This window comes from Ovis canadensis, chromosome 15 (assembly GCF_042477335.2).
Source record: "Ovis canadensis isolate MfBH-ARS-UI-01 breed Bighorn chromosome 15, ARS-UI_OviCan_v2, whole genome shotgun sequence".
NCBI lineage: Eukaryota > Metazoa > Chordata > Mammalia > Artiodactyla > Bovidae > Ovis > Ovis canadensis.
In genome coordinates, this window is record NC_091259.1 from 85,698,310 (window position 1) to 85,770,398 (window position 72,089).

A 72,089-nucleotide genomic window follows, 5' to 3' on the forward strand; every position below is an offset into this window, starting at 1 on the left:
CTACAATCTACTTCCAGAACATCTTCATCAGCCCCAGAAGAAATCTACACCTTCTAGCTCTCAGTCTCCTTTCCTCCCTCTCGAGCCTGGCAACTGCTAATCTACTTTCTGATCCTGTGTGGTTTCCTATTATTGGCCTTGCGTATAAAGAGAATCATGCTGTGTGTGTGTGCTTCTTGTCAGGTTTATTTTCTTTGGTAAAATATTTACCAGTTTCATCCATGTTGTTACATGTGTTAGAATTCTGTTTCATTATGTGGCTGAATAGCATTTCATGTTAAGGATATAATATACTTTGGTGATCCATTTTTCGGAAGGATGAACACTGGCTTGCTTCTACTGTTCAGCTGATATGACTAATGACACTGTAAACATTCCTGTCAATCCCTTTCAAGATAGCCCTCATTACCAAATATCAGCTTTTCCCCATTCTCCAACCACATATCATCCAAGGACATTTCACTGATTTAGTGACTTCATCACATCGTCTAAATAGTGCACTCTTTTCTGAATTATGTTTATTTTATTTATTTAAGGTTTTTTTTTTAAACTACATTAAAGGCCACAGGAATGAAATCAATGGTTGCTTTGTACTTCCTAAACTATATGGTGTTAGGATTTATAAAGGTAGTGGTTTCTAAATATTTATTGTTATTCATTTTTCACTATCAAATGAAGAACAGAGAACAATTACAAGGATAAAAACATACTTGCTTTGGGAATTTTTTATGTATATAGATCACATGAGTGAAGATGTCTCATTTAAAAATTGTGCAGGGTGACGATTTTTTCTAAATCAACGGAGTTCTTTTCAGTTCAGTTCAGTTCAGTTCAGTCGCTCAGTCGTGTCTAACTCTTTGCGACCCCATGAATTGCAGTACGCCAGGCCTCCATGTCCATCATCAACTCCTGGAGTTCACTCAGATTCATGTCCATAGAGTCGGTAATGCCATCCAGCCATCTCATCCTCTGTCGTCCCCTTCTCCTCCTGCCCCCCCAATCCCTCCCAGCGTCAGTCTTTTCCAATGAGTCCACTCTTCGCATGAGGTGGCCAAAGTACTGGAGTTTCAACTTCAGCATCATTCCTTCCAAAGAACACCCAGGACTGATCTCCTTTAGAATGGACTGGTTGCATCTCCTTGCAGTCCAAGGGACCCTCAAGAGTCTTCTCCAACACCACAGTTCAAAAGCATCAATTCTTTGGTTCTCAGCTTTCTTCACAGTCCAACTCTCATATCCATACATGACTACTGGAGAAACCATAGCCTTGACTAATGTCTCTGCTTTTGAATATGCTATCTAGGTTGGTCATAACTTTTCTTCCATGGAGTAAGTGTCTTTTAATTTCATGGCTGCAGTCACCATCTGCAGTGATTTTGGAGCCCCCCAGAATAAAGTCTGACCCTGTTTCCACTGTTTCCCCGTCTATTTCCCATGAAGTGATGGGACCAGATGCCATAATCCTAGTTTTCTGAATGTTGAGCTTTAAGCCAGCTTTTTCACTCTCCTTTCTCACTTTCCTCAAGAGGCTTTTTAGTTCCTCTTCACTTTCTGCCATAAGGGTGGTTTCATCTGCATATCTGAGATTACTGATATTTATCCTGGCAATCTTGATTCCACCTTGTGCTTCTTCCAGCCCAGCGTTTCTCATGATGTACTCTGCATATAAGTTCAATAAGCAGGGTGACAATATACAGCCTTGACGTACTCCTTTTCCTATTTGGAGCCAGTCTGTTGCTCCATGTCCAGTTGTAATATTTTTCTTAAAATAATTTGTTTTCTATTATTTATATTAGTTATATATAAAATTGGAAAAAAACATCTTGGACATTACACTTTTATGTCCTCCTTAAGCCCTCCCAAACAGATAGCAATTGAATTCTCCATACTCCTCAAACATGGTCTTCCATCTTGGTATCTGGTGTGACTGGGCTGCTTCCTAAGGTCACAGAAAGTAAAATAATGCCTTAAGTAGATGGTTGTTTGTGGAATTCAAAGAGACAAAGAAAGATGTTTAACAATGGCGGAAAATGAGGGAAAAGGAAAGGCAATCATCTTAGGCGATATGACACACTGTTGATAGCTGATAATGGCAGCGCAGTAATACAGTTTACCAAGGCTTTCCCCATTGCTCTTTGTAACTTAATTTCCAACTTCCTTTCTTCTTTTTTCCCCTGATTTATTCAGATATAACTGCCAAATAGCATTTGCATTCAATAGATAAAGTGATGATTTGATATATGTATACATTGTGAAATGATTACAACACTAAAATTGGTTAACACATTCACACCTCACATAGTTACCATTGTAGTGTGTGTATAGTGAGACCATTTAAGATCCACTTTTGTAGCTAATTTCAAGCTTATAATAATGCATGGTTAACCAGAGTCACCATGGATATCAGATCCCCAGAGCTTATTCGTCAAATGTAATAACAAAAGCTTTGCACACTTTGAACAGCATCCCCCATTTCTCCCACCTTCCAACTCCTAGCAACCAATAATCTTCTTTCTGTTTCTATGAGTTTATTCTACCTTTTTAGATCCCACATATACATGAGATCATACGGTACTAGTTTTTCCCCGACTGACATAGTTTACTTAGATTAACATCCTTGGAATACCCCATGTTGCAGAAAACATGACTTCTTTACCGCTAAAGACAGGGGATTCTCTACTTCAAGACTTGTCCCATGGTCACATCCTCCGACTGCTATCTGTTCCTCACCCAAAATGGATCTTTCTTAGATATGAGACGGAATATCTTTATCCAAAGATGCTTTTACTTTATACTAGTTTTATAGAGTTTGCTTTTGGATTTACAGCACTCAATTTTTTATTCCATGATGATTTTAAGTCTAATTATGACTTACTTGACTGTTTAGTTCATTATTGGCTAATATTAGCACCAACTTAAGTTCATTAAAATCTAAAAAAAAAATGTACTGTATAAAATATAAAGAACCTAAGTGGTGGAAGATTGCTCAATACATGCATAATGTCTTAGTGAAATTGAAATAATGTTTGAATGGGAAATTAGTCCAGAATTAGCACAGCTAGAAATGTCAAAAGGTTTTTCAAAAATAGCAAGTACCTTATAGAAACTCTGGCCACATATTAAGCATAACATTTGAGGGGAACTGCAATATCTCTTAAGAGCGGGGTTTAATACAAATAATTGTTCATTTAGGAATCTGGAAAAATTATGTTTCTCGTGTATCATGCCATATAATTTTGATTAAGCAATTACTATATGTGTATAGCCATATGTAGAGATATATAATAAAATATTTAAAAATATAGTTTATTTTTCAATTTCTCTAGGGCCTCTTTTACATCATTGTTCCGCAAACTATAAATCAGAGGGTTTAACGTGGGAATCACGAGGCTGTAAAACAATGAGGCCATTTTGTCTTCATCGAGAGAGTAGGAAGAGCTTGGTCGGAAATTCATGAAGAGCAGGGTTCCCTGGAAAATGGCCACCGCAGTTAGGTGGAACGTGCAGGTGGAGAAAGCTTTGAACCTCCCCTCAGCAGAGTGGATTTTCAAGACTGAACGGATGATATAACAATAAGAGACAAGGACTCCTGAAATTGTACTCAGCTCAATGAAACCGAAAACAATAAACAACACCAGCTCATTGACCTGTATATCAGAGCAGGAAAGGAGGAAAAGTGGAGGTAAATCACAGAAGAAATGGTTAATCACATTTGACCCACAGAAACATAAGCGGAATGCTAATGTCGTGTGTATCAGAGCATCTGCCATTGCCACCAGGTAAACCCCAGCCACCAGCAGGGAGCGCACCCTGCTGGACATGCTGACTGCATAGAGCAAGGGGCTGCTGATGGCCTTGTACCGGTCATAGGCCATCACTGCCAGCAGGAGACACTCCGAATCGGCAAAGATACAGAAGACCAAGAATTGCAGAGCGCAGCCACAGAAAGAGATTGACTTGTTCTTGGCAAATAGGTCCACCAGCATCTTAGGGCCGATGGCTGTAGAATAGCAGAGGTCACAGGAGGAGAGGTGGCTGAGGAAAAAGTACATGGGTGTGTGCAGCTGGGGATCCATCCTAATGAGGGTGATCATTCCCAGATTTGCCAGAAGATTGATGAGATAAACAAGGAGAAACATTGTAAATAGGATCACTTTGTTCTCAGTGTTCTCAGTAATTCCTAAGAAAATGAACTCAGTCAAGGAGGAGCAATTCTCTCTACTCATTCTTCTTTGTTCTTGTCTAAAGTTTTAGCAAGTGATCAAGAAAATGACACCTGGATGTGTAACACTTCTGCACATCTGCAAAATATAAGATAGAGCATGATTTTTTTCTATATCTTTATATTTAGAAAATAATTCATGTCAGGTGTATGTATACTTGAAGAGGGATATCTATATATTAAGCAGTAATAAAAATTATCTGGAATTGAGCTTTGAGAAATAGTGATGTAAATTTAGATATCATTCATGAGGTATGCTCCTTATTACTTTCCTTATCTCAGTGGGTAGATATCAACAAATTCCACTCTCCTTATCTCTTCAATAAGAGACACCAGTGATAGCAAAGCCAGGTTTAAGATATGAGACTAAGCATTTTCTATGCTTGAAAATATTCACTTGAATACAAACAATGATTAGAAAAGATAATTACAAAATTTATGTTTCTCAAAAACACATGATAAATTTGAGTCTTTAACTTAGTTCCAGAAACCATGAGTATAACACTGTCTAGCAGTAATAAAAAAATTATTATGGTACAGATTTTAGTTTATGTTGTGTTTAGTATTTGGAGATACATGAAGTAAGTATTATTTACCTTTTTGCTAGAAATTTATAATTGCTTTCCCACAATGCTCATTATCTCTTTTGTAATAGTTGTAGTCAAGGGATGAATCTATTGACCAGTGGAAGAAAAAAGTTAAAAAGAAACAAAAGCAACAGAATGTACCACATACATTAGCATCACTTTAGATTTTAAATCTTTCTGGATTCAATTTATGATAGGAACATATTTCTATCTCAATTTGTAAACACTGGACCATTCAGAGATGGCTTAGTTATTTCAGCACCAAAGTATCAGATCAGTAGTTTAAAAAAAAAATTCAGTATAGCAGTTGGCGAAAGTAATTTGGAGGTAAATGGAGTCCACAAGTGAGAAAACAATAAAGAAGTGTAGGAACAACAGCATGCCATAAAAAAGAAATCTGAAGAAAAAGCCACATGCTCTTTCTGGCTCATCAACAAGGATTTGTAGGGACTTCCCAGAGGAAGGTGCACTTCCTGGGGCTGTGAGAGGCCTGGGAGAGAATTAATTAGGCCTGACCTTGAGGCTAAGTCGCCAAGTTGCCTTTCCCCTGTAAAACAGCATCATTCCTGTGGTTAGGAGAAGGCCCGGCCTGCAGGCCTGCCCAAGTGAAGGCAGTGCTGAAGGAAAGAGGGGAAAGGTTTAGCACCGGGATGGTTTTGTAAGAACAGAGGGTGATGTGGGTGACCAGCCATCCCAGTGTGTCTGGGATTAAGGTTTCCTGAGTGCAGAGCTGTCACTGAGCCTGGACCAGCAAGGCATTAGCAACCATATGTCTATTCATTGCCAGGTACCTCATGTTCTTTCCCCTGAAATCTCAGATCCTGTTATGAGCTTTCGTAAGTATATCAGCAAATGTTATGCAACTCCCCCAAGTGCAGGCATAGCTTGTTTTGTTGGGCTTCACTTCATTGTGCTTCTTGCATGTGGTATGTTTCACAGATTGAAGGACTGTGGCACTCCTTCATTGAGCAAGTCCACTGGCGCCATTTTTCCAACAGCATTTGCTCGCTTTGTGTCTTTGGGTCACATGTTGGTAATGCTCACAATATTTCAACCTTTTTCATTATTACTATGTTTGTTATGGTGATCAGTGATCTTTGATGTTACTGTTGTGATTGTTCTGGTATTTTTTTTAGCAATAAAGTGATTTTAAATAAAAAAAAATCTCCTTTAATTTAATAAAATATAAATGAAAAGAGTGGCAATAAATACTTCTAAAATACATAGAATTCTCCCTATCTTATATGTATGTATTTATGTGTGTGAATGTGTATATATATATTTAATGTATCTGAGAACAGAATATAAGTAATAGACTTTTTCCCTTAGTTCAGTTCAGTCACTCAGTCATATCTGACTCTTTGCGACCCCCAGGGCATATAGTTCATGTGGAGATGAATTTGTACATGTTTTTATTTTTACTGTGGTACCAACACTATTTTTTCAATAAAACAATATATACCTTAAATTGTTTTTTAGTACTTAAGAAATGATAAAAAGAGTGAAGGTGTTCCCATGAACCAAGAAGAAAATGAAATAAATTAAAAGTAATTATGTGTGGATATTAACAAGTTCAGACTCATTCACTTCTGAGAAGAAAATATTATTACTAGCCATTAAATGAAGATTTTAGAGAATAGGAGGCATAAAATATTCCATTTACAAAACTTTTTCTAAAAAAGTTGTGTTTTCTCCTATATTCCTTAAGTTAGGATCTAGAAACCTACCTGAGATGAGCAGGGCTTGAATAGCTGAACAACAACCAGGGTGTGTTAGTCACTCAGTCGTGTCCAGCTCTTTGTGACCCCATGTGACCCTCTCTGGCTCCTCTGTCCATGGACTTCTCCAAGCAAGAATACTGGAGTGGGTTGCTCTTCCCTTCTCCCAGGGATCTTCCCCATCCAGGGATCACACCTCGGTCTCTTGTACTGCAAGCGGGTGCTTTGCCACCTGAGCCACCAGGGAAGACCCACAGGCAGGTGGCCTTTTATTTTACCAGGTACATTAGGTCTTAAATCCCAGCGCTACTGCCCTTAGGCTTTGACGTTATATAAACACTCCATTAATTATATTTCTGTTTCTCTATATTCCCTTGAGGATTCAAAACAGCTTAGCACCAGCTGAGCCTTTGTGTTTCACTGTTGTTACCAAATCGCTCTGTGTTAGGAAGAAAACTGCAAATTTTAGGACTGCCTAACAGTTACCCTGAAACCATCTCCTCCTTCTCTCATAAAACAGGAAACCTAAGGAAACTCAAAAAAGGTCCCTCCCTCCATCACTTCTAACTTCTTTGCATTTTTCATTGTTTTTGAAACATTCTCTTTCATACCTCATTTAGGAGTATTACTACATTCCTACTGTATTTTCTTTTATATTGAAATATAATACTCATATCACATACACCATAAAATTCACCCTTTTAAAGTAGATAGGTTTTTTGTAAGTTTTATTGTGTTTTCAAGGCTTTTCAGTCATCACTACTATCTACCTCCAGGACACTTTCATCAGTTCAGTAAAAAGCCCACACCGATTAGCTCTCATTCCCTATGCCTGCTGACCCCAGCCCTGGCAACCACTAATCTATATTCTGACTCTGAGCAGTTTCTTAGTCTTGCATATAAACAGAATTATGCAATATGTGTTGTATTTTTTCTTCTCTCAAGCTTCTTTTCTTCAGTGAAATATTATCAAGGCTCATCCATGTTGTTCATGTGTCAGAATCAGAATTCTGTTTCATTGTAGGGCACAATTGCCGGGGTCCAGCCCCGGTGGATCCAGGGAATTCGAAGGGTGGACTGCGTCGGCGTGGAAAGACTTGTTTATTTATTAATGAAAGATTAGATTAAGAAACTATAGTGTAGTAAGAAGATTAAGTGGAGGAAGAGGGCTGAATAGCTTGGTTTACGCGGAAGGCCAATAAAATTCCAGACAAGGAATTTGCACCATCTACGTTGGGCCACCGGCGCCCACTTGAATATCTAAGGGTGCCTCGCCTTAAGCTCCCTTTCTCTCGGGTCTTAACAGCCGGGGCAAGTAAGTAGACCTGGCGAGCCTCCGCGCTCCAGGTGGAGATTCAGCCTGAAGTTAAAGTAAAGAACAGAGAGAGGGAAAGAGAGAGAGAAAGAAAGAGAGAGAGAGAGAGACACGGGGGGAGCCAGAGCCCCAAGAAACCAGGCCGGGAGACTAGTTAGAGAAGCTGGTCCAAGAAGCTGGCCCCCGGCCCCAGAAGCTGGCCCCCGGCCCCAGAAGCTGGCCCCATCCTTTATTGTTCAGAAGGCCTTTTATACTTTTGATAAAACACAGAGATCAATGGGTAACACAAGACCATGTAGGGTTCACAGCTCAGGCTCTTTCTATACATCATTTTGTATACAAAAGGTCTCAGGTGATTTACATTATCTTCTGGCCAAGAGGCTTGTTAACACTTTTTGGCTCTCTTCCTTAATGAATGTTAATCTTGTTTCCCCTGAAGTGTTTTTCTGTAATCTACATCTCCTTAAAGCATTAACATTAAAGTTACATCTCTATAGAACAAAGGTGCAGTGGGATATAACAAAGAAGGTACTTAACTCAAAGATCTAATGTTGCTAACACAAGGTCTACTACTTGTTTTTCTAACTATATCTACAACTAAAGGGTGTGAAAATTTGGCAGCAAATATTGACTCAACAAATGAAACCTTTAATCAGTCCTATTCTAAAGAGTTTGACTCCTCCGAAGCTCCTACATTCCTAGGATGTTTTAAGCTTCCTGTGCCTCCTGCGGTCAGGAGGCCTCAAAGAATCACATGCACAGCTGTAGGAGTCCTGCAGGCAGGCTAGAAAGCCATCAGAGGAGTATTTGGATTGAAACACTCTTTCAAATGCAGAAGACTAAAGCCCTGAATTGACTTTTTCCAGAAAATGTCAGAAGAGTGGAAAAGCAGAGCACAAAAGCCGGCAGATTTTTGTTGGGGTACATGCTTAGGAATTTCCAGAGGGGTCCCTGAAGTCTGAGCACGCCTTGCGTATGTCAGCTTCCTTCCTCATGACCTTGTTACGGGATGGATTCCTCACACTGGCTCCCGGCACACAATAATATTTCCTTTTATGGATATTGCACACTTATTGACCGATTGTTCAGTTGGATAAATGTTGGGTTGTTTCTACTCTCTGTCATGGATAATGATGCTATGTTATTCTTGTCAATGCTACCTTTCAAGGCAGCCATCATCACCAAACATTATCTTACTCCTATCTTTCAACCACATACCAAAGGATATTGCATAGATTTTATGTCTCCCTCACATTCTCTAAACTATGCACTGTTTTTCTGAGTTATGTTAATTTGTTCTTGTAAGAATCTCTGCTAAATTTAAGACCTCGTAAATTAGAGCACTGATTATTTTGTATTTTCTAAGCTGAATGGCACAAGGATTTGAAAAGGTAGTACTTTCTAAAGATTTGCCATTAAGTATTTATGACTATAAGGGTAGAAAACAATGTGCTGTGCTCAGTTGCTTGACCATGTGCATCTCATTGCAACCCCCTGGACCATAATCAGCCAGGATCCTCTGTCCATGGAATTTTCCCAGCAAGAATACTGATACTCCTCCAGTCTATCTTCCCAACCCAAGGATGGAACCTGTGTCTCCTGCATCTCCAGCACTGGCTGGCAGATTCTTTATCACTGAGCCACCTGCGAAAACAATGTAAAAAAATACTAGTATACCTGCTTTGAAAATTTTTCTACAGATATAGCTCAATTGTACAAAGCAAGGTCTTAGTGACCTGGATAACCACGATGGTGTGGACACAAACTTAAAGCCAGACATCATAGAGTGTGAAGCCAAGTGGGCCTTGGAAAGCAGTACTATGAACAAAGCTAGTGGAGGTGATGGAATTATAGCTGAGCTATTTCACATCTTAAAAAGATGCTGTTAAAGTGCTGCTTTCAATATGCCAGCAAACTTGGAAAACTCACAAGACTGGAAAAGGTCAGATTTCATTCCAATGTGAAAGAAGAGCAATGGCAAAGAATGCTCAGACTACCATGCAATTGTGCTCATTACACATGCTTGCAAGGAAATGCTCAAAATCCTTCAAGCTAGGCTTGAACAGACATGAGCTAAGAGCTTCCAGATGTACAAGCTGGCTTTAGAAAGGGCAGAGGAACCAGAGATCAAATTGCCAACATCAGTTATTCCAGAAAAAAAAAAAAAAATTACTTCTGCTTCATTGACTGTGCAAAAGCCTTTGACTGTGTGGATCACAAAGAACTGTGGAAAATTCTTAAAGAGATGCAAATACCAGACCACATTACCTGCCTCCGGATAAACCTGTATGCAGTCAAGAAACAACAGTCAGAACTGGACTTACATCAATGTTGTATATTGTCACCATGTTTATTTAGCTTGTATATGCAGAGTACATCATGCAAAATTCCAGATAGGATGAAGCCCAGTCTGGAATCAAGATTGCCTTAAGAAATATCAACAACCTCAGATATGCAGATGATACTACTCTAATGGGAGAAATGAAGAAGAACTAAAGAGTCTCTTGATGAAGATGAAAGAAGAGAGTGAAAATGATGTCTTAAAACTCAACATTCAAAAAACAAAGATTACAGCATCTGGTCCCATCACTTCATGGCAAAGAGATGGGGAAAAAGTGGAAGCAATGATAGATTTTATTTTCTTGGGTTCCAAAATCCCTATGGACATTGAAATTAAAAGATGCTTGCTCCTTGGAAGGAAAGGTATGACAAACCTAGAGAGTGTATTAAAAAGCAGAGATACCACTTTGCTGACAAAGACCCAAACAGCTAAAGCTATGGTTTTCCCAGTAGTCATGTAAGGTTGCGAGAGTAGGACCATAAAGAATGCTGAGGGCTGAAGAATGGATGCTTTCAAATTGTGGTGCTGGAGAAGACTCTTGAGAGTCCTTTAGGAGCAAAGGAGTCAATCCTGAAACATATCAACTCTGAATATTCATTGCAAAGACTGATGCTGATGCTGAAGCTCCAATATTTTGGCCATCTGCTATGAAGAGCCAACTCACTGGAAAAGACCTTGATGCTGGGAAAGATTGAGGGCAGGAGGAGAAGGGGGTTACAGTGTATGAGATTGTTGAATGGCATCAATGACTCATTGGACATGAGTTTAAGCAAACTCCGAGAGATACTGGAGGATAAGAGAGCCTGGCATGCTACAGCTCATGGGGTCACAAAGAGTCCAACATGACTTGGCAACTGAACAATAATAACAATATTGGAAAGTGAGGAAAATGTTTGAAAATCATGTATGTATATATCCGACAAAGGACTTGATTCCAAACTTTATGAAAATCTCTCATAAATAATACAAATCAAATTAGTACAATTTATACAAAGGATTGGCTAGATAATCTCACCAAGGAGATGCATAAATAGCAAGGTCATGTATAACAGTTTGCTCAGCATCTTTACTTGTTAGGGACATGACAATAACGTAAATTATGATCATGCCTAATTTTCTGTTTTATCTGAACTTTCATTTGGTATTTAACAGGAACAAAGATTATATTTTTATTTGTTTGGGTTACATTTCTATTGTTTGTTTCTTGCTTTGTGTGTGTGTGTGTAAACCTAAGAAACTCATCAAGCTAAATTTTGTATCATTAGTACATTTTTAATTTGGGATGAAAGGTTTATAGGGACAATTGTTGATTCATTTTTAATGTGTTGCCATTCTTGGTGTGATCAACCCAATACTCAGATATAGCTGAGTCCCTTCACTGTTCACCTGAAACTACCACAACATTGTTAAATGGCTGTACCCCAATACAAAACAAAAAGATTAAAAAATAAAAGAACTATGACTTATGAAAAAAATCAAATATCTAATGTATTACTGTGGAGATATTGTTGAGACAATGCTCAAACCACATGGCTAATTGCCAATAATTTTCCACTGGTTAAAATCAAGAAATTGATGCATTTATGTCACAAAAGAATTTTAGTGTCATTATTAACCTCTCTGGCACATATTTGCTGTATGTAGAATTGTCCTTGATTACCTAATTCTATTTCTATCCAAATTAATTTTCCCTCAGGTACTTCCTGATCTTCTGGGATTCAAAAATCCCTTGAGTTGCATTTTATTCCCCCAGAACCTGACTTTAGCTTTGTAACAGCCACCCAAAACCATGTAGACTATTGTGGCTAATCTGGTCCCACCTAGCCACTTAAAACTGAGTTTGGATAGCTACATTACAATTGTAAGTTGGATAAACTAAAGTATTTCCCAAAGGGATCTATGTCTCATTACAAATGGAGACCTGAAATAATTAGAAAACATGTCTTAAGGAGAAAATATATTCCTCTGGTACAAACGAGTGAGAGAAAAGCAATCTATACTTAGGGTTTCTCTAGTGCCCCTGGTGACAGTGCAATTGTGTGTAGGTAGATGTCTACCCAGAAGGTCACTTTTTCAGGACACAGTTGTATGTTCCTCACACTTGGAGTATTGAGATGCAGAGTTCACTGCATGATCGGGCACCAAAGTTCATTATGTCCCACTGCTGGTGGGAGTAAGACTAGGAGAACCTGTGAATGGATGCAGACTGTGCTGTTCCCCAAACAGAGCAATGCTCTAGTAGCATAAAGATTAATTATGCTCTGAGATAATCTACAAAACAATGCACCGCATCATTTTCACAAATATATCAACACTTATTTGCACAGGAAATTGTTAGATAAAAAGTTAACAACCTGCAGTGAGCATACTTTGTTTATGGAAATTTCTTTTTAGAGTATGATACACATAAAGAAAACATTCTTCTATAAAAGTATACTACAAGAAAATTTTCAATAATGAAAAGATGCTAATCCCAGAACACCAAAGATAAAACGTGCCTAGTGTCTCAGAAACTGTCATCCCACATCTGTCACAAATTGATGTCCAATACAGTGCTTTGTGTTTCCCTGATGGCTCAGTGGTAAAGAATCTGCCTGCAATGAGGAGACACGGGTTCTATCCCTGGGTCAGGAAGATCACCTGAGAAGAGGAAATGGCAACAAACTCCAGTATTCTTGTCTAAGAAATCCCATGAATAGAGGAGCCTTGTGGATCTATGGGGTTGCAAAAGAGTCAGACAAGACTTAGCAACTAAACTACCACCACCACCACCACAATAATTTAGTTTTAATATTTTGAGTTATATATCAGTATAATCATAGTTTTTATATTTTCATTTCTGACTTCTTCCACTCAATATTTTTTTATGAAATTTCTCTACACTTTTGTGTCTCAAGGCAGTTCATTCATCCTCATTGTTGTGTAGTCTTCCAAGGTATAAACTTACCATATAGCAATTTCTTTAATCAAGAGCAGGTAGGTGTCAGTATACTTGACCTATAAGTTTTCATTGGAACTGAACATACCATTTGTTTATATGCTATTCATGGTTGCTTTCATGATTCAGAGAAAACCTGAGGGTTGTGACGAAGTTTATGAACTGTGACCTCTAAAATGTACATTATGAACACTACTGAAAAGTTTGTTAGATCTTTAATGTGTTGAAGAAAATTGAGTTTAAGAAGAAAAGCTGAAGAAAATTTTAGTTCTATATTATTATACATAAAGCAGTGAAGAATAATTTGTGTACATCTTTTGGTTGACATAGTCACTCATTTATTTTGGGTAACATTCAAAGAATTGCATTTTTTGAGTTGTATGACATGTACATGTCCAGCTGTATTAACCCCCCCTTAGAGTTTTACAAGACTTCCCTGGTGGCTCAGATGGTAAAGCGTCTGTCTACAATGTGAGAGACCTGGGTTTGATCCCTGGGTTGGGAAGATTCCCTGGAGAAGGAAATGGCAACCCACTGCAGTACTCTTGTCTTGAAAATCCCATGGATGGAGGAGCTTGGTGCATTGCAGGCTACTACCCATGGGGTCGCAAAGAGTTGGGCATGACTGAGCGACTTCAATTTTACAAAGTGTAGCAACAATTTTTATTCTACTGTTAATGTGTCAAAGTCATGGTTGTTCCACATCCTCACCAAGAGTTTCTAATTCAAATATTTGCATCTTGCAATCTTTTAGGTTGATTAATTTGATCAATTTGATCAAACCAGTCAATCCTAAGGAAATCAACCCTGGATATTTATTGGAAGGACTGGTGCTGAAAACAGAGCTCCAATACTTTGACCACCTGATGTGAAGGGCTGACTCATTGGAAAAGACCCTGATGGTGGGAAAGGTTGAGGGCAGGAGGAGAAGAGGGTGACAGAGAATGAGATGGTTGGATGGCATCACTGTCTCAGTGGACATGAGCTTGAGCAAACTCTGGGAGATCATGAAAGACAGGGAAACCTGGTGCTACAGTTCATGGGGTCACAGATAATTGGACGATTTAGTGACTAAACAATGAAGAAAATCTTTAGATGGATCATAATACTGTGTTTATTTACTGTTTTAATTTGTTTTACTTACTGGAGTGCCGGGGTCCAGCCCAGGTAGATCCAGGGAATTCGAAGCGGGGACGGCGTTGGCGTGGAAAGACTTATTTGTTTATTGATATAAGATTAGATTAAGAAACAATAGTGCAGTAGCAAAATTAAGTGGAGAAAGAGGGCTGAATAACTTGGATTACGTGGAAGACCAATAAAATTCCAGACAAGGAATTTGCACCATCTACGTTGTGCCACTGGCGCTCGCTTGAATATCTAAGGGTGCCTCACCTTAGGCTCCCTTTCGCGCGGGTCTTAACAGCCAGGGCAAGTAAGTAGACTTGGTGAGCCTCTGCGCCCCAGATAGGAATTCAGCCTGAAATTGAAGTAAAGAGGAGAGGGAGGGAAAGGGAGAAAAGGAGAGAGAGAGAGACACGGGGGAAACCAGTCCAGCGACTGGCTTCGTCCTCTATCATTCAGAAGGCCTTTTATACTTTTGATAAAACATGGAGATCAATGGGTAACAGAAAGTTATGCAGCGTTAGCAGTCCAGACTCTTATCAAAACCAGGCTTTTCTCTCTGCATACCTAGTTGTATATACAAGTCTAAGGTAATTTACATCATCTTCCAGCCAAAAGGGCCAATTAACTTTTTACAGCCTTTTTTCTGATAAGGGTTTGTCAACCAGAAGACTTATTTGTGTTGATCTTCCCAAAGTCTGGTGCCATTCTCAGAAAGCACTAAATAAAGTTACATTCTTACATAGCAAGGACACAAGAGGAGTGCAGTGATATATAACAAAGAGAAAAGTAATTAATTCAAAAGTCTAGTGTTGCTAACATCAAAACTACTATATATCTTTTTCCATATCCCGTTTACATTGATTAACATCCTCCCAGGTGCCTAAAAGATAAAGAATATGGAGGCCTGGCGGCAATCATTGAGTCAACAGTGAAGACCTGTCACCAATATGATTTTTAACTCTTTAGAAAAGGCTCTGTATCTTTAAAATGCTTTTAAGCTTTGTGCCTCTGGCGGTTGGGGGCTGCAAGCAATTCACAAGCTGTAAGAGGTCAGGGACACTATTAGGCAAGCTAGAGAGCAATCAGAGGAGGTTTAACTGAAACATCCCTTTCAAATGCAGAAGACTAAAGCCCTGAATTGACTTTTGTCCAGAGAATATCAGAAGAGTGGAAAAGCAGAGTACAAAGGCCGGCAGATTTTTGGTTTTGGGGGTACATGCTCAGGAAATGCCAGGGGGAACTCCTGAAGTCTGATCACGACCTTGCGTATGTCAGCTTCCTCCCTCATGACCTTGTCACGGGTGGGATTCCTCACACTGGCTTCCGGCACTGGAGGGCTACTAAATTTGGATATCCACTTCTGTGAGGAGTCTATATGATTCTGAATTTGAATAACAAGCCACACCAAGGAGCCATGATTAAAAGCTTATGGCTTCCTGAAACTCATTCTATCCCCAAAGCTTCATGTCATCATTATTGCAGGTTAATACAGCCTAGATTAATAGTATAATTTTTTCCCTTGAAATTAAATGACTTTTTAAAAACATTTTCCAAATTTCTAGTACTTTTCAATAGTAGGCATGGATTGAAACACCAGCAGAGTCATAATTTATAGACAAAGAGTGTATCAGCTGGAGAGAACATTACAGGTAATCTAGTTGAAGTCTTGTTTTACACAGGGGGCTCAGAGGCATTGAAGAGAAGTTTTGCTTTAGAGTTGCACTGCTACCTGAATCATAGCACATTTCTAGAGAGAGATATCTAGGGACATTAAATGTTGCTGCCTCTGTATTTAACACAGAACTTTGTGCTTATTAAATTGCTGAACACTCATACTGCTCTATTTTCACAAATATAGTTATACAGCCAGTGACCCACATGTATCTCTCTATTTTCTGCATTGGACATATGCTCAAATCTATCATTGTTGCATCATATTTGTACTTAACTGTTTCAGTGACAGATGCTTCCTTGATGGCTCAACACTTACAGAATCTACCTGCGATTCAGGAGACATAGGAGTTGTGGGTTTGATCCCTGGGTCTGGAAGATGTCCTGGAGAAGGAAATGGCAACTCACTGCAGTATTCTTGCCTGAGAATTCCATGGACAGAGGAGCCTGGCAGGTTCCATGGGGCTGCAAAGAGTCAGACATGACTGAGCAACTAAGCACACACACACATTTCAGTTGCAAAGATGAAGGGGTCAAACTACAGGAACTTGACTATAGTATTAGTCTACCAATGGGGTTCCCAGGTGCACAGAGGTAAAGAATATGCCTGTCAAGGCAGGAGACACAAGAGACACAGGTTCAACTCCTAGGCAGGGAAGATCCCCTGGAGGAGGAAATGGTAACCCACTCCAGTAGTCTTAGCAGGAAAGTTCTGTGAACAGATCGGCCTGGCAGGGTACAGTTCATGGTGCCACAAGAGTTGGACACAACTGAGGGACTGAGTACACAAACACAAATTAGCCTACTACACACTGTCATTGATAACACTGCAGTTGTACGGTGACACTTTTTATTAGTCATTGGTGGATATATGAGATGGAAGTGATGTAAGAAGGGGAGTGAAGCGATGAGATTGAAGCAGATGGGCTAGAAAACATCAGTGTCTTTAGTGTAGATTTCTTATTTTGTAAAATCTCAAGATAGAAGAGTTATTATACATTCTTATACTTTTTTTAATTTTAGATTTTGATTCCTAAAATAATTTTCCCATAATTGGTTATTCAACCATGCAAGGAGAAGGCAATGGCAACCCACTCCAGTACTCTTGCTTGGAGAATCCCAGGGATGGAGGGGCCTGGTGGGCTGCCATCTATGGGGTCGCACAGAGTCCGACACAACTGAAGCGACTTAGCAGCAGCAGCAGCAGCAGCAACCATGCAAATTCTGGGAGAGGCAGAATCAGTCAGGCAGTTCCATTTTTGGCCTTCCATTTAATGGGCTTGTCTTTTTTTTCTTTTCTTTTTTATATACCACACAAGTAGATCTAATAAAATGAGCCAATTTTAGGTGAAATTAGTCTTTAGATACTATAATAAATTTCCATTATATTGATGAAAGTTCGTTATTCATGGCAATCTATTGACAGTCTATTCTGCTTGGAATTTAATATATTTCAAAGTTTCTCTGCCATATTTCTGCTCATAAGCAGCAATTCCAAAAGAGTTAGCATGAATTGATAAAATACGTTAGAGATAGACTTTTGAAGCTTTTCCCTAAAACAATAATTTTCTGGAGGTTTTTAATCTACCATGAGATCTTTGCCTAAAATGCCATAATCTCTAACAAAGGCCTCCCTGAGTAGCAGAGGCATTTCTTAGACTTTACTTATATCTAGAATATTTTCACACAGGAAATTGTATAGGGCAGTGTGAACACCTAAAACCTCAGTGGCTTTTAGCTTTATCATTTTAATAGGTAATTAAGAATGTCTTTCAGTCTTGCAAGGTTTTTCAAATACATGACCACATCCACACTTTCTCAACAAATAGATTTAGCTTTAGCCTTCAAGAAACAAAAACAAAAACAGATGAAATAGTCAAATATCAAGAGCCTATAGCTCTTTGTACCTGTATGTGTGTGTGCTCAGTCATGTCCTACGCTTTATGACCCCATGAACTGTAGTCTGCCAGAATCCTCTCTCCACGGAATTTTCCAGGTAAGAATACTTTAGTAGGTTGCCGTTTCCTCCTCCAGGGGATCTCCCGACCCAGGGATTGAACTTGCATCTCTTGCATTGGCAGGTAGATTCTTGGCCATTGTACCACCTAGTATAATTAATATGCACGTCTTCATCGTGCCATTATTTTAGTATCCACATGGTGTGACGGACCTTCCCCTAAATCTGTTGTGTATACAATGCATATACTGCAATATATGTATATGTTTCTACTATTCCTCTGGTCATTTTTTATTAGGTGTTTGTTTATTTCCCTTTTGTGACCCAGACAACATGGAGTGTTTTGGATAACAGTGTGGCATGCTCAGTCCTTCAACAAAGAATGCTCACACGTAGGATGAAATAAAATAACAAATAGATGACTGTTCATCACAAAAAGAGACGTTAAAACAGGCATGAGAAGAGGAAACAAGGGAAGGAAATTATCATGGAGAAAGTGATGAAATTGATAGTTGATAAATATTTTCAAAAAACCAAACACTAAGTTGATGGCATCCAGCCCCATTACTGCCTGGCGAACAGAAGGGGAAAATATGGACGCGGTGACAGATTTCCTCTTCTTGGGCAAATCACTGTGGAGGGCGGCTGCAGCCGTGATAGCAGAAGGCAATTGCTTCTTGGCAGGAAAGCACTGACAAGCCCAGACAGTGTGTTGAAAAGCAGAGACATTACTCTGCCGACAAAGGTCCGTATGGTCAAGGATATGGTCTTCCCAGTGGTCACATATGGTTGTGGGAGCTGGACCATAAAGAAAGCAGAGTGACAAAGAATTTAAGCCCTGGAACTGTGGTGCTGGAGAAGACTCCTGAAGGTCCCTTGGACAGCAAGGAGACCAAACCTGTCAATCTTAAGTGAGATCAACCCTGACTATTCACTAGAAGGACTGATGCTGAAGCTGAAGCTCCAATATTTTGATCATCTGATGCAAACAGATCACTCATTGGAAAAATCCCTGATGCTGGGAAAGATTGCGAGCAGAAGGAAAAGAGGGCATCAGAGGATGAGATGGCTGGATGGCATCACCGATGCAATGAATGTGAACTCGTGCAAACTCTGGGAGATGGCCAGGGACAGGGAGGCCCGGTGTGCTACAGACCACAGGGTTGCAAAGAGTCGGACATGACTGAGCGACTGGACAACAACAAAGACAGCATGGTGATGCACGAAACTAATGTCCTGTCCATTGGTCTTTATATCAATACTAGTGTCCTGTCCATCAGTCCTTATAATGAAACTACTGTCCTGTCCATCTGTCTTTATACTGATACTACTGTCCTATCCATCGGTCTTGATATTACTGTCCTGTCCATCTGTCTTTATACTGATACTACTGTCCTGTCCATTGGTCTTGATACTACTGTCCTGTCCATTGGTCCTTATAACGATACTACTCTTCTGTCTATTGGTCCTTATAGCCTTCTTTCCTTCCTTTTATCCAAGCTTTATTGAGTTAAAATTCACAAATAGCACGTATAAGGTATTCAAAATGAAGATCTGATATATGCATTTGTTGTGAAATGGTCACCACCGTATGGTTAGTAAACAGTTTGTTAATTCATAGAGTTAACATTTAGAGTATGTGTATGATAAGGACCATTAAGATCTACTCTCCTGGGAAATTTCAAGTTTATAACATAGAATGATTACCTAGAGTCATCATATACATTAGATCCCCAGAACTTATTCACTAAATAATAGTAAGTTTGGCCATTATTACTCATTTCGCCCACCTTTGAGACTCTGGAAAAAAACACCAGTCTATGCTCTAGTTCTATAAGTTTGAACTTTTAAGATTCAACATATATGTGAAGCTATACAGTATTTATCTTTATCTGTTTGCCTATTTTAGTCAGCATAATGCATTTATGGTTCTTCCATATGTGGTAAACAAAGCTTCTTGAATTCTAAAAGACAGTCTTGTCCCTCTCAAGACCCATCTAATTGTCAGATCCTCTGCCCACTATCATTTTATCTCCCAAGTAGAATAATTATTAGAGCTAAGCCTGAATATATCTATCAAAAGATACACTAGTTTTAGATTTTATTTTGGATTTTAAATCCTCATTTTTTATTTCATAGATTTTGAGATTTCTTAAAAGTTATATACTATTTAATCAATTAATGCTTCTTATTAGCATTAGCTTATATTCATTTGTATAGAAAGTACAGTGTATACCATAGAACATAAAGAGACTCAAAGATTTCTCAGGAAATACAATAATTCTTAAGGTAGCCAAAATATTATTCAAATGAAAGAATAAAGCAGAAATACTTGACAAAATTAGAAAATTCTGGAAAGTTTTCAACAAAGGGAAAGCATCATATGCAAACTCTTGATACATGAATCGAAGTAAGCAATATTTCAGAACTAAAATATTTTCTAAAACTTAGACTTTATAACAACAAATTCTCATTTGAACTGTTTAAGACAACTGTTTCTCTTGCATTGCTCAGTATAAGTTTATATTAAAAAAACACAACAATGTGTGTGTACTTGTGACTATGAGAGTGTGTGAAATAAAAACCTTTAAAGTCACATTTAGAGTTTCAGTTTTTCCAGGGCCTGTTTCACATCCTTGTTCCTTAGGCTGTAAATCAGAGGGTTTAACATGGGAATCACGAGGGTGTAAAACAACGAGGACCTTTTGTCTTCATCTAGAGAGTAGGATGAGCTTGGCCTGAAATACATGAAGAGCAGGGTTCCCTGGAAAATTGCCACGGCAGTTAGGTGGGAGGTGCAGGTGGAGAAAGCTTTGAACCTCCCTTCGGCAGAGTGGATCTTCAAGACTGCTAGGATGATATAACAATAAGAGACAAAGGCTCCTGAAACGGAGGTCAGTTCAACACAGCCAAAAAAAATGAATAATGCCAATTCATTGACCCGTGTATCAGAGCATGAAAGGGAGAGAAGTGGAGGTAAGTCACAAAAAAAGTGGTTAATCACATTTGACCCACAGAAGCATAAGCGGAATGCTAATGTCGTGCGTATCAAAGTATCTGTCATTCCCAACAGGTAAACCCCCGCCATGAGCAGGGAGCACACCCTGCTGGACATGCTGACCGCATAGAGCAAGGGGCTGCTGACGGCCTTATACCGGTCATAGGCCATCACTGCCAGCAAGAGACACTCACAGTCTATAAAGTTAGAGAAGATCAAAAATTGCAGAGCGCAGCCATAGAAGGAGATTGATCTCTTTTTGGCTAAAAGGTCCACCAGCATCTTGGGGCCAATAGCTGTGGAATAGCAGAGGTCACAGAAGGAGAGGTGGCTGAGGAAAAAGTACATGGGTGTGTGCAGCTGGGGATCCATCCTAATGAGGGTGATCATTCCCAGATTTGCCAGAAGGTTAATGAGATAGACAATAACAAACATGGTAAATAAGATCATCTTGACTCCAGGCTTCTCCGTGATTCCCCACAATATGAACTCAGTGAAGGAGGAGCAGTTTCCTCTTTGCATTCTTCTGTCTTCTGGTCTAAAGTCTTGAGGAATGATCAAGAAAATGATACACGTAAGGGTACCACTTCGGGGTGTTCACAAATATCTGCAGGGGAGAACACAATTTATTTCTGCAATGGTCTTTTTTGTTTTTTTTTCTTTAACATTCTCAGCCTGATGTGTCTAAGATCAGTGTTTTCTGCACACTATTTTGAAGATGTGATGAGATATCAGTTCACCCAAATATCCCTCTTGATACAAGGAAGGTGGTGCTCAGAGGAACTGAAGAGTTCATGGCAGCAACCAGTCGACCCCTAAAGGAAATTGGAAGGACCCGCTGATGCTGCAGCTGAAGCTCCAATACTTTGGCCACCTGTTGCAAAGAACCAACTCATTAGAAAAATCCTAATGCTGGGAAAGATTGAAGGCAGAAGAAGAGGCAGCAGAAGATGAGATGGTTAGATAGCATCACCAGCTCTATTGACATAGATTTGAACAAACTCCAAGAGACAGTGAGGGACAAGGAAGCCTAGAGTGCTGCAGTCCATGGGGTCACAGAGAGTCAGACATGACTTAGTGACTGGACAACAACGTAGGCAGTGACATACTTCAGCAATTACATCTAGATTTGCACAGGTTTCTCAACTGCCCATCTCAGATACTTTTATTATTATCAGGCTGATAGCAATACCTCTTTAAAGAGTGCCCACTGATCCAGTCATTTTCTGAGTGTGTGCCTCCATGCATGCTCTGTCGCTCAGCTCTGTTTGACTCGTTGCGTTCTCATAGACTGCAGCCCTCCAGGCTCCCTATCCATGGGATTTTCCAGGCACGATTCTTATCCCGTGGAGAAGGAAGCCTGGTGGGTTGCAGTTCATGAGGTCGCAACGAGTGAGACAGAACGTAGCAACAGAGCATACACTCAGAAAATGACTAAGTCAGTGGGCATTCTTTAAAGAGGTATTGCCATCTACTTGATAATAATAAAAAAGACCCGAGATAGATAGTTTTGAAACTTCTGTCTATTTCTAGGTGTTGTTCCTAACTAAACTACCGCCATAAGCTCTTTAATTTCTCTGAGCACTGTATTCTTTGTATCGAGAAGGATATTTAGATGAATTGACATCTCGTTACATCGCCAAAGCAATGTGAAAAAAACACCGATGCTGGAGACAGCAGGCTGATAGTATATGAATAACCATTTACTATGCTGAAAAAATTCCTTGGATACAAAATTTTATTTTCATTATCATGTTGCACATAAAACATAATTAAAAATATTTATTGCTAGTTTTACAATCTATTAGTACAGCATGCACTGATAGCAATGAAAATAACTGTTATTGATCCTAGTCTTTAGTATTTAGTGAGACAAGAAATAAGTAACACTGAAATTTTTCTCTAAATATTCATCACTGCTTTGCCACATGACTTATTACCTACTTACAGAGTTTCTGCTGCCAAAGGAGGAGGCTCTTGAACAAAGAAAAATGCTAAAATGAAGTGAAGACCACAGAATCTAACACCTACTGTTGCATCTCTTTGGATTTTAACGGACTTTTATATTATAAAAATGGAAATAGGTTTAGGGACGATAAATGCTTCTGCAATATGTAGGTTTCTCTGTCTAGGATGAATGCATTATGTGTCTGTCATATGTTTGCACGCAGATTGCATATCTCTGATGTAGATAAGAACAGTGAGTGGGTAAGGAATTTTTTCTTTTGATCTTAGCAGCTATGGGGCTTCACATGAAGATGAATATGCATATTTTAATTTTTACATTCACTCATACATTATATTTCAAATAAAAGAGAACAAACTTACCAAGCCCCCTTTAAATTCACCTATATGGTACTCCGATTATAAAAGGAGTAATATCTTTCCTATAAACCAGAATCAAAATAAATTAATTTAATAGTTATATTATAGATATTAACAACCACAGAATCTGCCAATTCTGAGAAGAAAATATTGTTCCTGAACATTAAGCTACAGAATGTATTCAACTGAGTAAACAGGTATAAAATGTTGTATTTATAAATTGATTTTCCCCCAAATGGGAATGTTTTTGTCCTATGTTCTTTAAATCAGGACCTCAAAACCTACCTGAGATGAGCTGGTATTAGGTAGCTGAACAGTAAGCAGATAGCATTTTATTTTACCAGGTACATTGGGATGTAAATCCCTGGGCCACTGCCTTTGGGTGTTGGTGTTGTACAAACATGCCATTAATTATGTTTCTGCTTCTGCGTTTTGGCTCATGAATCAGGGACAATTTTAGCACAGGATGACCTTGTACACATCAGTTATTTAGTGACCTTGTCACTAAATTTATCTAGCACAAGGGGGGCTTCCCTCGTAGATCCGTCGGTAAAGGATATGCCTGCAATGCAGGAGACCCGGGTTTGATTCCTGGGTCAGGAAGATCCCTGGAGAAGGAAATGGCAACCCACCCCAGTACTCTTGCCTGGAAAGTCCATGGGGTCCCAAGGGTTGTACAAAACTTAGTGACTAAACCACCACCAAGGATGAAGCAGTGCGAGTGAATACAGAGAGAAATGTCTCCATAATATATGATGAAAATACTTAAAATGTTGAAAAAACCATGCATTTGTATATATAACAATTTGTATCCAAAATATATGAACTTTCATCAATAGTTAAAAAAAAAAAGTGAGCAAAAAAAAAAATACTTTCAACAAGATGATAAATCAGCAAGATGGTAATGCTTAAGAATTTCATTTTTATGTGAATCAGTAGGTTTTAAGGCAGTGGCATGGAGAAGGCAATAGCACCCCAGTCCAGTACTCTTGCCTGGAAAATCCCATGGACGGAGGAGCCTGGTGGGCTGCAGTCCATGGGGTGGTGAAGAGTCAGACATGACTGAGCGACTTCACTTTCACTTTTCACTTTCATGAATTAGAGAAGGAACTGGCAACCCACTCCTGTGTTCTTGCCTGGAGAATCCCAAGGATGGGGGAGCCTGGTGGGCTGCCATCTATGGGGTTGCACAGAGTCGGACACGATTAAAGCTACTTAGTAGCAGCAGCAGCGGAAAGGCAGTGGCAATAAAGCCACAGTAAGATAACGTGACTTAAATGTTAATGGACTGAAATTAAATACTGATCATAACTAATGTTCTCTTTCATCTGAATTCTCATTTGCGAAATACACAGGCTTTCTTATCAGTTTGGGTGTTTCCTCAGTTCTTTTCAATGTTTTTGTTTGTTTTTCTACTTTTTTTCTTATAAATCTGAGAAATTATTTATGCTAAAATTCATAAATGTAGTACATATAATTTTGTAAAAGTGATTCTCAATTTTTTAAAATGCCTTCATATATGTCATTGTCACTCTTGCCTATGAGGAGCTCAACACTGAAATGTCACCTGTAACCTGTGGAGATATCATTGAGGCCAATCTCAAGCCACAATATGATTGCTAATAATTTCCCACTAAAATTAAGAAGGGCTCCCAGGTAGCTCAGTGGTAAAGAATCAAACTACCAATGGAGGAGACTCAGGAGACATATGTTCAATCCCTGGGTCAGGAAGATCCCCAGAGGAGGAAATGGCACCCCACTCCAGTATTCTTTCCTGGAAAATTCCATGGACTGAGGAGCCTGGCAGGCTACAATCCAGGGGTTGCAAAGAGTTGGACATGACTGAGCACGCAGGTGTACACATCACACACACACACACACACACACACACACAATCACGAAGCTGATTATGTTTCAAAAGCATTTTGATATCATTATTTACTTCTCTGTTACACATATGGTGTATGTACAATTGTTCTCAATCCCCTAATTCTATTCCTATCCAAATTAATTTTTCCCTCAGGTATATCCCTATCTTCAGGGATGCAAAAATCCCTTGGGTTACATTTTGTTCAGCCAGAAGCAAGTGTTAATTTTTCAACAGGCCTGCTCCTCAAAAACATGTGCACTAACATCATTTCTACGTTCCCCCACATAACAATTTAAACCTGAGTTTAGGCAGCTGCATTAGAAATTGCAAGGTGAGTAACCGAAAATATCTCCCAATGGGACTGATGCTTCATTACAAATGGAGATTTTAAGTAATCAAAAAACGTCTTAAAGAGAAAATGTATGCTTCAGATACAAGTGAGGAAAAGACAATTGTTTTTTCGTGTTTTGCTGACATGAAAACAATTTTATGTTGGCAAATACTACCCAAAGATGATCATTTTTTACAATATAATTGTTAGTTCCTCAAACCTTGAGTAGTATGACACAGAGCTCATTGCATGATCTGGTATTAAACTACATTTCAGCTCCCCGCTGCTGTGAGTGACCAGGAGAGTCAGTGGGTGGACGAATGCAGTGCTGTTCTACAAGAAAGGCAGCGCTTTCAGTGATCTAAAGATCAATAAGGTACTGAGATACTCTGGTAATTATACTCTCCATCAATTTCATAAATCTATATGAATAATCATTTTATATAAGAATATTTTAGACAGAAGTAAATGTTAATATTTTTTATAATCTCATAGAAAAAAATAAAGACAGTGATTTTAAAGCATAATATACATACAGACGGAGAAGGCAATGGCACCCCACGCTAGTACTCTTGCCTGGAAAATCCCATGGATGGAGGAGCCTGGTGGGCTGCAGTCCATGGGGTCGCTGAGAGTTGGACACGACTGTGACTTCACTTTCACTTTTCCCTTTAATGCATTGGAGAAGGAAATGGCAACCGGTGGGGCCCTAAGTGGGAAACCTTAAAAAAGTAGGGCTAGCTTTGCAGTTTTGAACTAAGATGGCACCTAGAGGAAGAGATAGGGGCGTGGTCTATATTACAGTTTTTGATTGGCTCTCTTGATTTCCATGTACGTGGACAGCGCGTGATCACCATAGACTTCTGTTATAATGAAGGCACATGACGATTTGACCTTTAACAAGATTGGTGCAACTATGGCAGATTACGATTTGACCTTTAACGTGATTGGCGCAACTATGGCACATGATGATTTGACCTTTAACGTGATTGGTGCAACTATGGAAAGTTCCTCGCAAAACCCACTTGCTTGCCTATATAAACCAAGAGTTTGTGGCAATAAAGCGGAACTGCTTAGACAGAACCGCTGTTGAGTGTTGTCGTCCGTTGCTGGCTGAGGGGCTCAGTTGGCGGACAGCAGGCTCACCTCTCCTCAGGACCCCTCAGCTTTGCTGAGGGAAGTTCCACTGCCTCTCTCTTTCTGTGGAGCACCCCCTGCAGCAACCCACTCCAGTGTTCTTGCCTGGAGAATCCCAGGGATGGCAGAGACTGGGGGGCTGCTGTCTATGGGGTAGCACAGAGTCAGATATCACTGAAGTGACTTAGCAGCAGCAGCATACATAAAGAAAAAGTTTCCATCTAAAAATGTAGACTTCAAAAAATCTTTCAAAAATGGAAAAATTCCTGCACCCAGAACCAAACAAAACAAAACAAAACTAGATTCTCAGAAACTGTCCCTACATCCATCAGAAGTTGATTTTCCATTTGATACATGAGTTTGTATATTTTTAAGGTATAAAGTAGTGAGATCATACAGCTTTTACACTTCTATGTCTGGATTTTTTCACTTAAGATTATGTTTGTGACGTTTTCCCATGCTCTTGTATGAGGATGTAGTTATTCATTGTCATTGCTGTGTACTTTTCCAGTGTACAAACTTATCATAAAGTCATTTGTCTAATCTAAAGCAGAAGTCAGTGAACTTGACCTGTTAGGTTTTATTGGAGCTGTGATACACCATTTATTCATGTATTATGGATGGCTGCTTTTGTGATAGAGGACAAAACAGTTCAGATGTAACAAGATTTTATCATCTACAAACCCTAAAATAGACATTATTAAATACTTTCAGAAAAGTATGTCATCTTGATCTTATGTATTAAAAGAAATGAGTTGGTTTTGGTGTTACACTACTGTAATTAATACAATGGTGAACATTTCTATGAATGCCTTTTGGGTGCATATTCATTCTATATGCTTGGACATGCTTCTAGGAGTGATATTTTTGGACATTTATTTGTTCAGCTATAGGAGACTCAGACATAGAACTTTGCCAAGTGCAGTGTCAAATCTCAATCTACTGTCAATGCATAAAAACCATGGTTGTTTCACATCCTCAACAATAGTAGATACTTGTTTACTATTTGGTGTGTAAACAAGTACTTTTGCCATTTGGTTAGTGTCAACACAACTCTTAACGTTTTATTTCACTTCCATTTACTTCAGCACTAATAAAGTCAGATATCTATCCGCTTCTATAAGTGAAAGTTTGCAGCCTCGAGCCATGAGCTACTCCAGAATTCATGACCTCCAGAGGAGAGGATTTTGATCTGGAGTCAGAGAGGAGGCTTGATCACTTGAAGGTTTTGTGTAATAAAGTTTTACTAAAGTATAAATGGGTAGAGGAAGCTCTGACATAGACATCAGAAGGGGGCAGAAAGAATGACTCCCTTGCTAGCTTTCAGCAAGGAGTTATATATCTGTTAAAGAATCACCTAAAAACAGAGAGTTGCATCAGGCCCCTCTCCCGCAATATGCATTTTGAGACAGCACGGGGCACAAGGTGAGTCATCCCCAGCCATGAAACAATTGACATGAACCTTAAAGAAAGGTAGATTTCCAAGCAATTACATAGTTTCATTAACATAGCTTAAGAGAACTTTCCCATGAGTCAGACATATGGATTTGTTGAGCCATTATCAGTTCAAGGTTTAAGAAAAGTTAAGTCCAGGCTAAACCAGGGGTCTTCCTGACAACACAGAATTTAAAGCAAACCTTGCTGGGAGCCAGCGTGAGGAATCCCGGCCATGGCAAAGGTCATGAGGAAGGAGGCTCGGCATACGCAAAGGTGGGATAGAGCCTCAGGGGTCCCCCTGGAAATTCTCAAGCATCTACCCCCAAAATCAGAGTCTGCCTACCTTATTGCATTATGCCTTTCACCAACTACTCTGACATTAACAGGGGGCTATTCCCCACCACCTTTTTCTGGAAAAAGTTAACTTAGAGCTCCAGCTAACAGTCTCCTGCATATAAAGAGAATGTCTCAGCTTAAACCCCTCTGATAGCTTTCTAACTTACCTGACCGGTCTGTCTGGATTTTTACAACTGAGCATGTGAATTGTTTACAGCCTCCCAAGTGCCAGAGGCACTGAAAGCTTAAGATATTCTAGGAAAAATCATTAGAATAAAACTGATTAAGGGTTGCATTGTTGAGCCAATACTTGCTGCCAAGTTTTCATATCTTTTAATGTAACTTTATTTAGTACTTTGAAGGTGATGCAGATTAAGGAAAAACACTACAGGGAAAATGAGATTAACATTCATTAAGGAAGAGAGCCATAAAATGGTAACAGGCCTTTTGGCCAGAAGATAATGTAAATCACCTGAGACCCTTTGTATACGGAAAGATTTGCAGAAAGAAAGCCTGGTCTTGATAAGGGTCAGGGCTGCTGACCCTGCATAACTTTGTATTATACATTGATCTCTGTGTACAACCAAAAGTATGAAAAGCTTTCCTGGAAAATAAAGGACGGACCAGTTCCTGGAAAGACTGGTTTCCCCCGTGTGGTCTTTTCTTGTTCTCTGCTTTTCTGGCTGAATTCCCATCTGGAGCGTGGAGGCTCACCATGTCTACTTACTTGCCCTGGCTTCTAAGACCCACGCAAGAGGGAGCCCAAGGCAGGGCACCCTCCGCTATTCAAGCGGGCATCAGTGGTCTATGTAGGTGGTGCAAACTCCTTGTCTTGGAGTTTTATTGGTTTTCCACGTAAACCAAGGAATATCAGCCTCTTTTCTCCTCTGTTTCTTCACTACATTATTCTTCCCTAATCTCGCTTTAAATTTCTAATTAATCTCTCTTTAATTGCCGACTCCATCACCGCTTTGAATTCCCTGGATCACCAGGGGCTGGACCCCGGCACCTTCTTTAAATTTTGTGTAGCGAAGGAACAAACAAAACAAACAAACAAAAAACATCTGCCACTTTCAGCTTATTTCCTCTTCTTGGGGATCCCTCGCCTTCCTGCCTGTTGCCTTCTCATAAGGAGTCCATGAGATGTTGAACTTGGATAACAGGGCTGTAACACAGCTGTTTTTAAAAATTTTGTCCTACTAAAACTTACACTGTCTTAATGGCTTCATGTAATTGACATTTCAGGTTGAGTGAGTGAGTGGAAGTCACTCAGTCGTGTCCAACTCTTTGCAACCCCATGTACTATACAGTTCATGGAATTCTCCAGGCAGAATACTGGAATGGGTTGCCTTTCCCTTCTCCAAGGGTTCTTCCCAACCCAGGGATCAAACCCAGGTCTCCCACATTTCAGGCAGATTCTTTACCAGCTGAGACACAAGGGAAGCCCTAGAATACTGGAGTAGGTAGCCTCTCTCTTCTCCAGGGGATCTTCCCGACCCGGGAATCAAACTGAGGTCTCCTGCACTGCAAGTGGATTCTTTACCAACTGAGATACCTGGCCTATATGTTCAGATCAATTCTTTGACTGAATGTGAAGTGACTCTTTTTGCTTTTTCCTCATATTCTTTCCACTCAAGTGGACCTTAGAAAGCATCACTATGAACAAAGCTAGCAGAGGTGATGGAATTCCAGTTGAGCTGTTTCAAGTCCTGAAAGATGATGCCATGAAAGTGCTGCACTCAATATGCCAGCAAATTTGGAAAACTCAGCAGTGGCCACAGGACTGGAAAAGGTCAGTTTTCACTCCAATTCCAAAGAAAGGAAATGCCAAAGAATGCTCAAACTACCACACAATTGCACTCATCTCACATGCTACTAAAGCAATGCTCAAAATTCTCCAAGCCAGGCTTCCGCAATACATGAACCGTGAACTCCCTGAAAAGGCAGAGGAACCAGAGATCAAATCACCAACTGCTGGTGACAGAATGAAACACCAACACTACAGAGTGGTTTGAATCTTTATATTTTAGCAATTGCTTCTTACAGCTGCTTTATTTTATATCCCTTGCACAACAACCTACAGGGCAAGTTGCCAAGCACTATGATTCAGAGACTATACAGTGCGTAGGCGCAGGGCGAGATAACCCTTACCTTGACTTATTTTCTGCAGCTAAGACTTTGTTTTGGGGAACTTCCTTAACAACTTAGAATCCATTTTGTCCCTGGGTCTGTTCCTTTTGAGGAATCAGAGAAACATCCTTGTGGGCAAGAACTGTTCTTTTCCCACAGGAACAAATAGGATTTTTAGCTGAACATCTCATTTGCAAGAATGTTCAGCCCTGGTTGAGAATCTTGTTTGCAAGCACTTCTCAACCTTCCTTATACCTAGTTCCCTACACTGGGCAGAACATCTCATTTGCAAGAGTGTTCAGCCCTCGTTGAGAGTCTCATTTGCAAGCACTTCTCAACCTTCCTTATATCTTGTTCCCTACACCAACATCCGCTGGATCATGGAAAAAGGAAGAGAGTTCCAGAAGAACAGCTATTTCTGTTTTATTGACTATGCCAAAGCCTTTGACTGTGTGGATCACAACAAACTGTGGAAAATTCTGAAAGAGATGGGAATACCAGACCACCTGAACTGCCTCTTGAGAAATCTGTATGCAGGTCAGGATGCAACAGTTAGAACTGGACATGGAACAACAGACTGGTTCCAAATAGGAAAAGGAGTACATCAAGGCTGTATATTGTCACCCTGCTTATTTAACTTATTTTCAGAGTACATCATGAGAAACGCTGGATTGGAAGAAGCACAAACTGGAATCAAGATTGCTGGGAGAAATGTCAATAACCTCAGATATGCAGATGACACCATCCTTATGGCAGAAAGTGAAGAGGAGCTAAGAAGCCTCTTGATGAAAGTGAAAGAGGAGAGTGAAAATGTTGGCTTAAATCTCAACATTCAGAAAACGAAGATCATGACATCCGGTCCCATCACTTCATGGGAAATAGATAGGGAAACAGTGGAAACAGTGTCAGACTTTATTTTTTTGGGCTCCAAAATCACTGCAGATGGTGACTGCAGCCATGAAATTAGAAGACACTTACTCCTTTGAAGAAAAGTTATGAGCAACCTAGATAGCATATTCAAAAGCGAGACAGTACTTTGCCGACTAAGGTCCGTCTAGTCGAGGCTATGATTTTTCCTGTGGTCATGTATGGATGTGAGAGTTGGACTGTGAAGAAGACTGAGCACCGAGGAATTGATGCTTTTGAACTGTGGTGTTGGAGAAGACTCTTGAGAGTCCCTTGGACTGCAAGGAGATCCAACCAGTCCATTCTGAAGGAGATCAGCCCTGGGATTTCTTTGGAAGGACTGATGCTAAAGCTGCAGCTCCAATAATTTGGCCACCTCATGTGAAGGGTTGAGTCATTGGAAAAGACTCTGATGCTGGGAGGGATTGGGGGCAGGAGGAGAAGGGGTCGACCGAGGATGAGATGGCTTGATGGCATCACGGACTCGATGGACGTGAGTCTGAGTGAGCTCCGGGAGATGGTGATGGACAGGGAGGCCTGGCATGCTGCGATTCATGGGGTCGCAAAGCATTGGACACGACTGAGCTATTGAACTGAACTGAAAGTCATATTTTATAGAGGCACATCATATCGCCTGAAAAGAGCCTTAGAGGTAATATAGCTTAAATCCCTCTTCTACACAGGGTGATCTGAGGGATAGGAAGCAAGAGTTAGATATTTATAATGGTGTTCCTGCCTGGTTTATAGCATGATTCTAATGAAAGAGAAAGACATCCAAGGTGGTTAATGATTGCTGCCTCTAGCTTTTAACCCAGATCCTCCTACTTACTGGTGCTTTTCTATTTGTAATGAGTATACTTGTACAGCCTGTAACAAGTATGAGTCTGTTTGTCCTCTGCATTAGACATTTACAAAATCTATCATTGCTTTGCCATGATTCAGTTCAGTTCAGTTTCTTAGTCGTATCTGACTCTTTGTGACCCCATGGACTGCAGCACGCCAGGCTTCCCTGTCCATCCCCAACTCGCAGAGCTTGCTCAAACTCATGCCGTTGAGTTGGTGATTGCCATGTTTATGTTAAAGTATTTCAGTGGCAAGGATGAAGAAAGAGGTCAAGATACAGGAATTTGACTGTAATATTAAAACATTACATACATCATTGATAAATTGCTTTTGCACAATGGTATTTTCCATGAGTCATTGGTGCATGTATGAGGACAATGTGATGTGAAGACATTAAAATGGTAAAGAATGAAGAACACTGAAGTTGACAGGCTACAATAAAGTTTTTGATGTATTGTCCCCCTTTTTTCCCCACAGATTACTGTCAAGAAAGAAGAATCATTTTGCCCAAATTCCTCTCTGAAATTCTTGTTTAGAAATTATCTAAAAAAAAAATTCCATAATTTCTCATTAATTTCTTCAATTTGAGGAGAGGAAGCCTACAATTAACTGAACCAGTCAGTTCTATTTTTGGAATTCCATTAATGGGCTTAAAATATTCTTCTATTTACATATTCTTCACTATATACAATAAAATCGGCTAGTATTCATGTTGAATTAGTCTTTAGATGGTGACATAAAACTTATCATATATGTGAAGATGGATTAATTAGATCCATGTTTATTAATCTCTGAATTAATGGTAGCCCACTGACACCCTATTTTAACTATATCTCTGACTATATTTGCTGCCATTTTTCTGCTCATCAGCAACAAGTCAAAAGAAGTCTGAGTGAATTGATGAAGTATGCCAGGAGTACACATATTTCAGTCTTTTCTATTATGCAAGAATTATCCTAATTTTTTCACTATGAGAATTTTTCTTAACATGGCATAGTGCTTTACAAACACCACCCTGAACAACAGAGGAATTATGTAGGCTTTATTTTTCCATTCTGAAATATTGTCACATTAGGTCATTTTACAATGGCAGCAAGAAAATTGAAGACCATCAGAAGCTTTTAATTTTATAATTGCAATGGATGAATATGTCTTTTTCAGTACATTATGGTATTTTAAATACACAGTCACATCCTAGCTTTCTCAATAAACTAATTTAGTGCTTTAGACTTCAGGAAACCACATCAAAAGCAGATGAAATAGTCAAATAGCAAGAACTTAGAACTTATTCTTTATAGTGAAATTGATAAGCATGTCTTTATAGTATATTGTCTTAATGTCCAAAACCATTTTATGGACCTTCAAAACAAACACGTGCATATGTGTTCAATGTTAACTATATTCTGATATACATTTTTAAGCTGCTTATCAAACCCTCATTTAATTTTGTACTACTGACATATAATTAGCAGTGAAAAAGTGTTATCTTCTATTTTTAGTTTATTGTATATTTGTTTATTTGATCTTCCAGACAACACGTAGTGCTTTTTTTGTATAATGCAATGCTCAGTCTTTAGCAAAGAACTCTGATAAACAGGGTGATATAAAGTAGTCGTTTAAATAGGTGGGTTTTTTTTGTGAACCACAGAGACAAAGAGGGGTATTTAACCAGAGCTAAGAGTAAGGAAAATCGGAAGGAAATTGGTGTGCAGAGAGTCACAGAAAAATCGATAGCTGATAAAGAAGCACAATTTTGTACTTTACCATGATTCTCTCCACTGTCCCTTAACTTCTTTTACACTTTTTTTTAAACTGTATTCAGACAAAATTGACAAATACCATGCTTATGATATAGGGCATGAAGATATAATATATGTGTATGTTGTGAAATAATTACTACAATAAAGTTAGTTAACACGTTCATCAATTTACATAGCTATCACTTTGAGTGTGGATACCAAGAAAACCTTTAAGAACTCCTCTCTCAGAAAATTTTAGTCTTACAATACACTACTGTTAAGTAGAGTCACAGTGCACATTAGACCCCCAGAATTTATCCATCCAGTAACAGGAGGTCTTTAAACTTTGACCAAGATCACCCTTTGCTCCCACCTTTCAGCCTGTAGCAACAGCCACTCTACTCTCTATTTCTATGTGCCTGACCAGTTGGATTCCATGTGTTGGTGAGACCGTACAGTACTTGTCTTCCTCTGTATGAATTATTCCATTAGCATTTCCCCCTCACAGTTCTTCCTGTTGTAGCCAATATGACTTCTTCTAACAGGCATGGACTCGTACACTTCAAGATCAGAGGAACTGTCAGATCCTCTGCCTGCTATGTTTTCATCTCCTAAATTGAATCCTTTTCTGATTTGACTGAATATCCAAAGATGCCTTTCCTTTAGACTGGTTTTAGATATTTTTACTTCTGAATAATAGACCACTATGTGTTACCTCATGATGAATTTCAGGCTTATTATGAATTACTTGACTATTTAGTTAATATATTATTAACCCTAGCTTATATTTAGTAGTATTTAAACTACAAGATGTATTGTAGTACATAAAGAACTAAAAGGCTCGAAGATCAGTGAACAAAGTGCACTGTATATCTTTGAGTTCAGTTCAGTTCAGTTCAGTTGCTCAGTCGTGTCCAACTCTTTGCGACCCCATGAATCGCAGCATACCAGGCCTCCCTGTCCATCACCATCTCCTGGAGTTCACTCAGACTCGCGTCCATTGAGTCAGTGATGCCATCCAGCCATCTCACTCTCTGTCGTCCCCTTCTCTTCCTGCCCCCAATCCCTCCCGGCATCAGTCTTTTCCAATGAGTCAACTCTTCACATAAGGTGGCCAAAGTACTGGAGTTTCAGCTTTAGGATCACTTCTTCCAAAGAAATCCCAGGGCTGATCTCCTTCAGAATGGATTGGTTGGATCTCCTGTATATCTTTAGTGTAATTTAAATAGTGCTTGACTAAAAACTGAACAAAATTCACATATTGAAAAAGCCAGAAAAGTTTTTCCCAGAAACTAATACCATGTACAAATTCTGGAAATATAAAGAAGCATGACAGGTGGGGGGAATAGAAATATATTTCAAATAGAAATTATGTTTCTCATGTAACCTACCATTTAATTTTAATAAATCAACAATCACCATATATGTATGGATGGATGTGTATGTATGCATGTACACAAAATATAAATTTTTAAAACCATTTATCCTTCAATTTTTTCAGAGTCTGTTTCACATCCTTATTCCTTAGGCTATAAATTAGAGGGTTCAACATGGGAATCACAAGGGTGTAAAACAAAGAGGTCATTTTGTCTTCTTCTAGAGAGTAGGATGAACTCGGCCTGAAATACATGAAGAGCATCGTCCCCTGGAAAATTGCCACAGAAGTTAGGTGAGAGACACAAGTAGAGAAAGCTTTGAACCCCCCTTTGGCAGAGTGGATCTTCAAGACTGATAAGATAATATAACAATAAGAGACAAGAACTCCTGAAATGGAGCTTAATTCAATGAAGCCAAAAATCATGAATATCACTAACTCATTGACCTGTGTATCTGAGCAAGATATCAACAGGAGAGGAGGAACATCACAAAAAAAGTGGTTAATCTCATTTGACCCACAGAAGCATAAATGGAATGCTAATGTTGTATTTATCAAAGCATCTATCATTCCCACCAGGTAAACCCCCGCCATGAGCAGGGAGCACACCCTGCTGGACATGCTGACCGCATAGAGCAAGGGGCTGCTGACGGCCTTGTACCGGTCATAGGCCATCACTGCCAGCAGGAGACACTCACAATCTATAAAGGTATAGAGCACCAGTAATTGCAGGGCACAGCCATAGAAGGGAATTGGTTTGTTCTTAGCCAGTAGGTCCACCAGCATCTTGGGGCCAACTGCTGTGGAAAGGCAGAGGTCACAGAAGGAGAGGTGGCTGAGGAAAAAGTACATGGGTGTGTGCAGCTGGGGATCCATCCTAATGAGGGTGATCATTCCCAGATTTGCCAGAAGAGCAATGAGATAAACAAGGAGAAACATGGTAAATAGAATCACTTTGGTCTTGGTGTTATCAGTAATTCCCAAGAAAATGAATTCAGTTAAGGAGGAGCAATTCCCTGTGTCCATTCTTCTTGTTCTTGTGTAAACTTTTGGAGGAAATGATCAAGAAAATGATACTTGCAAGCCTAACACTTTTCGGCATCTACAAAATGAAATAAGACAGAATATTTTTTCTGTAAGTGTCTTTTTATACTTAGAAAATTATTCAGTCATGCACCCACTCTTTAAAGAGGCATGGCTTTCTATTCTGCAATAATAAGAAAGTCTCTAAGAAAGACCTTTGAGAAATGGGATGTAAATCTAGATGTCATTCATGAGGTTTTGTTACTTTCTATAAGCTCTTCTCTGAGTGTTAGTTTCTTCATCCCAGGGAGCAGATTTAGAGAAATTTAACTCTTTACCTCTTGAGGAAAACCTAGAAGAGAGAGACACCAGTGTTAGAGAGACCAGACTGTAAGAGATAGGACTGAGCATTTATGAGGGCTGACAATAGTCACGTAGATACAAAAAAACGGTAATGATTTTAATGGTTCTCAAAAAAGCATGATTGGTTTCAGAGCATTTGATTTAGTTCCAGAAACAGCGAGCATATCAATGACTAGTAATAAAACATAATTATATTCCTGGCTTTAGTTTATGTTATGATCAGTGTTTGCTTGGACGTGAATTAAGTGTTACGGATCTGATTTTCTAGAAATTTATTCCTGCTTCCCCACAATGCTCATTACCTCTTTGTGGAGTGGCAGTTGTCAAAAAGTGAATCTCTTCTAACAAGTGGGGCAAAAAGAGCTAAAAGGAAGTGAAAACAACAGAATTTATTGTCTGATTCACATCATTTTAGATTTTAAATGGCCTGTTAGTTACTAAAGCGGAAAGAAGATGAGGGACAATAATGTTTCTAAAATGCATAGACTTTCCTCTTTGTTATATGTGTCTGTGTGTATACATTTTAATGTTTATAAGACTAGAATGGAAGCAATGAACTTTTTCTCCCCTCACAGCTAAGTAAATATGGCATGTGGTTCACATGGAGATGAATTTGTACATGTCTTTATTCTTACTGTAGTACCTACTCTAGTTTAATAAAGCAAAACATACTTTAAATTAATGTATACACTTTTCCAATGATAAAAAGAGTAAATATTTCCTGTGAAGCAAAAGCAAAATAAAATAAATAAACAGTTGCATTGTGGATATTAGCAAGTTCAGTTTCTTGTGATTCTGAGATAGAAATATTTCTAGCCGTTGATTTCAGATTTTCATGAGTAGGCAGGCACACAATGGTTCATTTACAATTTGTTTCCCTCAAAATGTTACGTATTTTCTTCTATATCTTTAAGTTAGGAGCTGGAAACCTACCTGAGACGAGCAGGTCTTGACTAGCTGAACAATAAGCAGATGGCCTCTTATTTTACCAGGTACATTGGGACTTAAATCCCTGTGCTACTGTCCCTCTGCTTTGATCTTATGCAAACATTTCCTTAATTGTACTTCTGCTTCTGCATTTTCCCCTGAGAATTCAGAAGCCACTTGGCACAGGCTGAATTTTCATACTTCACTATTGTCATCAAATTGATCTGTGGCAAAAAGAAAACTGCAAATTTTTTTTGCATGATGTGCTTCACAGTCATCCTGAAATGGTTTCGTCCTTCTTTAGCTAATGAGTAAACCTACTGAAACTCAAAAGACCTCCCTCCATTATTTCCGTTTACTTAGATTTGTTCATAGTGTTTAAGAGCCTCCTTCACATCTCATGTAAGGATATGACCACACTTGGTTCATGTTTTCTTTTTTACTGAAATGTAATGTGTACATTACATTAAGTAAGAGAAGCCCAGAATTCCCAGGTTAATTCTGCTCTTATCATGTGGCTGCCATAATCCAACCAATGATTTGTTTAGTTCTTTTTTCCTTTTTTTTTCTTTTCTGATTTCCTTCTATGTAGCCTGTGTTTTCATAGAATCATACTCTATCTTGGGGATATTTGATGCTCTAAGCGTCACATTCATTTAGGAATCATTTACTTATACTACTACTATTGATAAATACTATTATTTTCTTATTTTCCAGGTAAAGAAACAAAAGTTCTAAAGGATAAAGCTAATTTCCCATAATAAAATTCACTCAAGTTGTAAAGACTTCAGCTTGACGCTTCAGAGCATTCCTGTGTACACACTGACCACACTGCCTTCACTAGCTTAGGTGGAGCTGTCTTCAGTTTCTTTCACTCCCCGTTCTCATGTTCTACTGCTCAATTTTAATTCTTCTTTATTTTTGTGTTTTCAATCAAGAGCCATGGTACTGAATGAAGGAAATCAGAGCGTCTGTGACCATGTTCATCCTCTTGGGCTTCTCAGGATACCCATGCCTCCAGGCACCCCTTTTCTTGGTGTTCTTGACCATTTACACAGTCACTCTGGTGGGGAACCTTGGCATAATTGTGGTCACAAACTCCACACACCCATGTATTTTTTTCTCAGCCATCTCTCCTTTTTGGATATTTGCTCTTCCAGCGTATTTACACCCAAACTCCTAGGTATCTTGGTTGTGGAAGACAGAGTTATCTCTTTCAAAGGATGCATGGCACAGTTTTTCTTTGGCTGTGCATTTGTGATTACGGAGATGTCCATGCTAGCAGTCATGGCCTATGACCGGTTTGTGGCTGTTTGTAACCCCCTGCTCTACACAGCTGCTTTGTCTCCTAAGCTCTGCAGCCTCCTGGTCGCTGGGACTTACACGTGGGGTGGAATGTGTTCCTGGACAATCACCTGTTCTCTGTTGGAGCTGTGCTTCTGTGGTTCTAACGTCATACATCACTTTGGCTGTGAGTATTCTGCCATCATCTCTGCTTCCTGTTCTGACACCCATTTCCGTCAACTGATGTGTTTCCTCATTTCTACATTAAATGAGGTATGTAGCCTCCTGATTATCCTCACGTCCTATGCTTTCATAGTTGTCACAATCATTAAGATGCCTTCAGCTGGTGGACTCCGAAAAGCCTTCTCCACCTGTGCCTCCCATCTGACCCCCATCACCATTTTCCATGGGACTGTTCTGTTCCTTTATTGTGTACCCAACTCCAAAAGCTCATGGCTCCTCGTCAAAGTAGCCACTGTGTTTTTTACTGTCATGAGTCCTATGCTGAACCCTCTTATCTATAGCCTTAGGAATAAAGATGTGAAAGAGACAGTCAGGAGTTTGATAACTATGAAACTGCTTTCTCCCTCAATATAATTCAGAAGTCCAGTGGGACTGAAAAACCACTTGAATTAAAGTCAGCCTGGGTATTAGCCAGATAAATATGCTTGTGTTCATATTATGCCTTATAATTTTCATATATGTTTCTGATGCTAGTTTATCTTTATTATAAGTAAATATATGATTATGTTTCAAATAAATTGTATGTTGTATTTTACATTTTTTTTTGATGGTCAGATGAGCTACAATTACTTCTCGGTTAATAGAGAAATAATACATTATGGAAGTCAGAGTGATGAAAAGGGATATATAGTTAGAGACTCATTCCTTACGCTACAGTTTATGTTGTGGTTTGTAACAATGCTGCAAACACAGATGATAACTGTGTTTAGTGTCAGGGTTAAGGTTAGGGTTAGTGTTAGGGTTAGGGTTAAATTTGCACTTAGGTTCTCATAACTAACTCTTCTGATTCAGTTTTATAAAATGCAACTTTTAGCTCTTCTCAAAACTTTATTTTATACCAGGTAAAATGAGGAGTTTTGAGTTTGCCTTATAAAAAGTATTACCTGATTTTAAGCAAGAAGATCCTGAAAATAATAGCTAGTCTCTGTCGGCATCACTCATTTTTTGAATACCTGTGTAATATAGTTCAATCAAAGGTGTTTAATTGAATACTGAGAAAAGTTAAATGTATTTCTAGGGAGATATGATGATTACTCAGCGATAAAGCCCAAGTTAAGAACTGCTCTATTTTCTCTTCTTCTGACAATTACTCGTTCATGTCTCAGGTTTGCACTCATGATCCAAAGGAAAAGAAATGCTCGTCGTCAATAATGAAGTATGAAAAAATTATAATGAGATTAACAGAGATGCTTCTGAGTAACTGGACCTAATTATGAATGTACCTCATTCAGTTTAATAAGCCTTTCTTATATTCCTTTGAAGTACCTGCCATTACCACATATTCTTTTTTTAATATAAATTTATTTGTTTTAATTGGAGGTTAATATTCTTAATTATGGTAGCTTTGAAGTAAATCTCACTATCCATTAGAGGAACTTCTGACATCTTTGCTTCTGTGTTAGTGGATCCTGTTTATCCTTGACCGTTTCATTTTCATACAAACTTCAGTATTTATTGTGTTCATTCTTTTAAAGCCTGAGGCTCTAGGGGCTCTAAAACTTACGTCACTTGTTCTTTAGCTCTGCAGGTTAAAGCATTCTTGGCTGTAGCCTTGCCCTCTCTGCTTCATTCATCTATGCTCCTCCATAATCATTTCACATTTCTGAGATTATGATGAGATCATATTAGCTGGTTTTAATTTTACCATTGTTTTAATTTATTCACCTTTATTTTTGGCTGTGCTGCACAGCATGTGAGATCCTAGTTTCTCAACCAGGGATCAAGTCCATGCTCCCTGCAGTGGAAGCAAAGAATCTTAACCCCTGGACCCCAGGGAAATCCCATCATTGGTTTTACTAATGTGGCTTGGCCATTTTATTTATTTCTCATTATGATTACTATGATTGATTTGGTTTCTGAGGGAAGAGAGAGACAACAAAGGTATGTTATGTATTGCGTTTGACATATTGAGTTAAAAATAATCCACATTTTATCTCTTTCTTTACTGATTAGGGGAAAAATTGGCATTGATAAAATTCTACAGGCATGGCAAATAGTAAGATATTGTGAAAAATCTATATTAAGAAATTACAAATCTTAATGAAATAAACACACACCTTGAAAAAACAGCGTTCAGTTTTATACAATAAAAATAGAAAGTGTAAGTACAGTCTTATCTGTTAGTGTAATGGGGGTCTGTCTGTGCTCAGTCGTGTCTGGCTCTTTGTGACCCCACGGACCTTGGCCCGCCAGGCTTCTCTTTCAGTGGGATTTTCCTGACAAGAAGACTGGAGTGGGGGCCACGCCCTTCTCCGGGCAATCCCCCAACCTGGGATCAGACTCCTGTCCCTGCATCTTCTGTACTGCCGGTGGATTCTTTACCGCTGAGTCACTGGGGAGCCCAAAGAAATGGAATTTGTTTCCAAAATCTTCCTCACAAAGAAATCCTATGCCCTGTTTTTTATGTTGGTGAATTTCTCCAAACATTTGAGAAACATTGTCAATCATGCACAAATCTTTCTAGGGAATAGATTAAGAGGATACTTAAGAGTGCCTTATATTCACTTAGATTTTAGCAATCAGTTCAAAGAAAGCTATTATGAGAAATAAATGTATAGATCAATCTTTCTCATGAGGTTAGTTAATGAATATTCAAGACAAAATATTAACACATTGGATTTTTTCCAGAAACTGAAAAGTGGTTTAATAGTCATGAATTAATAACCATAAATCAACATATGAAAATGAAAGGGAAGATACATAATTCATGCAAATTACAGTTCTAGAAAAATAATTTGGTTAAATACAAAACTTATTCTGCTCTGAAAGGTTGATTTTTCTCAACTTACATTTAATAAAATTGTTATTAGCTACAAGAAACTTTAAGTAATCCTCATATTAGCTATTGACATTACTGTGATTAATTTTAAAATTCTTTGGCTCTAATACTATGTATATATCTAAATTCACATCTCTCAAGAATGTACAAACTCAAAGGAAGTTCCCTAGAGTTTTAATTGAAAAGTTCATACTTCCTGGATGGCTGTGACAAATGTTTCTAGCATCCATGTCCTGAATAGAAATTAACCTCTTCCTGATAAGAGGATGGGTTTCTCTGGTGACTCATATGGCAAAGAATCTACTTGCAATGCACAAGACCAGGGTTCTGTCCCTAGGATGGGAAGATCCCCCAGAGAAGGGAATGGTCAGCTATTCCAGTAGTCTTGCCTGGAGAATTCCATGGACAGAAGAGCCTGGCAGAATACAGTCCATGGGGTCTCAGAGACTCAGATGACTGAGTGACTAACATTTTCACTTTCTTGTTAGAGTATAGAATGTCAGAAACAGGTTATCATTGTGAAAAATATGACCTGTTGACTGGTATGATGAATACCAGAAACTGCTTTCTTTTGTTGTAATGAAGGTATTCAGGGGTTACAACTTATCTATCAATAGTTTCTTGATAATCCTTATGCTTGCAGGAGACCTGTGTTCAATCCCTGGGTCAGGAAGATGCCCTGGAGAAGGAAATGGTAACCCACTTCAGTATTCTTGCCTGGAGAACTCCATGAACAGAGGACCCTGGCAGGCTACAGCCCTTGGGACTGCAAAGAGTCGGACACCACTGAGAGACAACACACACAGGCATACGTGTTTGCATGAATAAGTCTTGGGAATTACACTTTTAAATAGTCATTTCTATTGCTCACCATTAGAACACAATGATGCACTTGATATTTTTATATATACTCTTTTATGCAGCACTACTGCATTCTGTTATTACTTTCTCATATTTTTGTCGTAGATTCCTTAGGAATTTATGTATACAGAATCTAGCTGGCAAATAAAGACAGTTTTACTTTCTGCTTTTCAGTAATTATAATTTTCTTCCTTATTCAACAAAAATCTAAAATAAGATGTTAATTGAAAGTGGTTAAGGACATTATTTTCCTGGCTGTTATACAGAGAGTTGGGAGAAAATCAAGTTATTTTACTTTATATAGGATTTTTTTTCTATTCTCTGTTTCTATACTAGACATAATATTAGCTAGAAGTATTTTTGTAGATGTTTATCAGGTTGAAGGAATTTTCTTGTATATCTTGTTTACTGCTATACAGGTAATCTTTTTTTTTTCTTTCCATCTGAGTCATTGTTTATTTTCCTATCATATACTGTGATATTTTATTTTCTAATATTTCATTCAGTGTTTCTATGATGAGGTACATTAGTTATCTTGATCTATGTTTTTTGTTTGTTTGTTTACAACATCTTTGTCTGGTGTTGGTGTTGATGGTTGTTGATTAGTTACTAAGTCGTCTCTGACTGTTTCGCAATCCCATGGACAGTAGCCTGCCAAGCTCCTCTATCATGGGATTCTCCAGGCAAGAATGCTGGAGTGGATTGCCATTTCCTTCTCCAGGGGATCATCCTGATACAGGGATAGAACATGTGTCCTCTGCCTACAGATAGATTCTTTGCCTCTGAACCACCAGGGAAACCCATGAAACACCAGAGATGACCCCAAACTCAGAAAACGATCTGAAATATTGGTGGTGGCCCCTCCTCACTGTCAGAGATGGCCACACACTTTCTTTCCTGGCGTGCCTCTCTGCCTTGCTTCGATCTTAACTAAACAGTTTCTCTGTGTGCTCTCCCACTTGTTTTGCTATGTCTCTAAAAATAAACTTTGTACCTTCATTTACAATTTTTGCCTCCTTGAGAAATGCATTTTTTTTTACTGGGGACTAGATATATATATGTATATGTATATGTATATGTATATGTATATGTATATGTATATGTATACGTATATGTATATGTATGTATACTTATGGCTGCCAGTAACCCGCATCTCAGCTATCAGTTTTTAAACTATGGAGTTCACACATTCTAAACTAATTAATCATTTTGTACATTACTGTTTGAATTGTCTTTGCCTCTTCAACCAAATCCTGAGCTCCTGAAGGTCAGGAAGCAGGCCAAAGAATTCGATCATTGTCCTTGCACAACTCTGGGTCCTAGATATTTGTAGCTGAAAAGCCAATCCAGAAATCTTTGGTTTCTATCATAGAGGTTTCTTAGAACCTCAGTCAGAAGCACCTGGGAAATCAGTTGAACTCATGGATATTTGGCAGAGAAACCCAGGAATGTTCATTTTAAACAAGCCTCTTGGAATATTCTTATGTACATGGGTGTTTGGGAATTAGAGAGCTGTCACATACAAATAAACACAATCCTAAGTACATGTTTCACACAAGGTATAGGCAAGATAGTAACAGCATCAATCATGTTATCAAGTTTAAATAATATTTCCAGTTTTATTTCTTCCTCTAGCTCCCCCTCCCCTTCTTGTCTGAATCATCCTTCTGGAGCAAAATTCTAATCAAATCCTTCCTTCAACCAACACCTTCCCAGTTGTGAGACTATAAAACCCATGATCATAAACTTATCCTTTAAGAATCTTTATGGCCCAGTTGCAACCAAATGACATAACTTTTTAACTAAGAGCCCAAAGTCTGGGGCCAGACTGACTGAATTCAAATCCCAATGCCTCCAGTTTGAGTATGAGCTATATTTATGGGATGAAGAAAAAGTGTTGCATATATCTCTTATTGCTCTGTTTATTCAAATATCCATGCACTTTTTTTGTGCTATTTATTACTTAAATGCTTGACAGAATTTACCATTTAATAGTATGGGACTGCGGAGAAGGCAATGGCATCCCACTCCAGTACTCCTGCCTAGAAAATCCCATGGATGGAGGAGCCTGGTAGGCTGCAATCCATGGGGTCGCTATAAGTCGGACACGACAGAGCAGCTTCACTTTCACTTTCACTTTCATGCATTGGAGAAGGAAATGGCAACCCACTCCCGTGTTCTTGCCTGGAGAATCCCAGGGACGGGGGAGCCTGGTGGGCTGCCGTCTACAAGGTCACACAGAGTCGGGCACGACTGAAGTGACTTAGCAGCAGCAGCAGCAGCAGTATGGGACTGAGGTTCTCCTTGTAGGAAGATTTTTAAGTGAAAATTCAATTTCATAAGAAGATAGAGGCTATTCATATTTTGCATTTCATCTTTGGTAAGTTTATTTGTATGGTTGAAATGACTTTTCTACACCAACTAGATAGTTACATTTTTTGGAAGAAAATGATATGGAATACTCCCTAATTATTTTTTCTACATTGACAGCATCTGTAATGAAGTCCCATTTTTTTTCTTGAGTAGCAATTGTGTTATGATCTGTTATTTGTAATCAATTTATCTAACAGATGATTGATTTATGTATCATTTTAAACATCAGAATTTTAGTTTTGCTCAATACCTTATTTCTACTCCACTGTCCATTTTCTATTTTGTTGATCACCATTCTCATCTTTTTCTCCTATTTATTGTGTGATTAAAAACTATGTTTGCTTTTTTATCTTCTTAAGATGGAATCACAGATCATCAAATTTCTTCTCTTGAGTAAAACATTCAAGCAAGTAGGTGCTATTTTAAATAGAATGAGGTATTAATAGAGAGAGTACAAAAATGTTGACCTTATGAGTGACTAGTAGAACTCTAAACTAGTCCTTAAGATTCCCCAACATTTGGTGTACACATATCTTCAACTAGCCATTCAATTACACATTAATCTGGGAGCTGCTGGCAAATAATTTTAAATTATAACTAGTTTCAAATCAGTTGATCATAACAAAAGAAGACTCTCCTGATTGGTGGGTCTCATATAATCTGATGATTTGTTAAAAATCCTTGAATCCCTCTTTAAAGAGATGCATGGATTATAAGAGGGTGTTGAAAGAGAGATTTGAGGTGTGAGAGTGACTTGAGCAGAGAAAACAAAGTGGATACCCAGTAGCGGATTCTAGGAACTGTGAATAACCCCAAACAGATGTCAAGGAAACAAGACCCTATTCCTACAACTCAAGGAACTGCATTATTCCAACAACATGAATGAACTTGGCAGGGAACCAAGTTCTAGATGAGAAACTTGTCGACACTTTGATTTCAGCCTTGCAATAACTTGAATAGAGGGACCAGGTGTATTGTGCCTAACTTCGGGTGTACAAAATTGTTATGCTCCGAGCCCGTATCTCCGAACCGACCGAGAGAGCAAGTCCACCACAGTAATGCAAAAACAAGAAGGGAGTTTATCTCTAGCACGCTAGGGCTCAAGTCTCATCCCACACAAGGGAATCCGACAAGAGCCGTGAACAAAGGAGTATGGCAACTTATATACAGGCAGTTCTTTGTCTCAGTTACAGGAGTAGCTGGCATTACATGATTGGCCAGGCAGGATGAGCGCATATCCTGTCTCTTACTGGTAAACATGACTCAGGTCCTAGAGACCGTCGTTTGGTCCCTAACATTCCCCCCTGTCCTTAGATCATATAGAGGAATCTTCCTCTCGGTCCTGAGACACAGTTTGATATTGTTGTCGAAGCACAAACAGCTGTACGGTATTTATGCGTTTCTTTACAAAGGCTACAAGTCTATTGATAATGCATGGGCCAAAGGTAAGCATTAGTAAAAGTACTAGCAGGGGTCCTAGCAAGGTGGAGATTAAGGTAGTCAGCCAAGGGGATTGTTGAAACCAAGATTCAAACCATCCCTGTTGAGCCTCACGTTCTCGTTTATGTTGGGCTAGTCCTTCTCTCGCCTTGGCCATAGATTCTCTAACTATTCCTGTATGATCTGCATAGAAACAGCACTCTTCTCCTAGGGCAGCACAGAGTCCCCCTTGTTGCAGAAAGAGCAGATCTAATCCCCTCCTCTTTGCTTTTTTCTGGATTGAACCTTATTCTGACTTGTGCATGATTGCAACTTTTACAGCTAAAAGTTGGATCTCCAAGGACCCTAGGGAGGGGCTTGGCGAATGAAAAATTAAGTAAATCTCGATTTCCTACTTTCTAGTGCCGAGGTCCATCATTAGAAGTAACACAATCCCAAGTTTTACAATAAGAGTCTTGTGCCCCCCCCCCCCCCCCCAGGTCTTCCAGTCATGCCTGGGTGCACCTGGGCATGCCCAGAACCCTTGTTCTCAGAGATAACTCCTAGCCCAAGGCACATTTACCATCGGCTTAAGGTCAAAATATAAGTCTGGCCACCATGTGTTTGGTGGATGTATTGCGGTAGTGGAGTTTAGCACCTCTCGTGTTAGTCCATTTTGCAGCTTCCAGGTGATTTTGACGGGTTGATGCGGGTTCACGCTGGCAACTCCGGAGCAGAGTAACTGGGTCATCCACAAGAGGGCCCAGCCGAGTTGTCCTGGTCTTGTTGGCGCCTTCGAAGCTTTAGCCTCAAGGGGTTGGACGGGTGCAGAGATGCTTCCCATTTTTTTTTTTTTTAGCGTCTTCTTGCTCTGCTGAAGCAGCTGGGCGTACATGGTTGCAATGCACCCAAGGCCCGATACCGTCAACCTTTAGGGCAGTTGGGGTGGTAAGAAGAACAACATAAGGACCCTTTCATTTGGGTTCTAGTGCCTTGTTTTGGTGCCTTTTGACCCATACCCAGTCTCCTGGGCCAATGTCATGTGAGGGAATAGTTCCCTTATTTTGACCCACATGTATTTTCCAGAGCAGTTTTCAGACACGAGAGTGCACCTTGCTTAAGGCCATCAAGGCCTCTTGGAGTTGCCCCAACGTGGGAGGCGGTAGTTTTTTCCCTTTAAATATTGGACATACAGGGGGAGGTCTCCCATACAGAATCTCAAATGGGGTCAGATTAAGTTGATAAGGAGTATTACGGGCACGGAAGAGGGCGAAGGGAAGGAGGGTCACCCAGTCCCCGCCAGTCTCTATAGCCAATTTAGTTAAAGTTTCTTTTAGAGTCCGATTCATTCTTTTTACTTGCCCTGAGCTCTGTGGACTGTATTCACAATGTAACTTTCATTTAGTCTCCAGGGCTAGGGCAAGGCTCTGAACTATTTGACTCATAAAGGCAGGTCCATTATCAGAGCCGATGGTCACTGGCAGGCCAAACCTGGGAACTATTTCTTCTAAAATCTTTTTTTGCCACTATCATCGCGGTTTTTTTTTTTTTTTTTTTGTAGGAAAAGCTTCTACCCACCCTGAGAAGGTATCCACCAACACTAACAAGTACCGGTAACCATACTTGCCTGGCCTTACCTCGGTGAAATCTATTTCCCAGTGTTGCCCTGGTCCTTTTTCCCGATACCTCAGTCCTGCATGTTGTCCTTTTCCTGGCCTCATCTGCTGACATGCCTTACAAGCATGCACTATGTTCTTTACAGTTGTCTGGTGCCGGGGAAATCGCAGGCGCGCAGTTTGAAAGAGCATCAGAGTCTTTTTTTTTTTTTTTTTCTCAGATGAGTAGACAAGTGCAAATGCTCACATAGTTGCCATCCCAACTGAGCAGGGAAAGTAGCCATCTGAGTCTCGGCGCCATCTATCTTTATCTTTTTGAAGGTTGGTTTGTTTTTGGATCTAAGCAATGTCTGTGGATGAATACTCAGGGGTTGGGGGCAAAGTTCCTATACCTGGAGGTGGAAGTCTGATCGCCAACACAGGGGTGATGAAATCTTTATCAGCTACTTTTTGAGCTGCCAGGTCTGCGGCATGATTCCCTCGTGCCGTGGGGCTGTCACCCTTCTGATGTCCAGGTACGTGTACTATTGACACAGCCCAAGGCATCTGTACAGCCTCTAAAAGTCTACGGATTTTAGGCAAGTTTTTAATTTCTTTTCCTTTAGCTGTCAAAAACCCCCTTTCCTGATATATCAGGCCCTGGATGTGTACCGTGCCAAAAGCATAGCGACTGCCAGTGAAAATAGTTATTCTTTTTTCTTTGGCTCTCTCTAATGCTTGAATCAGGGCAATTAACTCTGCCTTTTGTGCTGAGGTATCTGGGGGAAGGGCCTCTGCCCATATCGTCCGTCCAGAGTCATCTACTACTGCGGCTCCCGCCTGTCTCTGTCCATCTTTTACATAACTGCTGCCGTCTGTGAACCATCTTAGCTCACTGTTTTCCAGTGGAGTATCGGTTAAGTCCTTTCGCATTGCTGTTACCCCAGCCAGTATCTCATCACAGTCATGGAGGGGGCTATTTTCCCCCGGATTGGGCAAAAGAGTGGCTGGATTTAGAGTGCAAGGCGTTTGGAAATGAATCCGTGGGGTGTCAAGTAGCAAGGCCTGGTAGTGCGTCAAGCGGGCATTAGAAATCCATTTACCTGGGGGTTGCTTTAAAACTCTCTCTATGGCATGAGGAGTGTAGACCAAGAGTCTCTGTCCATAAGTCAGTTTATCAGCATCGTGGGCTAAGAGCGCGGTGGCCGCGATGATACGGAGGCAAGGTGGCCATCCGGCTGCCACTGGGTCCAGTCTCTTGGAAAGGTAAGCTACAGGTCGCTTCCATGGTCCCCATCTCTGTGTTAGTACCCCTTTTCCTATCCCCCGCTTTTCATCTACAAATAATTGGAAAGGCTTAGATGGATCAGGGAGGGCAAGGGCAGGAGCCTCTAGCAAGGCTCACCTGAGCTCTTGGAAGGCCTCTTTCATTGGCTCAGTCCATTTCTAGTCCTTGTTTTCTTTGGTCCCCTCATATAGGGGCCTGGCCTTTTCTGCAAACCCCAAGATCCATAACCGGCAATATCCCACCATTCCCAGAAATTTTCTCACTTGTCTAGGGTTAGCCGGCTCAGGGATCTGGAGGATGGTTTCTTTTATAGCCTGTGTTAGCCACCTCTGGCCCTGTTTTATCTTATAACCGAGGTATGTAACCTCTTGCTTGGCAATCTGGGCCTTTTTGGCACTAGCCCGGTAACCTAAAGTCCCCAAGGTTTGGAGAAGGTCACCTGTTGCCTCTTGGCACTCTTTCTCTGTAGCTGCCACCAGCATAAGGTCATCAACATATTGTAATAAAACAATGGTAGGGTGTTCAACCCGATACTCACGGAGGTCTTCGTCCAGGGCCTCATTAAATAACGTGGGCGAGTTTTTGAAACCCTGTGGTAAGCGAGTCCATGTCAGCTGCACAGGGGTCTGACCACCGTCTTCCTGCCATTCGAAGGCAAAGATCTCTTGGCTTGCAGGGGCAAGAGGCAAACTAAAAAAGGCATCTTTTAAATCTAAAACAGTGTACCAAATGTAGTTTGGAGGCAAGTTGCTTAGCAATGTATAAGGGTTAGGAACCATAGGATGAATATCATTTACCCGTTTGTTGACTTCTTGTAGATCTTGAACCGGTCTAAAATCAGTTCCCCCAGGCTTTTTTACAGGCAACAGGGGAGTGTTCCCTGGGGACCGGCACCTTTTCAGGACCCCAGTGTCTATGAGGTGTTGTATATGAGGAGTAATTCCTTGTCGAGCCTCTTGACTCATGGGATACTGTCGTACCCTCACCGGGGAAGCACTGGCTTTCAGTTCCACAATGATAGGGGGCCTCTGTTTGGCTAGTCCCATTCCTGCAGTTTCAGCCCAGGCCTGAGGGTATCTTTGAACCCATAGTTGTACTTCGGGGCTTATTGTCGCTGGGGCCTCTGGCAAGTAGAGTCTGTATTCATCTTTTAATGCCAGACACAGGACCTGAAGAGGATGCCCGGTCCCATCTAAAACCAACACTTGTCCGTGGTCAAAATGAAATTGGGCATTTACTTTAGACAGTAAATCTCTTCCCAACAAGGGCACTGGACACTCAGGTATCACCAGAAAAGAATGGGTTACCTGGTGGGCCCCCAAGTTCACATGCCGTTTTGTAGTCCATCCATATCGTTTAGTCCCGGTTGCTTCCTGCACCTAGCTACTTTTTTAGACATGGGTCCATCTTTTTGGTTTAAGACTGAGTATTGGGCTCCCGTGTCCACCATGAAGCCAACTGGTTTTCCCTCCACATTTATAGTTACCCAGGACTCGGGGAGGGGCCTCGAGCCCTGACCCCCCTAGTCGCTATCCTCACCCGCGTAGAGGATATGACTGTCTGGAGAGGGAGTCTCGTTCTTGGGGTTCTTGGGCCCCTCTTTTTGATTTTTACGGTTTTCTTCAGCTCTAAATTTTTTTTTTTTTTTTAATGCGGTCCTCTCTCTCTTCTGGGGTCTCTCCATGATTAAAACCTCTCTCGGCTGCCCTCACTAGATCTTGCAAGGATTGTTCATTTAACCTCTCTATCTTTTGTAACTTTTTTTAATATCAGGGGCTGCTTGATTTACAAATGCTAACATAACTGCCGCTCGTGACTCATCTGCCTGTGGGTCTATAGGGGTATACTGTCTAAAAGCTTTTATTATCCTTTTTAGGAAGGCTGCTGGGCTCTCATTTGGTTGTTGTCTCACTGGATTTATTTTGGCCAAATTAGTTGGCTTTTTGGCGGCCCCTCTAAGGCCAGCCATGAGAGTCTGATGGTACACTCGGAGACGCTCCTTACCTTCAGTGCGTTTGAAGTCCCAGTTGGGTCGCACCAAGGGGAACCCCTCCTCAATGAGGTTAGGCTGCATTGTGGGCCTCCCATCCACCCCTGGCACATTTTTCCGGGCTTTTGACAGGATCCGTTAGTGCTCCTCTGTAGTAAAAAGTACCTGTAACAGTTGCTGACAATCATCTCAAGTGGGATTGTGAGTAAACAGGATAGACTCCAAAAGATCAATAAGACCCTGCGGTTTTTCAGAGAAGGAGGGAGCCTGGGTTTTCCAATTGTACAAATCACTAGTGGAGAAGGGCCAATACTGATATGTCCGTTTTCTACCCTCTCTGGCTGGCCCCGCCCAGACCGGAAACGCATGAATGGTGGAGGAGGGAACCTCCTGGTCTTTTTCTGCTACACCGCCCTTTTTTTTTTTTGCCTTTCTCCGAGTTCCCTAGGTGGGGCCCCTTTTTCTGGGAGGAGCTGAAGGCTTGGTTCTCTTTTTGGCTTCTCCCGATGAAACCTGTGGAACCTGTGGAAGCAAGGGAGGGGAAGAGGGAAGGGAAGTGAGGGGCTGAAAAACAAAAGGTTTTAGCCAGGCCAGGGGATTTTGCACCAGGTCCTGTCAGACTAAAATGTATGGAGTTTGGTCTGGCTGGGTGTCCTGAAGGGTAGGGGGTGAGCACTTTCTCTCTGACCGCTTGAATAGTAGGCAAGCTGAAGGTGCCTTCTTGTGGCCAGCTGACATCAAAAGCAGGCCACTCGGCAGAACAAAAAGTTACTAACTTGCTTTTTTTTTTTACCAGCAATGATAGATTCTGAGCTCTAGACTTGAAATCAGAGAAGTGGTTAATCATAAGAGATAAAGGAGTAGAAGTTGTTTGTCCCATGATCACAGAAAAGTACACTGGGAGCCAACAGAGCACACAAAGAGCAACGCAGACACCACAAATAGACAAACAGATAACAAACGCAAGGTGGCCACTGACAATGCACTCAATCTTACCTGCAGGATGTTCACAGAGCCAGCTGCCTCCCCAGCACGAAACTAGGCCCCGGCCTTATGCTGACTTAATCCAGTATCAGAGCCAGCTGCCTCCCCAGCACGAAATTTGGCCCCGGCCTTACGCTGACTTGCCTCTGCACTTTACAGCCAGATGCCTCCCCAGTAAGATACTAGGCCTCGGACGTAATCTGGGCTTCTGCAACGTTAGCACCGGTGCTCAGAGCCCTTATCTCCTAATGAGGTTACTCCCTTCTACCAGGAGAGTTGTCCTCCCCGGTGGGATGGAGATTCCGGAAGAGCCCCCAAATGTTATGCTCCGAGCCCGTATCTCCGAACCGACCGAGAGAGCAAGTCCACCACAGTAATGCAAAAACAAGAAGGGAGTTTATCTCTAGCGTGCTAGGGCTCAAGTCTCATCCCACACAAGGGAATCCGACAAGAGCCGCGAACAAAGGAGTATGGCGGCTTATATACAGGCAGTTCTTTGTCTCAGTTACAGGAGTAGCTGGCGTTACATGATTGGCCAGGCAGGATGAGCGCATATCCTGTCTCTTTCTGGTAAACATGACTCAGGTCCTAGAGACCGTCGTTTGGTCCCTAACAAAAATTGTGAATTAATAAATGAGTGTTTTTCAAGCCACTGAATCTGCAGCAGTTTATTATGATGAAATAAACCATTCATATACCACATAATTGATAGGTTTTTATCAATTGCATTATCAAAAAATGTATATTCGACAGGTTTTAATAAAGTAGAAACACTGGGATATAATAATAACTGCAAATGCCATAATATCATATTTCTATTCAGCGTGATAGTGAATGTGATTTTTACAAAAATGTAGATGTCCAAATAAGAAAACTTAGAGGAAAGACTGAAATAAACATAACACAGAAACAACACTATGCTTGGTCTATTGAACAGTAATTGTGATTTTCTCTTTCTGAATTTTGGAATTCACATCTTCCATGATAAATATAAATATAAACAGGTTGATTGCTAGTGTTATTGTCCTAAGATAAGAAGATAAACATACTCAAGCTTCTTATATAATTTAATGATGTAAAATAAATTATACTCTAAATGAGGAGTATGGGATTGTCTTTAAATTGCCTTGTTTGTAGCTCTTGGAAAACACACCAATCAAAATTGTCTGGGGTGTGAATCCCCAAAGTCACTCAGGTAGACATAAATATACAGCATGATCCATAAGTTTAGTTTACAAGCGTACAGCTTACCCTTGGGAGTGTCTCTATTTTTTAATGAGGAAAAAAATGTAATTTTCTTGATGACTTTACTGAAATACACTTTGGAAGAGGTTACAATACTCTTATTACAAGCTACAACAGTTTTAATAAATGTAAGTATTTTTGTTAAATACTTTTCAAGATTCTTATTTAAAGAAGTCTTCAGTAAATCAATCTATAAAGACTACATGGCTTCTGGTGAGTTGTTTAAATTAAGTGATTTACTTTAATTCTGATGTGGGAAACTCTGAAATTAACAATATTTTTGGCAGAGAAACACCTATGCAACCCTAGTAGCAATGAAATGGTATTCATTTAATTCATTTAAGGGGAAGAATACAAGATATTGAACTTATTTTTGAACTTTGCTTATATAGCTGAATGATGTCCTTGGTGGATATTCAAGTAGTAGCATTTATTTTCAATTTAAAAAATTAAGGAAATATTAAAAATAAATCTATAAAACTGTAGAGAAATATGCCAGATTTTGCATTAAATTTTTTGAGTTTAAAATCATGCAGGTGAAAGCAAGTTGGAGCAGTACAGCAAACTTGAATTCTGAATTAAACCCCAAAGCAGTCTGAAATATGTTGCCTGGGATTTGATATTAAGAGGTAATAATGCTTTTATATACCAAAATGTGTGTATTTTGTGCACCAAAATCAAAATTGCTGCAGTGAGTGAAACGAAAGAAGTAGCTATCAAGCAGTCTAGATAATGCAGTGATACTGTGCGTGCTAAGTCGCTTCAGTCCTTTCTGACTCTTTATAAACAACCCTATGGACTGTAGCCCACCAGGCTCCTCTGTCCATGGGATTCTCCAAGCAGGAACACCAGAGTGGGTTGCCGTACACTCCTCCAGGGGATTTTCCCAACGCAGGAGGAGAACCCGTGTCTCTTATGTCTGCTACACTGGTAGTTTAGTTCTTTTAGAGATCACAGAAATCCAGACAGAAGAGTTCAGATTGCAGGTAATCTGTATGGAGATGATTTTGAATATGGGTAAGCATTTGAGCATGATTTTAAACTAAGACTGAATGAAAAGTAGTCTTGAAGGATGGTTGTAGTTAGGCTAAATAAAAAGACAGCTGCTGAATAGGTGTGTGGTAGGTAGCAATAAAGATGGGAGTGTATTTTGAAGAATATGTTCATTTTGTCCTAATTACATTTTTCACAGCCTCCACCTTGGATGGAAAGGAAATCATAGAGATACAGACAAGGACAGGGGAAAATGGACAAAACAAAGCTTGTGCCTTGATGGCTCGAGACATGAATGGAAATGTGCAGCTAAGAAGGAAACATTAGAAAAGAATTAAGAAAAAGGTTTCCTCTGTGTATGCATTTTTTCTTCTTCTTAGTCACTATTTGCACCATTTCAGACTTCATAAAATTATAGGTGGTGCTACATTGTAGAATATTTTGAGGTTATATATTTCAAATTCAAAGTAAACATGAAAAACAGCATTAGAAATATAAGAGAAGAAACTAAATTTGGTGGGGGCCATTTATTACATGTGAAATTAAAGTCTTAAATATTTTAGAAAATAATTAAAGTTGGACTTCCCTGATAGCTCAGCTGGGAAAGAATCCGCCTGCAATGCATGGGACCCCAGTTCGATTCCTGGGTGGGGAAGATCTGCTGGAGAAGGGATAGGCTACGAACTCCAGTGTTTCTGGTCTTCCCTTGTGACTCAGCTGGTAAAGAATCTACCTGTAATGTGGGAGACCTGGGTTCAGTCCCTGGGTTGGGAAGATCCCCTGGAGAAGGGAATGGCTACCCACTCCAGAATTCTACACTAAATTTAGTGGGGGGCAATTATCACATGTGAAATTAAAGTCTTAAACATTTTAGAAAATAATTCACTAAGTTATATTTTATACATAATTGTATAGTAAAAAGAAATTATTATAATAGAATTATATTCTAAAGGTAAGGTTTCAGAGAGCTTCACTTGTCGGAAACATATTAATAAGTGACTGAGGTTAAATTTGAAGGCAAGCTGACTTGATTAAAGAGTCTAGATTGTTAACAAGACATCATTCATATTCTCTAGGAGATACAATATATGACCTTTCACCAGGGTTTGGCCAGTTGGTGAAATCATTAAGGGAAGGTAAACCTGAGGCTTCTCTGATGAGGTGGGCGCTGAATCTCTCAGTTGTGTGACTTGCGACTCCATGGACTGTCGCCCGCCAGGCTCCTCCGTCCACCAGTTTTCACCAGCAAGGATACTGGAGTGGGGTGCCAATTCTTTCCCCTGGGGATATTCCTGACCCAGGGATTGAACTCATGTCCCTTGCATCTCCTGCACCATCAGGAGGATTCTTTACCACCGCACTACCTGGGAAGCCTCTCTCTGATCGGGGAGCACTAAGGAAAAGTGAGAGAAAAACAGAGGACATCTTGAGCAGTTAGAATGGCCTGAACAAACAGAAGAATTTGCAAGTGCAATCAACAAGTTCAATTAAACGAAGCTAAAGAAAGGAATTATCCATGTGGAGAAAAGGGCGACAGCTGAGAAGGTTGAGAAAATTCAAACAAGGACATTTTCTGAGTCACCCTGACACCCAGTCCTTCCCAGTCCATCCTCTCCTTGCCCCTACCTCAGAAGCTGACTTGCACTCTCCACACCTGTAGACACACGGTATATTTGGGCTCCAACTGCGCCTTATTCGCATTCCTGGGAAATCTCAGACGTCACCACTGCAAACCAGTCCCCTGTCCAGGCTGGGAGGAAAATACCCTCTGTTTCTGTCATGTCTGGTTGCTTAGGGTGAGCTGTCTGGCTTTCTCTGGCAGAAGCCGTAGTGATGGATGAGAGAAATCAGAGTGCGGGAATCACCTTCGTCCTCTTGGGCTTCTCAGAATACCCGCAGCTCCAGGTGCCCCTACTCCTGGCTTTCTTCACCGTCTACACCGTCTCTGTGGTGGGGAACGTGGGTATGATTGTGATCATCAGAATCAACCCCAAGCTCCACACCCCCATGTACTTCTTTCTCAGCCATCTCTCCTTTCTTGATTTTTGTTACTCTTCTATAACCACACCTAAACTCTTAGAGATCTTGGTTGTGGACAGAAGGACTATCTCCTACGTGGGTTGCATGATGCAATTCTTCTTTGGTTGCACACTTGTGATTACGGAGATGTTCATGTTAGCAGTGATGGCCTATGACCGGTTTGTAGCTGTTTGTAACCCCCTGCTCTACACAGTTGCTATGTCTCCTAAGCTCTGCAGCCTCCTAGTCGCTGGAACCTACACGTGGGGTGGATCGTGTTCCTTGACAATCACCTGTTCTCTTTTGGAGCTGTCCTTCTGTGGTTCTAACGTCATACATCACTTTGGCTGTGAGTACTCTGCCATCGTCTCTGCCTCTTGCTCTGACTCTCACTTCAGTCAGATGACACGTTTTATCATTTCTACTCTCAGTGAGGTGTGTAGCCTCCTGATTATCCTCGCCTCCTATATTTTCATAATTGTCACAATCATCAAGATGCCTTCAGCTGGTGGACTCCGAAAAGCCTTCTCCACCTGTGCCTCCCACCTGACCGCCATCACCATTTTCCATGGGGTCATCCTTCTTCTCTACTGTGTACCCAACTCCAGAAGCTCATGGCTCTTCATCAAAGTAGCCACTGTGCTTTACACAATAGTGATCCCCATGCTAAATCCCCTTATCTACAGCCTTAGAAATAATGATGTGAAGGAGACCATCAGAAAATTAGTCAATACCAAAATGTTTTCTCACCCAATGCAATTTTGAGTGAGAAGAGAGATAGAGGAAAGCAGTTTCTTAAATGTGCTTTATACAGTGTGTTGAAGGTTATTACATTTTTCTTCCAATGTGTGCTTATCCCAGTGTCCTACTCTTTGTGACCCCTTCTCTGTCCACGGGGAATCTCCAGGCAAGGATACGGGAGTGGGTTGCCATGCCCTCCTCCAGGGGATCTCCCCAAGCCAGCAATGGAACTCACATCTCCCGAAGTGCAAGTTGATTCTTTAGTGACTGAGACACAATGGGATACAATCTCTTGAGAAAATTATGTATCATATGAATATAATGTGATTTTTAAACTGCACTGTGATTTTAAAATGTCACCTTCAGTTTAAAAGAAAAATATATGTTTATGTCTCACTTTCAGAGTGTTATAGGCAAAATAATGACCGTCTCACAGTGTCCAGGGCTTCCCTGGTGCCTCAGATGGTAGAGAATCTGCCTGCAATGCGGGAGACCTGGGTTCTTTCCCTGGGTAGGGAAGATCCCCTCGAGGAGGGCATGACAGCCCACTCCAGTATTCTTGCCTGGAAAATCCCCAAGGACAGAGGAGCCTGGTGGGCTGCAGTCCACGGGGTCTCAGAGTCGGGTAAGACTGAGCGGCTAAGCACAGCGCAGCAGAAGGCTGTCCATATTCTGAAATCCTCAGAATTTGCAAATGATTTCTGTTCCATGTCTTCTTTCTTTCTTTTTTCTCTCTTCCTTTCCTTTCTCTTTTTCTCAAATTATGGAATGTGATAGATAGGTAGACAAGTAATTTTGTATAATCATCCTGTATGTTACTTTCTCCAAGAAATTAAAGACTCATCAGCTCTTTGCAGCATCTCTGTGAGCATGTTTCTAGTCACTGTGCCTCTTGATGCCTCTAGGAACAGACTCCATTGCGGTGTTCAAAGATTTTTCTTCTAAACAGAGAATAGGTTACGAGAGTTAAAACTTAACTTTATCGCTTTTGAAATTTGTATTATTAAAATTTTAGAGTATATTCCCTTATGTCTGGCTTATTTGGCTCAGCATTTTGTTTCAAAAGAATTTTTAAGTGATTGACTGTAACAGTAGTTCCCTTTTTGGTGCTGAAGAATGTTCTACAAAATAAATATATTGATATGATAATATGTTTATTCATACTACTACTACACATGGAGTTTGGCTATTTCCTCTTCTCTTTTGAAGTATTATTTAGTTACAGAGTTATAATAATTTTATATACACAACATAGTGATTCATTATGTTTTTAGAGTAGACACTGTTAAACCTTAGTGGCTCAGTGGGTAAAGAACCTGCCTGCAAGCAGGTGATGCCAGAGATATGGGTTTGATTCCTGGGTGGGGAATATCCCCTGGAGGGGGGCACGGCAACCCAGTTCCATGGGCAGAGGAGCCTGGTGGGCTGGAGTCCATGGGGTTGCAAAGCTGGACGCAACTGAAGTGACTGAGCACAGCGCAGCATTCAAAGAATAACAGGCATAACTCACGGTGCTGGGCAGCGGCTTCCTGTAGCTTATCCGTTTTATGCAGAGCATTTTGTAGACTTTATACTCCTAAATCCCCCTTCCTCCTTTCCTCTACAAAGTCTGCATATAACAATTGTTGGAGAGAATTAGAGTAAAGGGAAACGCTGTGCATTGTGGGAGAGAATGTAACTTGGTATAACCAACTGCATACTGTATGGAAAGCAGTATGGAGTTTTACACACACACACACACACACACACACACACACACACACACACACACACACGGTAAAAACAGAACTACCATATGAGCCAGCAGTTTCACTCCTGGTTATTTCACCTTTTTTGTCTTTAACGTAAACACTGCATGAACATTCTTACACAAGTATGTGCTCACTGAACGTGAGCACTCACTGTGTGAGGTGTGCCCTATCTCTGAATGTTCTGGATCAAAGGGCGCTTGTTTCTGATCTTTTGCCAGATGCCATGAAAGGATTTTCCAAAATGGATGGATTAGTTTAAATTCCAACTATATTATATGTGGGTTCTAATTATTGTCTATTTTTGATAACGTTTAATACTCTCATAGCAGACATTTTAATATTTTCAGGTTCGTGGGTAAGTAGGGGTACTTTATCTTGGTGATGAATTCAGTTCCACTTTACTAATGTGGCTGAATTCCTATAATTTAGTTATTAGTCATTTGACTTGTCTTACTTCTTTGTGAAGGGCCTATTCAGGTTTATTTTAAAATATTTTTCTATTAGGTTATTAATATTTTATTATGAAAAATGTATTTCATTATGCATTCTAAATAAAAGTCCTTTGATGTGTGTATCATGAATATTTTCTCCTAGATTGTGGTGTGTCTTTTCATTCAGTTGGCGATGTCTTTAGGGGCACACATTTCCTTATGTTTAATGAATTAATGAATCAATGTTTAACAAACTGTTTCTCTACACAGTGAAGTGCTTCTAATGTCTTATTTCAGATCCACTTCTTACCTCCAAAATAATAAAGATATTCATGTTTTATGTGCTAAGTTATCACAAATTTCATGCAGTATTCTATTTTACATTCTACTCCCTCTATTTTCAATTTGGGGTTTTATTTTCTCTGTTTACATTGATTTTTAAAAAATATACATTTATTTATTTTAAGTGGAGGTTAATTACTTTACAACTTATTTCAAACTAAATTTTGATGGGGGCATGACTATAAGCTAATTTTATATTTTGACTTATTGGCATATATTTACCCCAGAAATACTTATTGAAAAATTTACTCATTTTAACACTGCTCTGTGGTGCCAGAATATTCATAAAGTAAACATCACTATATGTATAGTTCTGTTTCTAGACTTTCTGTATGCTTCTAGGTGTTTTATAGTCAGAACTACCCTTAACTAATAGGCTTTGATATCAAGTTGAGCAACTCTTAATAAGTTACTCTTAATCTTGCAGAGTGTTTAAGATATTCTTTATCTCTACCTTTTAAAACAACCTTTAGAATTATTCTTGTCTGGGTTTAGTGTAGAAATACAGTAGAATTGTAGATCAATGTGCAGAGAGTGGTGTTTGAAGCCTCAGGTCTCCAAACCATAGCATGCCACATGATCATGTTTACTTAGATCTACTTCATGTTTTACAATATAAGATACATCATATTTTTATAAAGTTCTTACATATTTTTAAATTAATCTCAATTTGTGATTATTTTTCATACTATTTTAAATGTCATTTATAAAATGTGTATTGTTTTTCAATTAGGATTCAATGCATTTTGGCAACTCTAAAAATATCTTTTAATAATTTTATAATTTATTTGTAGATTGTTTTGTTATTTTCAACATGCATATCATATAATCTCTAGTCGAATGTTTTCTGGATAGGTTGTTTCCAGTGTTATTCCCTTTATTTTTTTCTTGTGTTTGGTTAACTAGTTGAAAACTTTAGTATAATTTTTAATAAACAGTAAAAGTGGGTATCCTCGAGACTGCTGAAAAGATGGCAGAGGAATCGGACGGGAAGACCACTTTCTCCCTCACAAATTCCTCAAAAGAACATTTCAACGCTGAGCAAACTCCACAAAACAACTTCTGTAGGCTGGCAGAGGACATCAGGCAACCAGAAAAGCAGACCATTGTCTTCAAAAACAGGTAGGAAAAAATATAAAAGAGGAAAAAGGAGACAAAGGAGGTGGGGAGGGAGCTCTGTCCTGGGAAGGGAAGCCCGTCCCGGGAAGGGAATTTTAAGAAGAGAGGTTTCCAAACACCAGGAAACACTCTCCCTGCCGAGTCTGTGGCGAGCCTTGGAAACACAGAGGGCAACATAACAGGAAGGAAAAATAGATAAATAATTAAAACCAACAGATTACAAGCCCAACAGTAACTCCCCCAGAGGAAAAGCAGCACAGACGCCTGCACCCGTCACTGGGAAGTGGGGGCAGGGCAGTGACGAGCGGGAGGCACGGGCTGCAGTGCTTTGTAAGAATCGGGCAGGAATGCCCCACGCACAACGAGAACAATCTAACTTGGGCTAGCAAACCAGACTGTGGGATAGCCACCACGCGAAAAGCTCGAACATAAGACACCGCCAGGACCGAGCACAGAACAAAGGACGGAATGGAAAAAGCCGGCTGCAGACCATCCCCCGCCGGGGACAGGCAGCCAGAGCCGTAAGGACTGGAAAGGGGCAATTGCATACCCAGAGAGACTTTACTTACCTAACTGCAAGCAGGCTTCTTTGCTAAGACTTCTGGGGGTGCTGGACAGTCACAGTCTGCCTCACGGGGGGCGCCAGCGGTCCACCCAGAAAGCTGAGCAGCAGCGGCAGAAAAGGTGACAAGCCGCGGCAATCACGCTCGCCAAACTCCTGAGATACTCAGACCTGGGAAGGGCACAAAGCGCAGTCCCAGCTGAATCTGTGCCTCTGAGGGCTGCCTGAGCGCCGAACCTGAGCAGCTTGGACCGGGGAAGTGCACGCAGCCTAGGGCTGGCCCCAGACGGTTCCTGGCTGAGCATCTTAGAGCCGGAGTGCTTTGTGCGCCGTGAGAAGGGACAGGTCAAGTGGGGCTGAGACACTGTGTGCACATGATGGTGCTATTTGTTTGCAGCATCCCCCCTCCCCACAGTGCGACTGAACTAGTGAGCCTAAAAAACCAGCAAACAGAAGAAGTTAAACAGAGGGAACCACCTTGGAAGTGATCCCACACGGCCCACAACATCAGAGAAGGGCAAGATATATTTTTACTATTTTAAAAATCATTCCTTTTTTTTTGTTTGTTTGTTTTTCTTTTTTTCTAACTTTTTTAAAATTGTTAAGTCTTCTATTTCTCCTCTAATTTTTATTTCTATAACTTACTATTACTATTAAAAAAAAAGACTTTTTTTTTTTAAGGCAAACACCATATATAGTCTTTGGATGGTTGTTGGTGGTTTTTTTTTTTTGTTGTTGTTGTTTTTTTAAAAATAATTCTTTTTTTTTTCTTCCTTTTTCCTTCTGCTTCTTTTCTTTAATATTGTATTTTTGAAAATCCAACCTCTACTCTAGATTTTTAATCTTTGCTCTTAGGTTTTTGTTGTCAATTTTGTACATTTAAAAACCCAAGTTTACCTGAGAGCGAGATTACTGGCTTGACCACTTTCTCCTCCTTTGGACCCTCCTTTTTCTCCACCAGGTGGCCTCTGTCTCTTTTCTCCCCTATCTCTTCTCTATCCAACTCTGTGAATCTCTGTGTGTTCCAGACGGTGGAGAACACCTAAGGAACTGGTTACTGGCAGGATTTGTCTCTCTCCTTCTCATTCCTCTCTCTTATCCTCCTGGTCACCTCTGTCTACTTCCTCCCTCTCCTCTTCCCCATATAACTCTGTAAATACCTCTGAGCGGTCCAGACTATAGAGCGCACATAAGGAAGTGACTACTGGCTAGCTTGCTCTCTCCTCTTTTGATCTCACCGCATCTCATTCCAGTTACCTCTAACCACCCCCTCCATCTTCTCTTCTCCTTGTAACTCAGTGAACCTCTCTGAGTGTCCCTCAATGTGGAGAAACTTTTCATCTTTAACCTAGATGTTTTATCATCGGTGCTGTATAGATGGAGAAGTCTAGAGGCTACTGTAAAAATAAAACTGAAAACCAGAAGCAGGAGGCTTAAATCCAAAGCCTGAAAACATTAGAGAACTCTTGAATTCAGGGAACATTAAGCAATAGGAGCTCATCAAATGCCTTCATACCTACACCGAAACCAAGCTCCACCCAAGGGCCAACAAGTTCCAAAACAAGACATACCACTCAAGTTCTCCAGCAACACAGGAATACTCCCCTGAGCTTCACTATACAGGCAGCTCAAAATTATCCCAAAACCTTTGATGTCTCATAACCCATTACGGGTCACTCCACTGCACTCCAGAGAGAAGAAACCCAGCTCCACCCACCAGAACTCCAACACAAGCCTCCCTAACCAGGAAACCTTGACAAGCCACTGATACAACCCCACCCACAGTGAGGAAGCTCCATAATAAAGAGAACTCCACAAATTACCAGAATATAAAACGGCCACCCCAAACGCAGCAATATAACCAAGATAAAGAGACAGAGGAATACTCAGCAGGTAAAGGAACAGGAGAGTTGCCCACCAAACCAAACAAAAGAGGAAGAAGTAGGGAATCTACCTGAGAAGGAATTCCGAATATTGATAGTGAAAATGATCCAAAATCTTGAAATCAAAATGGAATCACATAAAAATAGCCTAGAGACAAGGATTGAGAAGATGCAAGAAAGGTTTAACAAGGACCTAGAAGAAATAAAAAAGAGTCAAAATATAATGAATAATGGAATAAATGAGATCAGAAACACTCTGGAGGCAACAAATAGTAGAATAACGGAGGCAGAAGACAGGATTAGTGAAATAGAAGATAGAATGGTAGAAATAAATGAATCAGAGAGGAAACAAGAAAAACGAATTAAAAGAAACGAGGACAATCTCAGAGACCTCCAGGACAATATGAAACGCTCCAACATTCGAATTATAGGAGTCCCAGAAGAAGAAGACAGAAAGAAAGATCATGAGAAAATCCTTGAGGAGATAATAGTTGAAAACTTCCCTAAAATGGGGAAGGAAATAATCACCCAAGTCCAAGAAACCCAGAGAGTTCCAAATAGGATAAACCCAAGGCAAAACACCCCAAGACACATATTAATCAAATTAACAAAGATCAAACACAAAGAACAAATATTAAAAGCAGCAAGGGAAAAACAACAAATAACACACAAGGGGATTCCCATAAGGATAACAGCTGATCTTTCAATAGAAACTCTTCAGGCCAGGAGGGAATGGCAAGACATACTTAAAGTGATGAAAGACAATAACCTACAGCCCAGATTACTGTACCCAGCAAGGATCTCATTCAAATACGAAGGAGAAATCAAAAGCTTCACAGACAAGCAAAAGCTGAGAGAATTCAGCACCACCAAACCAGCTCTCCAACAAATTCTAAAGGATATTCTTTAGACAGGAAACACGAAAAGGGTGTATAAACCCCAACCCAAAACAATCAAGTAAATGGTAATGGGATCATACTTATCAATAATTACCTTAAACATAAATGGGTTGAACGCCCCAACCAAATGGCAAAGACTGGCAGAATGGATACAAAAACAAGACCCCTCTATATGCTGCTTGCAAGAGACCCACCTCAAAACAAGGGACACATACAGACTGAAAGCAAAGGGCTGGAAAAAGATATACCACGCAAATAGAGACCAAAAGAAAGCAGGAGTGGTAATACTCACATCTGATAAAATAGACTTTAAAACAAAGGCTGTGAAAAGAGACAAAGAAGGCCACTACATAATGATCAAAGGAACAATCCAAGAAGAAGATATAACAATTATAAATATATATGCGCCCAATATAGGAGCACCGCAATATGTAAGACAAATGCTAACAAGTATGAAAGGGGAAATCAACAATAACACAATAATAGTGGGAGACTTTAATACCCCACTCACACCTATGGACAGATCAACTAAACAGAAAATTAACAAAGAAATGCAAACTTTAAATGATACATTAGATCAGTTAGACCTAATTGATATCTATAGGACATTTCACCCCTAAACAATGAATTTCACCTTTTTTTCAAGTGCTCATGGAACCTTCTCCAGGATAGATCACATCCTGGGCCATAAATCGAAACTTGATAAATTCAAAAAAATCGAAATCATTCCAAGCATCTTTTCTGACCATAATGCATTAAGATTAGATCTCAATTACAGGAGAAAAACTATTAAAAATTCCAACATATGGAGGTTGAACAACACACTTCTGAATAACCAACAAATCACAGAAGAAATCAAAAAAGATATCAAAATATGCATAGAAACTAATGAAAATGAAAACACAACAACCCAAAACCTGTGGGACATTATAAAAGCAGTGCTAAGAGGAAAGTTCATAGCAATACAGGCATACCTCAAGAAACAAGAAAAAAGTCAAACAAACAACCTAACTCTACAACTAAAGCAACTAGAAAAGGAAGAATTGGAGAACCCCAGAGTTAGTAGAAGGAAAGAAATCTTAAAAATTAGGGCAGAAATACATGCAAAAGAAACAAAAGAGACCATAGCAAAAATCAAGAAAGCCAAAAGCTGGTTCTTTGAGAGGATAAATAAAATTGACAAACCATTAGCCAGACTCATCAAGAAGCAAAGAGAGAAAAATCAAATCAATAAAATTAGAAATGAATATGGAGAGATCACAACAGACAACACAGAAATACAAAGGATCATAAGAGACTACTATCAGCAGTTGTATGCCAATAAAATGGACAACGTGGAAGAAATGGGCAAATTCTTAGAAAAGTACAATTTTCCAAAACTGAACCAGGAAGAAATAGAAAATCTTAACAGACTGATCACAAGCACGGAAATTGAAACTGTAATCAGAAATCTTCCAGCAAACAAAAGCCCAGGTCCAGACGGCTTCACAGCTGAATTCTACGAAAAATTTCGAGAAGAGCTAACACCTATCTTACTCAAACTCTTCCAGAAAATTGCAGAGGAAGGTCAACTTCCAAACTCATTCTATGAGGCCACCATCACCCTAATATCAAAACCTGACAAAGATGTCACACACAGAAAAAGAAAACTACAGGCCAATATTACTGATGAACATAGATGCAAAAATCCTCAACAAAATTCTAGCAATCAGAATCCAACAACACATTAGAAAGAGCATACACCATGACCAAGTGGGCTTTATCTCAGGGATGCAAGGATTCTTCAATATCCGCAAATCAATCAATGTAATTCACCACATTAACAAATTGAAAAATAAAAACCATATGATTATCTCAATAGATGCAGAGAAGGCCTTTGACAAAATTCAACATCCATTTATGATAAAAACTCTCCAGAAAGCAGGAATAGAAGGAACATACCTCAACACAATAAAAGCTATCTATGACAAACCCACAGCAAACATTATCCTCAATGGTGAAAAATTGAAAGCATTTCCCCTAAAGTCAGGAACAAGACAAGGGTGTCCACTTTCACCGCTTCTATTCAACATAGTTCTGGAAGTTTTGGCCACAGCAGTCAGAGCAGAAAAAGAAATAAACGGAATCCAAATTGGAAAAGAAGAAGTAAAACTCTCACTGTTTGCAGATGACATGATCCTCTACATGGAAAACCCTAAAGACTCCACCAGAAAATTACTAGAGCTCATCAATGAATATAGTAAAGTTGCAGGATATAAAATCAACACACAGAAATCCCTTGCATTCCTATACACTAATAATGAGAAAGTAGAAAAAGAAATTAAGGAAACAATTCCATTCACCATTGCAACGAAAAGAATAAAATACTTAGGAATATATCTACCTAAAGAAACTAAAGACCTATATATATATATATATAAAAGACCTATATATAGAAAACTAAAAAACACTGATGAAAGAAATCAAAGAGGACACTAATAGATGGAGAAATATACCATGTTCATGGTATGGAAGAATCAATATAGTGAAGATGAGTATACTACCCAAAGCAATTTACAAATTCAATGCAATCCCTATCAAGCTACCAGCCATATTTTTCACAGAACTAGAACAAATAATTTTAAGATTTGTATGGAAACACAAAAAACCTCGAATTGCCAAAGCAATCTTGAGAAAGAAGAATGGAACCGGAGGAATCAACTTGCCTGACTTCAGGCTTTACTACAAAGCCACAGTCATCAAGACAGTATGGTACTGCCACAAAGACAGACATATAGATCAATGGAACAAAATAGAAAGCCCAGAGATAAATCCACACACATATGGACAGCTTATCTTTGACAAAGGAGGCAAGAATATACAATGGAGTAAAGACAATCTCTTTAACAAGTGGTGAGCGGAAAACTGGTCAACCACTTGTGAAAGAATGAAACTAGATCACTTTCTAACACCGCACACAAAAATAAACTCAAAATGGATTAAAGATCTAAATGTAAGACCAGAAACTATAAAACTCCTAGAGGAGAACATAGGCAAAACACTCTCTGACATAAATCACAGCGGGATCCTCTATGATCCACCTCCCAGAATTCTGGAAATAAAAGCAAAAATAAACAAATGGGATCTAATTAAAATTAAAAGCTTCTGCACAACAAAGGAAACTATAAGCAAGGTGAAAAGACAGCCTTCGGAATGGGAGAAAATAATAGCAAATGAAGCAACTGACAAACAACTAATCTCAACAATATACAAGCAACTTATGCAGCTCAATTCCAGAAAAATAAACGACCCAATCAAAAAATGGGCCAAAGAACTAAATAGACATTTCTCCAAAGAAGACATACAGATGGCTAACAAACACAGAAAAGATGCTCAATATCACTCATTATTAGAGAAATGCAAATCAAAACCACAATGAGGTACAACTTCACACCAGTCAGAATGGCTGCGATCCAAAAATCTGCAAGCAATAAATGCTGGAGAGGGAATGGAGAAAAGGGAACCCTCTTACACTGTTGGTGGGAATGCAAACTAGTACAGCCACTATGGAGAACAGTGTGGAGATTCCTTAAAAAATTGCAAATAGAACTACCTTATGACCCAGCAATCCCACTGCTGGGCATACACACCGAGGAAACCAGATTTGAAAGAGACACATGTACCCCAATGTTCATCGCAGCACTGTTTATAATAGCCAGGACATGGAAACAACGTACATGTCCATCAGCAGATGAATGGATAAGAAAGCAGTGGTACATATACACAATGGGGTATTACTCAGCCATTAAAAAGAATTCATTTGAATCAGTTCTGATGAGATGGATGAAACTGGAGCCGATTATACAGAGTGAAGTAAGCCAGAAAGAAAAACACCAATACAGTATACTAACACATATATATGGAATTTAGAAAGATGGCAATGACGACCCTGTATGCAAGACAGGAAAAAAGACACAGATGTGTATAACGGACTTTTGGACTCAGAGGGAGAGGGCGAGGGTGGGATGATTTGGGAGAATGGCATTCTAACATGTATACTATCATGTAAGATTTGAATCGCCAGTCTATGTCTGACGCAGGATACAGCATGCTTGTGGCTGGTGTATGGGGATGACCCAGAGAGATGTTATGGGGAGGGAGGTGGGAGGGGGGTTCATGTTTGGGAACGCATGCAAGAATTAAAGATTTTAAAATTAAAAAAAAAAAGTGGTTATCCTTGACTTCCTCATCTAAAAAGGAAAGTATCAATACTTAACATTTCATGCTTAAAATGTTAAGCAAAGTTATCTCATGTATTTTTTCGGTATGTGTCTGTTTGTTATATTTCGTTTTTTAGTGAGTGAATGTTGAATTTATCAAGCTAATTTTCCTCATTTGAACTCCTTTAATATTTTGATGTGGTAAGTTATATTTTTAAAAAATTTCATTTAAAAATTTTTTAAAAAATATAAATTTATTTATTTTAATTAGAGGTTAATTACTTTACAATATTGTATTGGTTTTGCCATACATCAACATGAATCTGCCACAGGTATACACGTGTTCCCCATCCTGCACCCCTCTTTCCTCCTCCCTCTCCCTTCCCATACCATCCCTCTGGGTCATCCCAGTGCACCAGCCCCAAGCATACAGTGTCATGCATTGAACCTGGACCGGCGATTCGTTTCACATATGATATTATACATGTTTCAATTCCATTCTCCCAAATCATCCCACCCTCTCCCTCTCCCACAGAGTCCAAAAGACTCTTCTATACATCTGTGTCTCTTTTGCTGTCTCACATACAGGGTTATCATTATCATCTTTCTAAATTCCATATATATGTGTTAATATACTGTATTGGTTTTTTTCTTTCTGGCTTACTTCACTCTGTATAATTGGCTCCAGTTTCATCCACCTCATTAGAACTGATTCAAATATATTCTTTTTAATGTCTGAGTAATACTCCATTGTATATATGTACCTCGGCTTTCTTATCCATTTGTCTGCTGATGGACATCTAGGTTGCTTCCATGTCCTGGCTATTATAAACAATGCTGCGATGAACATAGGGGTTCTAATCAAAATATGTGTTTTCTCCTGAGAAAATTCCTATAAGTATTATATATTTACCTTTTCCTTAGTTGATTGGTTTAATGTGTCAACATTTAATGTATAATTTAAAATTCTATTATCATTAGTAATGTTGTTCTGTCATTTTCTTTTATTGTCTTTTACTTGTTAGTTTTCTCCATCAAGATTATATTTGTCTCAAAAAAAATGGTAAGAGAGTCTTCTTATTCAATTCAGTGAATATTATGTAGAAATGAAAAACAGAGTGTGGTAGGGAGATAGACAAGGACAGTATTCATATCAAAAACACCTATAAGTTAATTGCTATTCAGTTCAGTTCCGTCACTCAGTTGTGTTCGACTCTGTGACCCAAAGGACTGCAGCACACCAGGCCTCCCTGTCCATCACCAACTCCAGGAGCCTACTCAAACTCATGCCCATTGCTTTAGCGATTCCTTCCAACCATCTCATCCTCTGTCGTCCTCTTCTCCTCCCACCCTCAATCTTTCCCAGGATCAGGGTCTTTTCCAGTGAATCAGCTCTTCGCATGAGGTGGCCAAAGTATTGGTGTTTCAGCTTCAACACCAGGCCTTACAATGAGTATTCAGACCTGATTTCCTTTAGGATGGACTGCTTGAATCTCCTTGCACACCAAGGGACTCACAAGAGTCTTCTCCAGCACCACAGTTCAAAAGCATCAGTTCTTTGGTGCTCAGCTTTCTTCATAGTTCAGCTCTCACATCCATACATGACCACTGGAAAAACTATAGCTTTGACTAGACCAATCTTTGTTGGCAAAGCAATATCTCTGCTTTTTAAGATACTGTCTAGGTTGGTCATAACTTTTCTTCCAAGGAAGAAAGGTCTTTTAATTTCCTGGCTGCAGTCACCATTTGCAGTGACTTTGGAGCCCTCCCTCCCCCCCCAAAAAAAATCTGCCACTGTTTGTACTATTCCCCCATCTATTTGCAATGAAGTGATGGGACCGGATGCCATGATCTTAGCTTTCTGAACGGTGAGCTTCCATGTTTATTCAATGAATACCTATATTTCAAAAGTTCAATATCAAACAAGTAGTTAATGGGATAAATGTGGTGGTGTAATTATCTTTAATGATTTAGAAGAAAATGCATCCACTAAAATGACACAAGAGACAGTGTTTCACCTAATTAAATGGTTTCTGGTCCACTGAGTAATACTCCAATTTCAATTCTATGTGCTTCATATCATGGTTATGGGGGGAAATATAAGACCCAGGGTTTGGCAGAATTTAGACTGTGAATTCAGCTTTTAAATTTTTCTTTGTACTTTTTGATATTTCTAATGTCCCTAGAAATAAAATGCCATTTTCCTGGCATGCACATTGGAATATTACCATTTTTGCAAGCCTAAATTCTTCTAATATCTTAAAGAACATTTGAATGCTGAGAAGAAATATACCTGAGATTCATCAATCCTAAAAAGAAATTCTCAGTAAATTAATCAAGAACATCTGGTTTCAGGTCAGTTCATGTTTCTTTCTGTATCTTTCAAATTAAGTGGAAAAGATGGAGCTACAGCTCATATAGATTACTCCACCAACTGTAGACGATCCCTTTCTATGATCAGAAACATTTTAATTTGCACTAATATGGCATGAAGTGGTTTAGACAATTGAGATTTGTATTACTGAAACTAGCAGCAATGAGCAATAGGGAAATTGCAAAAATACACAGAATTCTGTAACTCCATAAAGTTAGTTCCAATTTGAGTACAAACCTACCATTGATCCACTGATTTTCTCCAAAAGCCTTTGAAATTGGTAAGGTTGAGCAACAAATCAAATGTCCAGTCTCTTTTGTTATTGATGTGAGTATCCCATCAGTAAACCAAAACAGTGGTTCCAGTCTCCCTAATATACCAGGGAATTGGTAATACTTTCAAATGTTGAAGGAAAGCCATGTATTAAAATAGTCTGAATAATAATGGGTATTTACAATGTATCTGCCCAGTCCCTCTTGCTATTGGAAAAAATATTCTGATGACATATCATTTATGTCTTGGGTTGTTTGTAGTGGATATCAAGTAGGCCTTCATGGAGCTGAGTCTGTAGCCTGACACTTTTCTGGACGAAACTAAGATGAAGCAGACCATCCATGTAATGTTACTGAAGTTTCATGTCTGTATCTCGGGGCCATTCATATTAAGGCATGGCCGCTCTTGCTTCCCCAACTTCTCCACGTTTGCCTCATCATAACAGAGGTTTACTCATTGGTAGAGAAAATCTGTAACTTTCACTGTATCTTGAATGCATTTTGTATAAAATGATTGTTGGTGAATATAATTAATTATATATAATTATATATAATTTACAAATATAAATATAAATATAAATATAAATTATATCCTTTTTTCTCATAACATTATATATACTTTATATTATATATTTACTTATATATTGGTGGTTGAGACAGTAAGGAATCTGTCTGCAGTAGACCTGGGTTTGATATCTGAGTTGGGAAAATGCCCGGGAGATGGGAATGGCAATCCACTCCAATATTCTTACCTGGACAATCACATGGACAGAGAAAGCCAGCGGGCTATAGTCCATGGTTTTTCAAAGAGTCAGACAAGAGAAATAAC

At 39.6% G+C, this 72,089-nt stretch overlaps 4 protein-coding genes and 1 pseudogene across 4 annotated transcripts; 2 read left to right on the plus strand and 3 right to left on the minus strand.

Moving 5' to 3' along the window:
- Nucleotides 1-3,293: 3,293 nt before the first annotated feature.
- On the minus strand, nt 3,294-4,226 carry LOC138420572 (olfactory receptor 5W2-like). The gene has a single exon (XM_069553863.1). It carries the CDS (start codon nt 4,224-4,226, stop codon nt 3,294-3,296), a length of 933 nt encoding a protein of 310 aa, XP_069409964.1.
- A 16,247-nt stretch (nt 4,227-20,473) lies between these two features.
- Nucleotides 20,474-24,118, minus strand: LOC138420559 (olfactory receptor 5W2-like). Its single transcript, XM_069553851.1, has 2 exons — nt 24,106-24,118; nt 20,474-21,405 (listed from the first exon to the last, which is right to left on the minus strand). The coding sequence occupies exons 1-2, from the start codon at nt 24,116-24,118 to the stop codon at nt 20,474-20,476; spliced, it is 945 nt and encodes a 314-aa protein (XP_069409952.1).
- An 11,279-nt stretch (nt 24,119-35,397) lies between these two features.
- On the minus strand, nt 35,398-36,327 carry LOC138420568 (olfactory receptor 5W2-like). The gene has a single exon (XM_069553859.1). It carries the CDS (start codon nt 36,325-36,327, stop codon nt 35,398-35,400), a length of 930 nt encoding a protein of 309 aa, XP_069409960.1.
- Nucleotides 36,328-38,556: 2,229 nt separating this feature from the next.
- LOC138420502 (olfactory receptor 1165-like) lies at nt 38,557-39,495 on the plus strand (annotated as a pseudogene).
- Nucleotides 39,496-49,378: 9,883 nt separating this feature from the next.
- Nucleotides 49,379-57,452, plus strand: LOC138421027 (olfactory receptor 1165-like). The gene is made up of 4 exons (XM_069554748.2): nt 49,379-49,434; nt 52,702-52,803; nt 53,833-53,888; nt 56,491-57,452. Exons 1-4 carry the CDS (start codon nt 49,379-49,381, stop codon nt 57,450-57,452), a joined length of 1,176 nt encoding a protein of 391 aa, XP_069410849.2.
- The last annotated feature ends 14,637 nt before the right edge of the window (nt 57,453-72,089 follow it).

What these genes read in the sequence shown, in the direction of transcription:
- LOC138420572 (XM_069553863.1), bottom strand. Translation starts at nt 4,226, where the DNA reads ATGAGTAGAGAGAATTGCTCCTCCTTGACTGAGTTCATTTTCTTAGGA.
- LOC138420568 (XM_069553859.1), bottom strand. Translation starts at nt 36,327, where the DNA reads ATGGACACAGGGAATTGCTCCTCCTTAACTGAATTCATTTTCTTGGGA.
- LOC138421027 (XM_069554748.2), top strand. Translation starts at nt 49,379, where the DNA reads ATGATACGGAGGCAAGGTGGCCATCCGGCTGCCACTGGGTCCAGTCTC. An exon ending in GGGTCCAGTCTCTTGGAAAG is followed by an intron (nt 49,435 to 52,701) that starts GTAAGCTACAGG and finishes CCCTTCTACCAG; the next exon opens with GAGAGTTGTCCTCCCCGGTG. An exon ending in TAAAGACTACATGGCTTCTG is followed by an intron (nt 53,889 to 56,490) that starts GTGAGTTGTTTA and finishes TTTCTCTGGCAG; the next exon opens with AAGCCGTAGTGATGGATGAG.